We start from the raw sequence: 72089 nt of genomic DNA on the forward strand, positions 1-72089 counted from the left end.
TTAGACGGGCGTGGTGGCAGGCGCCTGTGAGTCCCAGCTACTTGGCGGAGCCTGAGACAGGAGAATGGCATGAACCTGGGAGGTGGAGCTTGCAGTAAGCCCAGATCGCGCCACTGCACTCCAGCCTGGACCACAGAGCGAGACTCTGTCTCAAATACATACATACATACATACATACATACATACATACATACATACATAGAATTCAGAGAGGGAGAAATTCCTGGAAAAGGAGGAATGATTTTCAAGGCAGCTTTGCAAAAGCAGTGAGTGTTGGACCTTAAAGGAGGGTAATCCCAGCAGAGGCAAGAGAAGCAGGAGCCGCACTTGCCAGGAACAGCATAAACAAAGGCGCAGAGCAGGATCTGCACAGTCCGTCTAGATGTAAAGAAAAACGAGTAGACTCACCCGGCTAGGATGAAGGCCCTGTGATGAGAATAATGGGAAATTAGGTTCCAAAGCCAGGCCAAATTATCTTCATTTTTTTCCCCAATAAAAAGAACTGCCCAAGTCACCAACTTCTAAGAGGCCCCATCATATCCTTGTCCTGAACAGGAAATGTGCACTTAAGCAGGGAATGTGCAGTATTACCACAACTCAGCCACCACCAATTACTCCTTAAGAGTGCCATGTTAACTCCTCGCTAGCCAAGGCAGTTTCTCACATAGATGAAGCCATCTGTGCTTTATTTATTTCCACCAACCAGTTTAAAGTGTACACCCACTACGTGCTAATCCATGTACTAAACTCCCTAAATCACTCAAAATGAAGAAGATAGAATAGAATTCTTAACCTCAAGGAATACCTTTTCTTCTTATTTTTCTTCTGTCACAGTTCTCTGCTCTTCTATTTCTTAGAGACAGTATTCATTTAGGAGTTCCATCAAACCTTCTGTAGCCCTTCCTTGCTGAACACATCTTAATCATGCTGGTAAATTGAAAAAGAGAAGAAAGACAAGCCAGCAAATAATTTGGCTTCTAAGGGGAAGTGCTTAAACTCTCAGCGCCTTCTTTATAATGTTAGATCTTCAGCCATTCTCCCCTTAGTGGTTAAGAATTGCCTCTAACTGCCAGAAAATATCTTCTGCATCTCCCTCTGATGAGAAACAAGACTTCTCTCTTCTTGTCTAAACGATGAATTGAAGCCATGACCAGGCTTCTGAGCATGACTTGGTCCAGCCTCTGAGCAGGTCCCCAAGACAGCACAGGATGTCTGGAAAATCCTCCCTCTCACTGTGCCAAGCCATGTGTCTCCTTTCATTTAAAAACTTCCTGAAATCCCACCCTCTGGGTGCTCCCCGATGACTTCAGAGAAGAATAATGAAGTCCTTCCCTTTCTCAGATCCTGTCTCCCCATGAAAGGCTTTTGGCCACTTTCCCTGATCACACCCCCAACCCCAATCAGGCTTTGCATTCTTCTTTGCTCCACACTCCTAAATATATGTGCCCTTGAAGTGTACTCACTATAAATAGCCTACATTTTAACTCATCTGTGATACTGTAAACCCTTTCTGGCAGTCCAAGAAGTCTTGAGCTTGTTAGGATCTAGGGAACTAGCCTTATTTGGGGTTGTTGTTGTCAATGAACTGAGACAGGACTACATCAAACAAGCATTTGTTCGCACAGTATTTCCTCACTTAGCCATATGAATGATAGCAACTGTAAAAACCAATGTATCTATAGCATTTATAAAATGCTTTCAGATCCATGATTTTATTTTATTTTTCTTCAACATAACCCTGTGAAGTATCATTTGCATAATCCTCTCTTAATAAGGAAATAGAAGTTAAAGGAGATTTAAAAACTTGCCTTTGGTCAAGCAATAAATGCAGCCAGGAAAACTATTTGGGAATAATTCCATGTAGATGCTGCACTTGACACCATAAATAAATCTCAGATGGATTAAATGGCTAAACATAAAAATAAAAAAACTATTAAGAAGAAAGATAGCTAAAGATTTGCCTGATCACTAGATGAAGAAAGGTATTCTACACATAAAAGCAATGGAGGCCTGGTGCAATGTCTTACACTGGTAATCCCAGCACTACTATGTGAGGCCAAGGAAGGAGCATCACTTGAGCCTAGGAGTTTGAGACCAGCCTGGACAACATAGCAAGACCCTGTCTCTACAAGAAAAAAAAAATAGCCAGGTGTGGTGGCACACGCCTATAGTCCCAGCTGTTTGAGAGGCTGAGACAGGAGGATCGCTTGAGCCCAGGAGACTGAGGCTGAAGTGAGCCATGATCACATCACTACACTCCAGCCTGAGTGACAGAACTAGACCCTGTCCCCCTCCACACACAAAAAAAAAGCTATGGAAAAAATCCCAAAAGAAAAACATTCTGCTCTTGGCTGCCACCATGTAAGATGTGTTTTTGCTCCTCATTCACCATCTGCATAATCGTGAGGCCTCCCCAGCCATGTGGAACTGTTAGTCAATTAGACTTCTTTCCTTTATAAATTAAAAAAGAAAAGAAAAGATCAGGCCATGCACGATGGCTCACCAGCCACCACTTTGGGACTCCCAGCACTTTGGGAAGCCGAGGCAGACGGATCATGAGGTCAGGAGATCAAGACCATCCTGGCTAACACGGTGAAACCCCGTCTCTACTAAAAATACAAAAAATTAGCCGGGTGTGGTGGCAGGCACCTGTAATCCCAGATACTCGGGAGGCTGAGGCAGGAGAAAGGCATGAACCCAGAAGGTGGAGCTTGCAGTGAGCCGAGATTGTGCCACTGCACTCCAGCCTGGGCGACAAAGCGAGACTCTGTCTCACAAAAAAAAAAGAAAGAAAGAAAAGATCAGTCTACATAAAAAATATAAAACATGTGTCACAAAACCAAATAGAAAGCCAAAACAGTCTGAGGGAGAATTGCCTGAGAAAGGAGTGCCTTCTCAACTATATATTTCAGGCAAATATGTTTTTTTAAATCCCTCTAAATTAAAAGATATTTTTAAAAGGGCAGATAACTTGTAGAAAAGTAAACACAATTAGCTAGTAAACTTATTTTTTAAGGTTCAACTTTAGTAAAAATCAAAGATGTACAAAATAACACATTAAAACACTGTTTTTGCCTGTCAATGTAATTGTAATGGCAATACACAATGCAGGTGATGGTGCAGTGAAATGTACACAAGCATTACACTGATGAAAGTATATACAGAGGTAATCCTCCCAGAGCAGTTAATAACTACTTACCAAGACCCTAAAAATATTCAGACATGTTGATTTAGTAATTCCACTCTGGGAACCTATTTCATGGAAACAATCAGGGATATTCTAGAAAACTTATGTATGTTAATATTCATCAGCAATATTTAAATCATAATTAATTTGCAAAATCAACATTCTATTATATGTAAATAATGAAAATACTAAGCAATGTTAGTAAAAAATAATGTATATAATTATAATGAAAGAACAAATATATTTACCATATATAAAAGAATATGCTATATAATTTATTATAATATCTTATATGATACATAATACATATAACATATATTAAATGATATATTTATATTATTAAACACAGTGTGTACATATAATTATTAAATACAATGTGTGTATGTGTATATATACATACATATTAAATACACATATATTACACATAATAGGTACATATATTAAATACATATATTATATACATATATTAAATACGATGTGTGTGTATATATATTCTAAATATATGTATTTAAATATATATTTATTTAAATATATATTTAAATGTATACACATACATCGTATTTCATAATTATATATACACACACATTGTGTTTGTATTATATATACATATATGTATATATGCACACATTGTGTTTGTATTATATATACATATATGTATATATGCACACATTGTATTTGTATTATATACACATTGTAATTGATATTATATATTATCATATATTAAATATCACATGGCATTTGCAATACTGTGTATATATATACACACATTGTATTTAATAATTACATATACATATGTTGTATTTAATAATATGATAAATATTGTATCATTTGATATATGGTATATACACACACATATATACACACACACACATACACATTATATTTAATAATATGATCTTGATTATATAACTGTATGTATGAACAGGCAGGTTCTCCAGGATGTAGACAATAAGGAGTTAGGAAAGCAAAATATTTTATTAGGAAGTAATACCTGTGAAAGACAAAGAGAAACAGCAGAATTGCATGGAAGGCCCCTCAAACTATAATGCAAATGTGGAAAACCAGTGCCAGCCCAACAAGTAGCAACAAAGCAAAGATTGCCCTTTAGAAGAGCCCTATACTAGGAGAAGTAGCTAGGCTTTGTGGCACAAGCTGGCCCAGTCACCTGCTGGGACCACCACTAAAACAGTGGGACCTTGGCTCGAATGCTGAGGCCAGTCTTGAAGGAGCTAACAGCTGGAGTCAAGGTGCTTCTGGAAGGGGAAGCTGAGTGGTCCACAACTGTATCTACATACAATAAAGGCTGGGAATGCACCAAATGTAAATAGTGATAATGGAATTGTGCATTATCCTTATTTTCCTCTTTATGCTTTTCTATATTTTTCATGTTTTTGCAGAAAGCATAATAATCAGAAAAAAGTATTATATTCAGAAAAATAGGATTTTTTAATTTTAAAATGAGGACTATCTAGGGATTTCTGTGTTCCTTAGTCTCTCTTACTTCCATCTTCACACATCCATTGAGAGTGGTAGCCCTAATGTATTCATATTAATGGTTTGCTTAGGGACATTTGTGTTAGGACATTATTTCTAGAACAAGACAAGGCTTTAAATTACACACACATACACAGAGTACTGCTTTTGGTTTGCTTTCTGCAGTCTTATTTTTCTTCAAGTTTTATAAGGAAGTTTCCAGTTTCTCTCTCATTGTTGGACTGTGTTGGAGAGAAAGAGAAAGAGTATGGGTGGGCAAAGACAGGAATTTGCACTTACTGCCTGCTACATGCAGGGCAAGAGTAGGAGTTTTACAAAAAACAAGGTACAGAGTCAAGTATGTAGCCACACATCTAGTAAAAGGTGGAGACAGGACTCACTCCAGTCAGTTTGGTCTCAAATCTTTTCTCATTCATCTACCCCTAGTGCCTTCAATCAAGAAATATCCATATCCTGCAGCTCAGCAAATTTGGCAAAGCTGATCATCAGAAACGCCATTGCATGTAATGTGGAGTTCTGCCAAGAGTGGGCAGAAAGTCAAGAGACTTGTGTTCTAACCCTGGCTGTGTTCAAGGTGTCAGATGACTTTGGACAATTTGTTTTCTTGCCCGTGGAAGCAGTGGCTGGGACTAGAGGTTTCAAAAGGGCTTTCCTGCCCTTAACCTCTGACTCTCTCAATATTCATTTATTTGGGCATTACATAGGCAATTAATACATTCATTTAGATATGCATATAATGCTCTCAGCAAGCCAGTGCTATTGCCATGCCACATCTAAATAATGCATGAACTCATTCTGCTTCTATAGAAAACTGAGATCTTTAAATAGTTCCCTGCTATTGCCTCACCCAGAACTACTAATAAAGACAACTGCATTCACTGCAGCATTATTTACCAGCCAAAGACTGGCAACAATTCAAACACCAGTGGATAGAGGACTAATTAAATAAGCTATGGCACGTCGTTGCAATGGAATACTATGCAGACATATGAAAGATTTAGGGGACTTAGCCAATACTATCTAGGCTGGGCTTCTGGGACACTACATTCTCATATTTCCCTTCTCCCTGATTGGCTGTCCCGTCTCAGTCACCTGTGTCGGACCTTCTTCCTCTTCCCAACTTCTAAATGTGAAAAGGACCCAGGAATCAGTCCCCAGCCTTCTTCTGTCTATATTCTCTCTCTCTACATTCAATCCCAAAGTTTAAAATAGTGTCTGGTGATACCCAAACTTCTATCTCCAACTCTAGCCTAAGCCATGCCCTCTAAACTAAACATCTCATTGCTTTCTGAATATTGTATTCATTAATATTTGAGTGCCTATTAAGGGCCAGGCACTGACTGTTCTAGGCACTGAAATTACAGCACTGGAAAAACAAGACAAAATCTCAGCCCTCCTTAACATTCCAGCAGCAATACCAGAAAATAAACAAGGGAATGGTAATTATATTCTGTAATGCCAGGTAGTGGTAAGTGCTGTGTGGAAAAATAAAACCAGTAAGAGGACAGAAATGATGGGAGCTCTTTGAGATGGGATGACCAGGGAGGGCCAACCTGGGGAGGTGACATACAGGAGTGACGCATGCCAAGGACAGGGTGGATGAGCCTTCCAGGTGAAGAGAACAACACGGACAAAGGTACCAGGATGGGGACGTGTTGGCACATTAGAGAAAAAGGAAGGAGGCCGGTGTGGTTAAGCAGAGTGAGACACGGGAGTCAGGGGAGAGGACATCACAGCAACGGACAGGGGATGACCCCATGAGGCACTGTGACCATGGCAAGGAGTTTAATTAATGAATATGTGTGCCGTTATAGAACAATCTCTAAGATGTATTGTTCCATGAAACAGCAAAGTGCAGCTGCTGCTTAGACTCCTTCTGGAAGGACACACAAGAAATTGGAAAAGGTGGTTGCCTCTGGGAATGGACACCAACGGGGAGCCAGCAACAGAGAAACCTCTTTTTCAGTGATAATTTTTTGTACTGTTTCAATTATCCCCAGGGACATGAATTATGTTTTCAATTTACAAAAATCTCCTTCTGTCTGGTCACCACTGGTGGCGTTCTAACTGGCCCAGTGGACTAAGCCACATTTGCCTTATCAACAGAACTCCTCAGCCTCATCTATTTCCTCCCAGGGTCCTTAAGCTTTTCAAGTTCACTTTGTTGTCCGAATGAAGATCATCGCCTCCTATAGGTTTCTTTTTGTTTCATTTTGTTTTGCAGGAGGGAGGTTCCTCACCTCCAAGACCAAAGACCACAGTCTGTCCTTCTCCTGACCTCTTGGCTCTTCTGTGGAAGGATACTTCTCCACTCCCCTCCCAGGGAAGCTAAGAGCTTTGCTGCCCCCAGGTTACAGTGTCCCCTCCTCTCCCAGTGGCTCCTGGTTGTTCTAGACCTTAGGCAGCCAATTCCAGGGTGCACCAGTCGCATTAGTTTGGACAATACAATTTTTAAAGGACAGCCAGAATGTGCAAGAGGTGAAGGAGCTGTTTCCCATGCCACTGTTTGTCCCTGGCCTGGCCCCTGCAAAACTTGAGACCCAAAGCCATAGCTGTCTTGATTCACAGATGAGGAAACAAGCTTACGGAGTACAATACTTGTCCAAAGTTGCACAGTGAGTTTATGAAAGAATTAAGACTTTGGGAGGCCAAGATGGGCGGATCATGAGGTCAGGAGATCAAGACCATCCTGGCTAACACGGTGAAACCCCGTCTCTACTAAAAAATACAAAAAACTAGCCGGGCGAGGTGACCGGCGCCTGTAGTCCCATCTACTCCGGAGGCTGAGGCAGGAGAATGGTGTAAACCTGGGAGGCGGAGCTTGCAGTGAGCTGAGATCCGGCCACTGCACTCCAGCCTGGGCGACAGAGCGAGACTCTGTCTCAAAAAAAAAAAAAAAGAAAGAAAGAAAGAATTAGGACTAAAATTCAGGTCCCCAGATCTCTAGTTCCAGGCTCTTTCCAGCTAGTTCGCCCACCCCAATCTTAAGTCCAACCCAATTAGCCTTTCCCACAACTCCATGCTTGACTTTTGGAAGGAGCTGAAGCAAGAAGAGAGGAGGAGGAGAGAATGAGTTCCCAGCCAAGGCAGCTTCTGGAACCTCTGAAGGGGCACTGGTCTCTCATGGATTTGGCAAGTGCTAGAGGCCAGCTCATGAACACTCCTGGTTTCTTTTAGGGGCACCTGAGTAATCTCCTTGGACCTCCTTTGCAGACCTCAATACACACACGATTTCCCTCTCGTGCTCAAAAAAGAAAAAGAATCAGAGTCAGGTGTACTTTAAGTTGCCCGCAGAAACCTCATACAAAAAGAAAAAAAAAAAAAAGGATAGGGGGTTGGTAATTTCTTTTTCTTTCTTTCTTTCTTTTTTTTTGGTATTGAAACAGGGGTCTCCCTAGTTGCCCTGGCTGGTCTCGAACCCCTGAGCTCAAGGGTTCCAACCGCCTCAGCCTCCCAAAGTGCTGGGATTACAGGCCACCGCACCCAGCCGGGGGTTGGTAATTGTAAAAGCGAAGATCGAATGATCAAAAAAGCAATGCTTCTCTTTGGCAATGCATGATCATAAAGAGGAATGTTTAAAAAAACACCAAGGACATGAGATCCCATTTTTAATGAATTTATTCATCCAAGGTTGCATACTCACACACACTCACCTGTCCTAGTCAGAATGCACGACAAGATCTGAGAATAACAGGTCTGATAGTAGAGAATCAAGAGGAAGCTTTAGGAGTAGCCTTCCTGTAACACTCCCAAGAAAGTTCATTGTTTAGAGTTTTTATCCAGTGCAGGGGATGACAGTGTCATACAATCCAGCATTGTGTGCAGAGATATTACCTGCATCACGTATGCTTTGTGTGGCAATGCTGCAGGTCTGTATCCACATAGCTGTGTTCCAGCCTCATTCACATGGAGGGTCCTGAACATACATAGACTTTGACTGCTTCATGCAGAAACCTCACCAGTTGCTCTTGCTGTGCTTAGAACCACAGATATCTGAGCAGCTTCTGAGGATGACCTTAGCCAAGCAGCTCCTTTGGAATTATGGGACTGGCTCTAACCTCTGACAGTACTCAGTTACTAATAGCAAACCATATTCTAACTTACCAGCAAATTAGTAATTCTTACTGCAATTGTTATTCCTTTGGGGGAATGTATATTATTATATTATATACATGGTGTATGTATGCTAGGTGCCCTTTTAATCAAATGGCCTGAATATCTCGTTTAATGTTCAAAGCAATCTTAGTAATAAATTATGATAATCCCCAGGTAACAAAACTGAAGAGATGTTTGATAAGTTGCCAGTTGTACAGCTGATAAGTCAGGTCCACCTGACTCTAACATTCACGTTTTAACCACCAAGTTACATGATCTCCCGTTCCTGAGTATTTAGAGCATTTCTAATATGCTACAGGCATCATAAAGAAAGTGATTCTGTTGTAGACTCTAACCTGGAGCTTTCTGCTAGTTAACCGAAGGGGCAGAAATAAACACTAGATTTATCCTCATACTACTGCTGCCATGTATGTGAAGAAAATCCTCCTTCAATAGGAAACTGTGGAACTTTTATATGCACAGCTACAGTTGAAATCTGGTTAGGTAATTCATTCCCCTAAAAAAATCTTTATTACACCATAATGCACACTATTAACTGGCAATATGTCATTAACGTAATTTCCTTCAGTAAGATTGAATCAGGACCTGCTATGAGCTATTCATTACATGAAAATACAAATAAATAAAACAAGATGAGGTCCCCGGACCCCAAGGAACTCACAGTCTAGTGGCAGAAATTTATATTTGTGATTAGAATTGCCATGAAAGTACAAAGTCCAAGAAAGCTTAGAGTAATTCTGTCTAGAGGAATCCAAGGGGGCTTGGCATTTGAACTAGATAGGAATTTAAACTGGGTCTTGAAGGGTGACCAGGAACTTCAAGGCCAACAGAGTGCATGAAAGAGAACTTCAAAGGGAAAATACCATAGAGAGGCTTGGGATACCACCGTCAGTGCCAGCAGAGCCAACAAGCACCTGTGTTACCACCTAGGTGATAACAAATGAGATTGAGAAGGACAGCTGGGTCCAGATCATAACAGGCCTAGTAACTCACGTGTTAAGAAGATGTAACACCGTCTCCACACAGGAAAACGGTGAGCCATTAAAAGTTTCTGAGCACAGGAGTAGGGCAGTCAAAAAGCTTTTCTGGCAAAGAAAGGTCCCTCTGGAGCCCAAGTGGCTGACAGATTAATAGGTATTTGGGTCTGGGTAGATTTGGTGGCTCTGAATATTTCATTAAATGAATTTCCTAAACACAGAAAGTAAGATACATTTTCATGTGTTTCTCTCTCTCTCTCTCTTTCTCTCTATGGCAACTAATTGTAATTACCTCAGAACTCTGAGCTCAAGAAGATATCTCCTCTGTTTACCTTCAGAAAGAACAAGGCAAGGGTTTACTCTGAGTATTAAATGTGCATTTTTATAGGTTTAGAGCTTAATTAAATAGCGTTGAAATCCATATGCAGGTTATTGAAAGCGTAAGTACCTGAAATGATAGGGCAAAAATACTTAGAAAGTTGCCATGTTAAAGCATTGTTATTAAAACAACAGAAAACGTCTGTTAAAAAACAATTTACTGCACCCTGGGCTCTGTCACCTGCAGCTAAATCCATGTCTCTTGGGTTCTTAGAGCATCTTTCTCCACGACAAAGAAAGTCAAGGAAGAAAATATGATCCAGTCCACCCCAGGTACCTCCACATCTCCTCATTCCCCACCACATATGTAGGCAGTGCCTACCACCCAACACTAACATCATAACCCAGTTCTACCATTGTGGTGTACGTGACTCCAAATGCTCTTTAAAAGTCAACCCCAAAAAAAACACATTAAATTAGGGTAATCACCTGGGACAGCAGGGCAGTTGAAAAAGGAAGCAGTGCCACTAGTCACACACAAGGGGCAAACCCTCATGATATACACCAGCATATATATTCAGTTGGTCATCTATTCATTGAATGATGAGAGAGCACCTGATATATGCCCAGCACTGGCCCGCGTATTGTGAATGCTAAGAGAAATCAGAAACAGCCTTTCTCCTCAATGAACTCCATCTCTCTTGACGTTTACTACAATTCTGTAACTGCATCGTTCAGAGGAGGAAACTGATGCTTAGAGACACTAATTCACTTCAAGATCAAAGATCCCATCCAGGGGGAATTTGGAGTGAGACAAAAGGACCAAAGTGAGAATTAGGTGAGGACTGAGCCTCTGACTCCAAGCACAAACTCAGGAGGACACATGTCATAAAAGAAATCCTGGAGTCTGGGGGCCAAATTTACATAAGGGGACTGCAAGCGAGAGGACAAAACACGACGTAGGCAAGAAGCAGTGTGGACTAGGCCATCTTAGCACTAAAAACATGAAAAAGAGATTAATTTAATATCCATAGTAAAGATATTCAAGAGGCAGAGTATATAGTGATAAAGTGTGCCGCCTCTGGAGACACAAAGTCTTGGGTTCAAATCCCAGCTCTGCACCTTTATAACTGTGGACAAGTTATGGGCAAGTTAATAACTGTGGGCTGGTTACTAAAGTTTGCATGGGCTGATAACCTTACCGCAAGAAACTCTTGTGAGAATTATGTAAGAGACAACATATGCAAAATGCTTAGTGTAGTGCCTGGCACTCAATGAGAATCAATAAAAGTGAGCTATGATGCATCAAACCCAATAAGCCCAAAAATGAAATCATTATCTGTTCTCAAAACCCTGTTTATTCTGTGCCTGAATTCTCTATCGGCATGATTTGCACCCACTCACCAAAATCAGGAGCCATTCTCAGTTCCATTTCTCAAACCACCACCCTTCCACCTTCCTCTACTATAATCATCATCACACGTAACATTTCTGGTGCCTTTCTAAGTTTGAAGATGCTAAGCCAAGCACTTTAGAAGATGACCTTCTTTAATTGAGCAGAAGAAAACCCTTATGAGGAAGATACTGTCATTATCTTTATTTTGCATTTGGGGAAGGTGTAACTTAGAGATATTATGAAACTTTCCTAAGGTTCCGCAGCTATTAAGTGAGAGCAGGAAGATTTTATAGACAGTCTGAGTCAAAACCCATGCACTTAAACACTACACTATATAGCCTCCCAACCAACAGGTTGCTCACTAAGCCCTACAGGCTCCTCTTTCCAATTCCTCTTGGCTCTACCCCATCACCACCCCTGGGTCACATCCTGCTCTGCTAAAGCACAGGCACACAGTGGGTTGTATTTTGAAACAATCATGGAGAGCTTTGAATGTCAGGCTGATGGGGAATTTGACCAAGGAGGAGTGTCTGAACCTGAGAAAGAGTGTTGCTGAGCAAGGGGCAGCCCCGTCGGCGAGGGTGGACTGGAAACACAGAGGCCAGGGAGGAGACCAGTGCATCAGTCTAGACGTGAGGTACAGAGGGCCTGAAGCAAGGGAGTGGGAGTGGAACAAAAAGAAAGGCTGGATGCGACAGACATTACCTCACCAGGCACAAACACTCTCGAGGCTGGAACTCGGTTTAATAATTCTGTTACTAGGGCAACAGCAAAAGAACCTATCTCAGAGAGAACCCATCGTAGCCTGTTTCTGCGCAGAAGAGTGGTGGCTCTAAGCTGGGAAAACAGGGTTGAAGGCAAGTGGCCAAGTGACGCAGCAAGACCTGTGGATCAAGACTTCACATAGGCATTTTTTAGACCTTTCACCCTCTACAGTTTGGGGAGTAGAGACATTTGAAACAGGCTTTCCAAGAAGGAAGATAGCAAGATCTAGGGAGCTGAAGCTATTGAAGCCCCATGACAGATTAGCAATACTGCCTCTGATTTTATTTTATTTTTCTTTCAGCCAGGGCCTCACTCCATCACCCAGGCTGGAATGCAGTAGAACAGTCACAGCTCATTGCAGCCTCAACTTCCCGGGCTCAGGTGATTCTCCCACCTCAGCCTCTGGAGTAGTTGGGACTACAGTTGTGTGCCACACACTTGACTAATTTTGTATCTTTTGTGGAGATGGGGTTTTGCCATGTTCCCCAGGCTGGTCTAGAATTCCTGGGCTCAAGCAATCCATCCATCTCAGCCTCTCAAAGTGCTGGGATAACAGGCGTGAGCCATTGCACCCAGCTGCCTCTGATATTTAGACTAATCCAAGGACACCAGGAAGAGGTAGGGGAGGGATGCCTTTGCCACATCTGTCATCATGGAGGCTCTTGTGGTCAAGAGTTCAAATGGCAGCATGTCTGGCAACAGAAGTGAAAGCATAGATCCAAAAGCTGACCACTCAACTATCTGCTTTTCTTTAATTTGGTATCACTGGAACTATGGCCAGGTCTTAAATGTAACTTTCTCAGCGTGTCCAGGAAGTTAAGTGCTAGGAAGAGCTTACCTGTAGAAGTGGATTCATGAGCTCTAGGTGGGAAGTTCTGATGCTCTGCAAGGCCCACAGGAGAGCAAGCCTTCTTCCTATGAATGCCCTTGCTCCCGCTCCATTCGTCCTTTTGTCCTCTCAGGAATATTGTGATGAGATAGCCCTCATTGCATCATTCCACTCATCTCTTTGTCAGCCACCCCAGCCAGAAAAGAAATTCCTTTCAAAAACATCAGGAAATCTGTGTTCTATCCAGCTACATTCTCACCAGCCTAGGTACCTAGATATTGACTCATTTTCTGAGTAAGCTTAGGCAAATTGTTTTTCCACTTAATGTCCTTATCTGAAAAAAGAAAAAAATATATATATATATATGTATATCTATGTGTATATGTGTGTGTATATATATGTGTGTGTGTGTATATATATGTAATATATACATTAACCTTAATCTCAAAGGTTAGTATAAGAACTTAAAGCCTGACACATGTCATAAGCCTTCTGAAAGACAAGGAAACCCAAAGCATAAATAGAGCATATTAAAAACAGTCGTTTGATCTGGTCTGAAGTCAAGGCACCATTTAGTGTTAGAGAGGGACAATGTATTCCATGGAGTTGATGAAAACAATAATGATCATTTTGAGGCACTGATGCTGTCCTGCAGCTCAGTAGTTGGGGCTTGTGCCCAGTAGTAACACTTCCTGTTCCAATACAGCCTTTGTCACTCACCAGCTCTGTGACTGCAGGCGAGTGGCACCTCTTGGAGCTTCTGTTTCTTCATTCATAAGATGAGGGTCATGCAATATGACTCATTGGGTTGCTGGGAGGATCACATTCTTGACACAGGGTAAATAGTAAACGGTGGTTATCATGTTTCCTTAAATCACAGGCAATCTCTGTAACAACACTGGAGAAGCAATATTCATTATCTCTGTTTTACCAAAGAGAAAACCAATGCCCATAGAAGCTAAAGTGTGTGCCCAAAGCCACCCACTGAGGAATCTTCTCACTACAAAGCTCACACTGTACCACAGTTTTCTCTCCCATACTGAAATCTACAAGGCACCTATAAAGGGTCCATATTCTCGTCCCAAATCAATGGGCTTAGACAACTGCCATTATTGGCAGTTACAAATCAAGATTCAAGAATAAGGACTGCTACACATAAGCTTAGCCATGGGCAACAGTTTATTGATTTGCTATAAGCTGAAAACATGATCCAATTCTGCCCCTAAAAAGGGTATACAATTTACAGGCTTCCCCTTGGATCCTCTGGACAATTAATCCTGCAGAAGTGTAGAATATAGATGAAGCCTAGAAATCAAAGATATCCCTGGGGAATGCAACAAACGGGAGTGATTTCCTCTGGCCCTCTGGCCTTTACTGTGTTAGGGTCTGATCTCCTGAGTGGAGACTCCAGCAGCCTGAAGGGAAAAGACAAAAATAGTCTCTACCAGCTGGCACCGGAAACAGAACCAAGACTCATGAATAGACAGATACATACATATTTAGCCCTTAGGCCTCAGCCCTCCTGGCATGTTTTGGAACTCTTTTTCCACTTTCAGGCTGAACTTCTTGTCCCCAGGCACCACACCTGCTGAGAGATGACTTTGCTGAAGAGGGCCCAGGCAGTGTCAAAAGTCTGGAGTGAACTGGATACCATAAGTGGCTCCTACACCAAAGTCCTTGAGACTGTGACATTCTTTAGACCTGAACCCACAACATTCCCTGCCTGGGGAGCAGTTTAACAAAGTACTGACTTGTGTGCCCCTACGTTGCTAACACCATGTAAGTCCTAAGTTGAGCACATTGGCAGTTTCAATGGAATAAAATGGCACGTGCACTTCCTTCTGCTATTTTTCTCCTGAGAAAATAAAAGCATGCCAAAATTAAATATCCCTTACCACTTGTACCCAGACAGCTGAGTGGACTATTTACTAGCTAACGTTCACGGTCTGCTTTGTAATCGCTTGACTCTGTCTTAGTTGCTTGGGCTTTGACGCTTCAATCATCTGTTCTCTCCCTTCACAATCGAAGCTTGATGGAATTTTAAAACTGAGAAAGCCTTTGGAGAGCGTCCTGTCTCGTTTTACAGAAAGAAAATCAGGGCCTTGAGAGGTGGCAAAGTCGTACTGCCTCAGCATCTCAATTGTGTTCACTTTGCCCTATGTCACCCAGCCTCTTCTTTGTATGATATCAGGGGCTGTGCCCACCCATCCTTTGGATCACCAGAGAGCTGTTTGGAGGCATGCTGGCATCTGAGAGGGATCATTAAGCTGGGAAGACAGTGCCTCCATCAGATACAGCTAAAAATAGGAGCCTGCCTGAGAGCAGAGTTAGCTAGCGCGATTGTATGAGATAAGAGGGGCCTCTCCAAGTGCTCACTTGATACTTCACCTGTCCTCCTGGAAGGATGGGCACACCAGCTATCCAAGCGGCAGGGGCAGGCTAATAAAACAGCCACACACACGAAGGGCAACCATGTTGCAGCTGAAGCTGCATGAGCTGCTCGCTGGGTAGAGAGATTTCCCTTTTTGCAGCCACATGATAGGTGGGACTATATGGCGTGATGAGAAGGAGTAGGAAGGCGTCAGGGCACAGTGGCTCACACCTGTAATCCCAACACTTTGGGAGGCCAATGTGGGCAGATCACAAGGTCAGGAGTTCGAGACCAGCCTGGCCCACATGGTGAAACCCTGTCTCTACTAAAAATACAAAAAAATTAGCTAGGCATGGTGGCGGGGGCCTGTAATTCCAGCTACTTGGGAGGCTGAGCAAGAAGAATCACTTGAACCTGGGAGGCAGAGATTGCAGTGAGCCAAGATCACGCCATCGCACTCCAGCCTCTACTGGTTTGCTGGGTGATGCCTGAAACCTTTCCATTATGAAGGAATTTGGAAGTCCTAAAGACACTTGGAAATTATCTACTTCATTTCCCTCAATATGTAGATGATAGAAATAAAGCCAAGAGAAATTAAGCACCTCAACCAAGGGCAAACAGCTTAGTGTAGGACTTCCCAACGCAGCATTTCTGAAATAATAGTGTCACAAGTTGTTCTTTGAAAACAAAATTTCTTTAAGGTTCTGAAATGAGGTAATTTAAGCAATGCTACATTCTCTATTATCCTTTGTCTAGTCTACTTCTTCCTTATTGAACATATATTTATTCAGTCTCAAAATGAGGTACACACTTTAGAGATGTGGTCTAACCTGGCAAAGCCGAAACTAGCCCATGAGTGTCCAGACTTCAGGACCAAAAAAATACAGCTACCTCAAGCAAAAAGAATCTTCCCTGAGGTTAAACCACTCATAGTGCTTTGTGAAAATGGTAATACTCCAGAGCCAGGCATAGCTGACTGGTGTCAGCCAATAACCTTTAGCATGACATATTTACCTAAGGCTTTTCTAAGGAGAGCACTTGTAACTATACAGCCAAACAGGTAGGCGTAATCCTGAGGCTACTATCTTGAGAAAGCTACTGTGGATAAGGAGGCTGGAAATGAAGTAGGGCAACCTGGAGATGGGGCTGTCTGAGGGGAAGAAGTCAGAAAGAGGGAGAACGGCATAAAAGAAAAGGTGAAACATCAGCAAAATCACTCCATGAGCTTTGGTGAGTGAATTAGTGATCATTTCTCATCGAAGCAAAGCAGACAACAAGCACAGCCCTTCCAAACAAAGCATCCCTGCCACACTCCACCAACAAAACACACCCTCGCCACAGCTCCCAGAGTAGTCACTTTGGAAATTAATTCTTTTCTATAGACTTCATATGCCAGATTTCTCTCCTCGGCAATCACATAAGATCTAGGAAGGAACTTTTTTTTTAATAGAATTTGTTTTAATTATGAGGAGAGGGTGTCTGCCCCATCAATTAAGTCATGCTTCAATTAGTTCAGCTATCATTTGGGTCATTACTTTAAGTATTTGAAATGTCTACTTAAATAAGGTCACTTTCAATTTGGTAAACATGCCTAAGTCATCATATTTATTCACAGCCAGTCACCCAAGGAATGCTGAGTAAGTAAACAATCAAGCATTAGCTAACTAGCCACAAATCCATTTGACTTTATTAATTTCTCTTGGCAAAGAAGCAAAAGAAGGAAACAAAACATCAGAAACATTCTCACATCGTTCATTCACCACACATTTATTACACACCAGGTGCCAGGCACTCTGCTTAGCTTTCAATATGTTATTAATATTCACAACTCAGTATATATGAATGTTTTTAAAAAATGAAATCCAATTTTCCCAAAAATAAAAGTTTCAACTCCTCAGATGTTTTATCTTATTTCTGTCTGATATGCCTTCCTCCACAGGGTGTGTGATACATCCCAACTCTTCAGATTCCAGGTTTTCTATCCCTCGCTCCAAAAGACTCCCATCACCTGACAAGTAATTAATGAATATAAACTCACACTAGAAGTACTAGAGAGGCGCTCACTATTTTAAAAGTCCTAGGAGAATACGAGTGGTAAAAAAATAGTTATGTTGTTGCACTCAGATCTTTTTTTATACATACATTTGAGTTTTGTGTTAGGAGGAGTAGCTTATACTTGTTCAAAAACTTTTTAAAATACACACACACACACATATCTATATATACATTCATATATATATATATATATTCAAAATGCAGACAGAGATGTATACATCCTAGGAATAAAGTCTGAAAAGAGTACCACTTTATCAGAGGAATTCCCTTTGTCTCATTTCAAAAGAAACAATCCCTTTTCCATCTTCTTCTGGCAACACTGAAAAACTGGCACCTATCCAAATCTATACCCAAGAAAAGACCCATGCTAAGAACTGACCTCAAGCAAGTCACTCTGCTCATCCCTAAGAAAAGGAGTTGGCCTGGAGATGTCCTGTGTTCCCTCCATGGCCTGCAGATTAGGGGGTCCAGTGTCACCTAATCTTCCACTACAGCTCCATGGGGAGGGGGTACAGATACTATACACATCCACACACTGAACCCAGCCTGGTCCCCAACACATGCATGCTGCAGGCTCCTACCCATGAGGCCCCAACTCCCCCAGGGAGTTCCAGCTGGCTTACCAAGACACATAAAACACCCCCACACCACCCAGAAGGAGAGGTGAGGAATCTCTTTCCCTCAGCCAGGCAGTCTCTGGAGGCTGCTGACATCACAAAGGTGTCCACTAGGCAACCTCATTGTCATGTGGCTCTCCCCTGGCTCCCCTTCACTTGCAAATGCAGGGAAAGGGTGAGACCTTTCAAAGCTGCCAAGTGGGCAAGCTTCCAGCAGCAGTCTGGGAGCGAGAGGCAGAGCCACCAAGCTGGGTGGCAGGGCATTGAGCCTCGCGTTTCAATTTCTGTTCAGTCCTCCTGTAATGGAAAATTGCTCTGCACAAAGCTAAAGTGTTACAGTTCTTTCCAGCACCCCTCCTCCACCCCACCCTCCACCGGCAGCCTTCGGATCAGAGGGACAGAGCCCGCAGGAAGGTGGAAGGAGGGTGGTTGTGGCTTCTTACTATGTCCCTTGCTTCAGGCCCTGGCCCCGGGTGGTTACTCTTTTCCTTTGGAATGGGGCTGGTATCAGGGTCAAAGTGTCCAAATAATTGTCTGTGTCAAGCCCAAGAAGTAATCTGCACAGCGAAGCAGTTAACCGAATACCCCCTTGACATACCCCTGAACACCCGGAGGCTGTTCCTGAACAAGAACAGAATCACTAGTTTGCCAGCAATGCATCTAGGACTCCTCAGTGACCTTGTTTATTTGGACTGTCAGAACAACTGGATTCGAGAGTTGATGGATTATACCTTCATCGGGGTCTTCAAACTCATCTACCTTGACCTCAGCTCCAACAACCTAACCTCGATCTCCCCATTCACTTTCTCGGTCCTCAGCAACCTGGTGCAGCTGAACATTGCCAACAACCCTCACCTGTTATCGCTTCACAAGTTCACCTTTGCCAACACCACCTCTTTGAGGTACCTGGACCTCAGAAATACCGGCTTGCAGACCCTGGACAGTGCTGCCTTACACCACCTCCCTGTTCTGGAGACCCTGTTTCTGAGTGGAAACCCCTGGAAGTGCAACTGCTCTTTCCTGGACTTCGCCATCTTCTTAATAGTGTCCCATATGGACCCCTCAGGTGAGGGCTTGATCGGGTGTGGGGAAGAGGATGTGATTGAAGTGGCTCCAGAAAAGGTGAACTCAAAAGATGGTCAGAATGGGAGAAAAAGTTGGGTGAAGCTGATTGAATGCATTCTTATTACTCTGCAGGACCCACCCTTGGGTTGCCTGGAGTAGCAATAAGAAAGAGTTCTGAAATAGGAATTCAAAGAGCTGAGTTCTGGTCCCAAACTAGCACTTATCAGTTGGCTACCCTTGAAAATATCACCATTTCTCTGAGCCTCAGTTTTCTAATCCATAAAGTGGGGACAATAATATTACCTGAGGTACAGAGTTGCATCAAATATATGATGTGTGTAGAAGTGATAAAGTAATTGCAAAATAACAAGGTAATATAGGGACACTGTATTCTGTTGGTAAACTGTTTTAATCTGTTTAATTCAGCAACTGAATTTTTCCAGGATCAAAAAGTAAATTCAGTCATTCATAAGCAGTAGATAATTCAATAGGAGTATGATATATATAGAAGGGAAAGTTTAATATGCAGATGGAAGGAGGGGCACATGAGCTACCCAGACAGTGAGAGAGGGAGGGAAGAAGGAAGACAGGGCTTTTGATAGCTGCTTTGTTTTGAAGATGCTGGCCTGCTACGGAAGGAGAGAATGGCATGAATCAATGGAGAAAGGGTCCCAGTGCTCACTGTGTCAAGCAGAGAGATTCTAGTCTTACAGGTAGATGCTCAACTCTTACCTGGGAGATTTCCAAGCTCCTTGCCACCACTCTACCCGCTGTCCTCACCCGGCCTGCCATGGCGCCTGTGCTTCATTCCTTCTTTATCTTAGGGACTTTACTGTCTCATCCTTACCCTCCAATTCTTCTCTCCACCAATAATAGCACTTTTACCCAGGAAAGTCAGAGCTTCAGAAAAACGAGAAATAACCCCTCACAGAAAGTCTGGAGCCACTGATGTAATCCGACAAAATTGGACTCTGGGTAGAAAATCAAATCCTGTCAAAACCATGTCTTTTCTCCCTTCCCTGGGTGTTTGCCTTTGGAAATGTTTTCATAGATGCAGGTTCATAAAATTCCTGCTAAAGCTTCCACCATGAAGTCCTGCCCAGGTGGCAATATGCTAGGAATAATCCTGGCCAGAATGACAGACTTCAAGGAGAACTGAGGGAGAGAGAACCAAGTGGTGACAGCAAGTAAAAAAACGTGCCCTCCTGGCCTCCCAATGGGTGTGTCTCAAAAAGTCCTCCTGGCAGAATCTGGACTGGGATGAGGCAAGCAGGGCTTTTAGGAGGCAAAATTTAAGGAGGCACTGAGAGCGAGTGCACTGAGAATGAGACATTGTGAGTCAGTCCAGTCCTTAAATGTTGTGCCTTAGACACCTGACCCTACTGCCAGATACCTCATCTTGAGTTGTTAGAATAAATCAAAACAAACTAACTTTGTCAGACCCTCTTCCAACAGGACTAGAAGGCAGAAGCAGTTATCTGGGGTAGGTGGCCTTGCCTTTCTATAACACCATCTCTAGGAGCCAGAGATAATGTTTTCTACTTTTCTCCAAAACTGTGATAGTGTCTAGAAAGCATTATCAAAGATGTTCAATATTAATCATCCTCATGCATGACCTGTGGTCCATAAAGGGATTCTCCCTGTCCATGTTCCTGTAAATTAGCCTATGGAAGGGTGTCATCTTCTCTTGCCCCTCCCCACCATATATGCACTTTTCCTTGAGTAGAGCCTATCAGGTTGCAAGTGGGACGTCCCATCCCAGATGACAAGAGTAACATAGCTTGGCTTCCACCCCAGCACCTAAGCCTACCATTTCACCTCCCACTCCATCTCCCTTCATCAAATTTCTGCTTGCACACTTGTATCTTCTCAGAATTTTCAGGCTGACCACTTTGGACTCTTTGACTCTTCAGTTCAATCCACAGTTGAATGGGATTATAAAGTAGATCTTTTTCACTGCATATTTTCCAAGACATCAGAAAGGAATGTCTATCTTGTCAAGCTTATAAGCTCCTCATGAATGAAGAGTCTGTTTTGTGAGGTAGAGAAAGCTTTCATCCCCCAGTCGTGGGACCCCACACATGCACCCACCACTGCTAATTTGCTCATCTCCCTCCATTTTTCCACATATGGTACCTCATTTTCTTCAGTGTGAGTGTCACACCAACACTTAAACTTGTGCCCTCAGCCTATGGAAGAGACTAGGATTGATATTTTTAACCCTATCCTTGGATGAGAAAATAGACTGACCCACCCCAAATCACACAGTTGATAAATGGCAAGAAAGTGATTTGAACCGCTTGATTTCAAATGCAGGTCTTTTTCCACAAGACTATACTATCTCATAAATCCTCAAATTACATAACTATCATCCTGTAAGTGAATTTAGTTATAAATACAAGTCATATTATAAACATATGGCTACAGCATCTAAACTTCAGCTTTATTTTCTATCTGGCTGCCACTTGGAACTGACTCAAGATCATTTTCATTGGATAATAAGCACTAACCATCATAAAGTCGTTGATATGCCTGTACTTCCCTTGCAAACCCAGGTTTCACCCCAGTCTACCCCAACTCCAAAAGGGTGAATCTAACCTTAGCATTTGCTCTCATTTGGGCCTTAATCAGTCTGGTTCTCCCTTCCCATACACACATGCAATCACAAATATGCACACAAACACACATGAAAACACAAATACATACATACACATATGCAAACACAAAGGTTTGTATATACCATGTATACATATGTTCATACCATATATACATACATACTTACATACCCGCACATATATACCATTTATACATACATACCTACTTACATACCCACCCGCATATTACATACACATATATAAATGTACAGGTTCACACCCACATACATGAACAGATACATGCATACCCATAAAGTTGAACACCCTTACAGTAAAATTCATTGGCTGCTTCTCTTGACCTCTAGCCAAACCTCAATGTAAGGAAAGGTATTTAATTCTTTTGACTTTCATATGATGATTCATGGTCTGTGCTAGGTGGAAATATCTTTGCTGTTGGCAAACATTCTTAGTGAAGTCTCAAACTTAAGCCCACCTATTTATACCACATTTGTTATCAAAATGGTGATCTTTGACATATTCTAGCATGGAGCCCATGTATCTCTCCGCATATATCCATGTTTCAGGAAATAGGAAGATTTCTATGAAATAAGCTGAGTAATCTGGTTGTTTATAGAACAGAATCCACTTCACAAACAGGCTCATTTTAGACCCAGGGAAATACTGAACCTTAGCCCTGGGAAATTTTCACTGTAGTGTAATATTAAGGACAATATAAGAATGCACATGTATTCCTTGAAAAGCAGTGCAGTGAACTAAAGGACTTCCATGCTACAATTCAGTTCATCCATTCATCTATTTAAATACTTATTGAGTGCCTACTATGTGCCAAACAAGTGCTCATGAAGGTATCTAACCAAGAAACCTAGGGCTGCATATGGAGACTCACGTAACTCTGGGTCATCTGCGCCATATCTGTGCCATAGTTTAGTTGGGCATAACAGAACAAAACAGGGATGACAAATGAGGCCAGCATGTGCCTACTGGGGTGACAGGCACTTGGGGGCAGCCACTTGTCCTCCAGGTGATGAAGGACAGCCACCCTCAGGCAGCAGAGCCCAGTGTTAAGAGCTCAGGTTCTGGAATAAAATCAATGGGTTACAATCCTAGCCCTCATGCTGACTAGCTGCAGGATATAAGATAAGTTACTTAACTTCTCTGAACTTTAATCTCCTCATCTTGAAGACAAGGATAATAACAGAACCAACATTCCTAGGGCTGTCATAAAATGAAATGAGAACATTTATGAAGTGCCATTAGCATTTAAGCTTGACACACTACAAGCAATCAAAAAACAAATGGTTGGTAGATGAGGAAAGGTACAGGATACTAAGAGAGTAGAATAGCAGAAAGCAGTCAAGTGTTCCCCTAGATAAGCAGTGGACTTCAGGAAGGCTCAGCATATGTGGTGTTAAAGGACAATGCACCCTGTCTAGAAACATGACTATAGAGATGCAGGCAGGAATATAGATAGGATGTAGGAAGGTGGGCGCTGCTTCTAAGACTCTAACCCAAACAAAAATGGGGCAAAGAGAATCCTGGAGGGACAGGACAAGTCTATGTCACATTCTGAGTTGGGTATTATTAGGTAAGTTAAGAACATGGGTGTTCAGACCCTAGTCAACAAAAGCAGAAGCTCAAATCAAGGCTTTGTCTCAGCCTGGGCCATGAGACCTGGGGCTAGACCAGCAGCAGCAGGGTACCTGTTCCTGAGTTACCTGAATCTAGAACCAAAGCTCTACCGAAAGACAAGCTCCACTTCCAGAGGCAGGTGTGGATGTGTAGGCAACATTCTGGGGATGTTAGAAGTAGGCAACTTTCACTAGCCTCAGGAGAAAGACGTCACCTACATGGTATAACTGAGTAATAAATACTTTTGCCCCAGTGTGTCCCTATCCACTTCCTACCACCAATCTGAAATTAGCCACTAAAGGTTCATCCTTTTGGGTCCCAAGTATGTGTTATGATCTTGTAGAACCTGCAAAAATACATGAACTCCTGGGAAGAATAACACAAGTGTCCTTAAGCCTTTATCAGCTCTCACATCAGGGGGAGTTAATTCTTGGGAATTTGATTAGCTAAGATTAATTCTGCAGCAGTGGAGAACCTTGAAGGAAACAGAAGTGCAAGAAGGAAGTGCAGAGGTCTTAAAATAAAAGACATGAGGGCAGTATCATATGCTTCTTCTGTGTCACATTTTTGCTAAGGACATCCCCTATAGAGGGGTTGTAGAGGAAGCCAAGTGTTTCATTCACTTTATTTTATCATAAGGCTACACTGAACAAGAATATCAAAACTTTCTCAAGTTGGCAAGAGATTTGGCACTATAATCAAAGTTCTGAATCAAAAGAAACTCTCCAATGGCATACTCACCAGATGTACTGAAAAGTATTCAGTTACCAAAGAGTTAATGTCGTCACTTTTTAAACACAAAAGTTACAGCAGAAATGGAGGTGTGTTGTAACGTGTCCCTTGCCAGGGTGCTCTACTGAGCCCTGATCAATACAGACTGAAAACAGACCCACACGTTCCATTTCCTTTCTGGCCCAGGTTAGCAAGTGGGAGGACTAATTCCTGGCCAGAACTGTTATTTTCCAGTCATTAATGATACTTGAAGGTGAGAGTGGTCATTGAGTTCTTCCCACGATATTTGATTTCCCTCAGGGGATAGGGTCAAATGGCTTTCAGGATGCTCTCGAAAATTCACTCAAACTCTAAGCTCTGAAACATACAAAACCTGGCCTCATACATCCCATTCCTCTCTACCGGCAAAGTCTGCTCTAATGCTATCCAACAGAAGTTTCTGCAACAGGGTAAATAGTCTACATATATGGTGCCCGATACAGTAGTCTCTAGCCGCATGTGGCCATTGAGCTCTTGAAATTTGACTCGAACAAATGAACTGAATTTATTTTATTTTATTTTATTTCAATACATTTAAATAGCAACCTAAGGCTAGTGGCTACCATACTGGTCAGGGTAGCCTTTTAACATAGGATGTTTAAGCTACAACTTTAGAATCCAGAGTTACAGGTAAGTGGCTATAGAGAAAAGCCCAGCACAGAGATATCTTGACATCCAAGTTCAATGTTTTTCCCTGATGCCACGATATTTCTTTGCTGTCAGGCACATCATGATCCATTTAACTCTGAAACATTTATTGTATATTCATTATGTCCCAACATTGCATTATAATGCTGGAGTGGCTGTTTCACAGAGAAAAAAGTCATAATTTTTGTCTTGAATAAGATAATCTAGGATACAAGAGACAGAAAATAGAATTAAAAGCCAGGAGGCCCTGTCCTGATCCCAGAAATGCTACTATGTGATATGGGGAAAGTCACTTTCCTTCTTCAAGAGTCACTTTTCTTGTCCTTAAAATAAAGGATTTGGGTTAGATATCCTCAAAGGCCTCTTATAGCTGGTAGCCTATGGACCTAAATAGAAAGATAAGTGCACAGGAGGTGAGAAGGAGAACAGTGCTCAGCAGGCGGGGTCCCAGGTGAGCAAGTGCATAATGGCAAGTGCTGAGGTGGAGGTGTTCCCAGTGATGAGGGCTACATCATATAATTAGGAAGTTCAATTAAGAAGCAGATGCCTCTAACTCCTGCACTCTCCCAAGTCCTATATTAAGCACCCTCAACTTCACTAAAACAATGCCTCCACCCCAAGGAACTCATTGCCCCAAACTTTCCTCCCAGGCCAGACCTGCTCAAACAGTGCTTCTCAAACTCTAACGAGCACAAGAATCCCAGGTCCTATGCCCTAAGGTTCTGATTCAGTCAACTCTTCATGCCAGTGGTCCTTAGGCCACTTTTCAGAAACCCTAGAACCGTGGCTTGCGTTCTGGACCTTCCGTGGCTGTTCCAATTAGTAAATGAATCAATTTGCACTGAGATGCTAATGCCTAATGTTTTGAAATATCCCCTCAGGGAACACTTGCAATTTGACAGGGAACAACCAGAAACAGTGAGAATTCAGAAAGTGACAGGCTACCAGGGGCCAGAGTGGGGCGGTCTGAGGACAGAGAGTCCCCTCTGTGTCAGCTCTGATAGCCTTAGCCAGTCCTAAATGAGCCTGATGGTGGGGCCCATACATCAGAGGAGCTTGAGCAAGGGTGCTGCAGAGGCAGTGGACAAAGCCACTCAGGGCCATCTGCAGGGAGCAGATGGGTTGAGTCATGTGCTGCTTCAGGTCCAAGTCATTTTGAGGGCGTTTTGAGCAGAGAACATCTTAGTTTCATGATGAGGTTATATCATCCTGTATTCAAGACTGCTGTAATGGGATAATGGCCCCATTTCAACCTACCAAGTACAAAGTCATCCACAACTGTGCCCAAACTTAGATTTCCAGAATGAATTCAGGTCCTCACGTTATTCCACTATCAATGCTTACCCATGTCCTCCATCAGGGAAATTAAAATAAAGATCAAAGGCAAAAAAAAAAAAAAAAAAAAAAAGAAAGAAAGCCTGGGCAACCAGCAGTTCCAAGCCTTCCAAGGCTGTTGAAAGCCAGAAGAGCAGCCTCCCGAGGGCAAGGAGGGGTCTGAGAGCGGTGCAGCTGAGTCAGTGATCCCTAAGCCACCCAGAAAAGCTGAGAAGGGATAGGAGCAGCAAGCATGGGACATTTAGGAACCCCTGGGTGATGCTGACACACTCCCTGATGCAGGCCAATTGGGATCCCTGAGAGTAGGTGATCGAAGGTCACTCCAAGCTCAGAAATGCCAGATCTCTACACCTGGCCCCTCAGGTCACCCAGTATCACTCAGGACTCTGGAAAACAGCAGTGCAAATCTGGCCAAAGCAGCCAACCTCAGTTTCCTCATCTTTAAAGGTGAAGAGCTCCTCATCCTGGAGGTAATCCTGCAAAGGATGGAGGCAGCTAGAGAAAAGGATGGGGGCCCAGCTAGGAAGGGCCTTGAATGGTTTTTTGGGGAACATGCAATATATCCTAAGAAGTCTTGGGAGGCAAGCAAGCTGGAGGTAGAGCTAGGAAGGAAGCTTCTGTAGGCGTTCAAGCCGGACAGTATGGCAGCCTATAGCAACAGTGAGGAGGAGAGGTGTAGACATTTGAGAAGGAATCATTTAGAAGGCAGAAGCAACAGGATTTGGGACTGAACTAGCTCTTCTCATAGTTTCTTGTGCACCCTTTGTAACTTCTGGCACAATTCTAATTAATAAATGTGTATTCGTTTAACATTTGTCTTCCCTGAGAGACTGGAAGCTCTCTGAGAGCAGATCCGAATCTTCGGAAACAAGCACAGGCCTGACACGGAGAAAATGCTCAACTAGTGTTTCCTGAGTGAATGAATGAGATACAGAAAAAATAGGAAAGGGAAAAAATCAATGGTAGCTCCCAAGACTTTGACTTGGACAGTGTGGGGGCTTTGCTGACATAAACACACTTGGAGGAGGGCAGTGAGGAAGTCAGGGGAGAAGCCCAGTCCCGTCTTGACCTTATTGAGTGAGAAGTCCCTGTTAAACACTAGGCATTTGGATGTTCTGACCTGAAATTCAGAATAGAGAACAGGGCATAAAATATACATATATTTGGGGATCATCAACTCACTAGTGATCATTAAAACCTAACAGAATATAAGATCAATCAGGAAAAAGAGTTTCAAATGAGGATAAGGGCCAAGTACAGAAGCTTTGGGGAATGCAACATACCAATGGGTCAAGTAAGGAAGAGCAACCCATGTAGGACAGCAGGAGCCCCCAGACAAAGGAAATTAGAACGGGATAAATTCATGGAAGCCAAAGAGTTCCAAAAAGTGGGAGCAGGTCAGATAAGGACAGAAAACTGTCCATCAGGTTTAGCACCGGAGATCTCTGATGTCTTAGGCAGTTCCACTGGCATGATGGGAGTGAACACCTATCCATGATGGGCTATGAACTGAACATCAAAGACAAGAAGGAGTAAACCATGTAAACTACTCTTCTAGAAAGCATGGCTGTGGACTGAAGGGAATAGGGTGCTAGTTGGAGAGAAAACAAATGAAGAAGGAGGATTTTTAGGAGAAAAGAAATCTGCTTTTTTAGGAGAAAAGAAATGTGTTTATCTGCTGATGGAAAGAGTCGATGCAGAGAAAAAGGACAAAGATACAGGAGAGAGGGGAAGTCATTTGTGGGGTAAAGTTCCCAAGGGGACAGGAGTGGATGGATGGTCTCCAGAACCAAATGGAGGGGTAATCCTTGAAAGAGGAGTGGCACCTCCTCTGCCCTCTGGGACTGCAGAGAAGGAGGCAAGGGTAAACATAGATGGGGGTGATTGTGATATATAGATGGGGGACAAATACAATTGAGTGGCCCAATTGGTGCCTGTATTTCTCTTTCAGTGAGGTAAAAAACAAAGAATGACTATATATCTATAAAGTATACAGTTTCATGTAATATTTTCTATGATGCTTCCATAACACCAATCCAATTAGGCAACTATAAAATATCCATTGTCCTTGAGATACTCACATCCTAGTTGAGCAGGCAACACTAAGGTGGGCTCTGGATGCAGGTCACCTGGCTTTTCATCCTGCTTCTGTCACTTGCCAACTACTTGACTGTGGGCAACTGTCTCCATCCAACCCAAGTTCTCATCTGCAAAATGCAGATAAAATAGTGCCTATTACCTCAAGTTATGATAATTAAATGAAAAAATCCACATGAAGATTTTAGAACTACACACAGTAAATGTTCAATTAATGCTAGCTGTCGTTGTTACAAATTCTTTGCCTGGTGGTGATTCTGATTGTCACATGAGACGTGGAGAAGGCGTAGAGCAGTGTGGGTTTGCAGAAACAAACAGGGTGAGCAGAGGCAAGGAGTTCAACTTAGGGGTGCTGGAGCTCTTGAGGGGAGTGTTAACTCTTCCAAGATGATGTCATTAAAAAACACCTAATCTGCTGCATGGTCCATATGCAATGATAGTTGTTGGTTTTTTTTTTTTTTTGGAGGCACACTCTTGCTACTCTGTCACCTAGGCTGGAGTGCAGTGGTGCAATCCCAGCTCACTGCAGCCTCGACTTACCGGGCTGGGGTGATCCTCAGCATCCCCAGGAGCTGGGACTATAAGCATGTGCCACCATGCTTAGCTAAAGTTTTTATTTTTAGTAGAGATGGATTTTGCCATATTGGCCAGGCTGGTCTGACCTCAAGTGATCCGCCCACCTTGGCCTTCCAAAGTGCTGGGAGGCGTGAGCCACTGCACCTGGCCAATGATAGCTTTTTTGATCACACAGGTGAATTTGGCCTTCTCCTCAACCCAAATAAGAGAATAACTAAAAACCTGATGCATCCAATTAAAACATAGTTAAGACTGGAATTAAAGTCATGTTAGACAAACCCTTGTAATTTTCAACGCATTTTCTTCTAACAGTCAAGATGTTTTGGTCACAGCATTTGGCTGAGGTGAGGCACAGGCATTGTTATCCCTATTTGACATTTACAAAGGGGTAAGGAGCCCAGACTGAGATCTGAGTGCATGCATTCACTGACAGTTACTGAGCACCAATCAGACGCCAGCACCTTGGCCAGGCACGGGGCATACTGGTGTGAACAGAAACAAACATGCTCTCATGAAGCTTACATTCTAGTGGGAGAAGAAGACAATAAATAAATTGACATATGACATAATGTCAAATAACAACAAGTGCCATGGAGGAAAATAAGAGAAGGGAAGAGAAGTGTGTGCCTGAGATTGAGAACAAGGCAGATACTTCAGGCTCAGTGGGCCCACAAAGGTGATTTTGAGCAGAGAACTGAAATAAAGTGAGAGAGAAGTCATGGAAATATTACATGAGGAGGAAGAAGCTCTTTCTAGACCAAGGGGAGAGCGAACACAAAGGCCTTGGGCTGGAATGAGTTTGACATATTAGAAAGGGAATATGGCTGGAGCAGAGTGAAGGAAAAGGAGAAAGGGAAGAATGAGATAGAAAATTACGAAGGCCAGGTCACATAGGGTAGATAGGACATGGAGAGGCTTTTGATTTTATTCTAAGTGTGATAGTAAGTCATGGAAGGATTTTGAATAGGGAAGTGACAGGATCTGTAATTACAAATTGCTCCCACTGCTGTCTCCAGACAGAGATTGTAGGAAAAAGCAAGGACACACATTCAGAGGCCAACACAGTTCAGGCAAAAGAGGACACTGGCCGGGACCAGGGCAATGGTCCAGGTGATGAGAAGAGGTAAGAATCGGGACACATTTTGAAGGTAGGACTAGCAGGGTTTCCTTATGATCTGAACTTGGAATGTGAAAGAGGAAGCAAACAGTTTCTGCCTGGTGTTTCTGCCTGGTGGACTGGTGAATGATGGTGCCCTTCGGCTCCTGGGGTTTCATAATGGTTTGTTATCCATGAGGACAACTGTCTGCCCTCTGGATTTTTCTGAGCAGATGGGTAGTTCTTAAGCAGGCTCATCTTTAGGCCAAACTGAGAAGAAACTAGAAGGAAAAAAATTTAATTTTTAACTTCCAAGAAGAACCTGATCCCAGCCCCCAGCCCCATCATGCAGCTTGTTCCCCTCACCCCACCAAAAGGTGGTAGCAGGGGGCTACCCCTGAGTAGGGATTAAATCATTTGCTTCTTTTTCAGAAAACGTTACACTTTGAGTGTTATTTTATTGGTGAAATGAAAGGTTTCATCTCCCACTGACAGAGTTATGGGTACTGATAAGCCCATGAGACGGAATTATGAGAAAAAGAAAGCTTCTTGCCTCTGAATCATGCCCACATGCAACCGGTTATACACAAGACCAGTTCTATAACCTAAAACACCTGTAAAGCACAGGCATCATCGGGTTGAACTTGCTGAACGTCAAGGTCTCGTCTACATGTTCCATGAGTCTATGAATCACTTTTAACCTTTAAAAATCCATAGACTGTATACACAATGGGGGGAAATTGTGAATACCAGATAAGAATTGTACTTTGCACAAGCCCATATAACACAAATCCTTAAGGTTTTAAGGTGCCTAGGATAGATTAGACCAGGAGTCAACACATGCTTTCCAGAAAGGGTCAACAGTAAATATTCTAGGCCTTGTGGGTTTTCATTGCACCTACTCAACATTGCCATTAAGGTGAAGGCAGCATTAGAAAATAAGTAAAAGGATGGGAAAACTGTGTTCCAATAAAACTTTGTTTACAAAACAGCAGGCTGGATTTGGCCCACAGGTTGTAGTTTGCTGACCCCTGGCTTATGCCATCATTGGATGACAGCTGGGCAATAAGTAAGTGGAGCTCCACAAAGGCAAAGGTAGAAGACAGTGCCAGGGCTTGAAATTCTCATAGGTTTGTGCATGAGGATCTGAGAAGGGGGCCTTGCTGGCCAGTTGGCTTTGGTGTTCTGGAGCAGCCATATTGCCCAACCTAGGTTTCCTTCTAGGGAATCATCTCCTCTGGGCACCCGTAGTACAACAGAATATATAATAGTGATCCCTTCGAATTCTGTTTGGGGAACCGGTCCTAAACAACAGGCCAAAGACATCAGACTTTTAAAAGTACTATAGGAGATCAGACCAATAATCCACCCTTGCATTCAACATACATTTATTGAGCACCTACTGCGTGCCAGGAACTAAGGATACAAGGGTTCAGAAAAAGCGTCTCTGCTCTCAAACAGTTCTCAAAAAGTAATTTGGAAATAATAATAATTACCTTTCGATATCATGTCTGTAGCAGTTTGTCCTCATACTCTTACCCTCGTTTCCTTCTCTTTGGTCTCACAGGACAGAGGAGGTGCCCTTCCCAGTTCAAGGCTTATATCTCCATTTGGTCCTAGAGAGCATCCATTCCTGCCTCCTTGGAGCTTCACTTAGCTCACTGAACCTCCCCAGACTCTCACAGGGATTGCTACTCACCCAGTGTAGAGTGTCTGAGGCAGTTCAAGGTCAGCTGACCCACGTATGGTATTCTACCACTCAGGTTCCCTTTCCTCCACCGGAGCATTATGTCAGGGACAGTGAGCCCAAGGAGTTTGAATAGCAATCAATTCATTCAACAAATACACCCTGAGCTCTAGCATCCTGATAAACGTCAGTGAACAAAACAGACAAAAAATCCTTATCCTCATAGTATCTGTAATCTAATGAGTGGAGTCAGACACATGAATAGGTGGCAAATCAATTTCCTTGACAAAAACATAATTTACCTTGCAAAAAAAATAGAAGGCAAAACACTGTACATCTACTGATATTTGGGTGGACTGGGGCCTAAAAGAAAACATGAGGGAATTAGGCTTTTCTCTAGGTCCAGGGTAGAAGTTGACAAAGTGCTTGACAAGGTGCTTAAGCTGACAGAAACATAATTTACTCACTGAGAGGTAATTGCAGTACCTTCAGATTCCACCCTCTTGCTTTCCATTGCCACCGCCTAGATGCTCACCCCTCCAGTCAGCCCAGAAGGTTCCTGAGCAAGCTGCCACAGGGGCTCAGAGCAACCTGCCCATGGCCTGACTTCTTTGGGGACACCAAGTCACTGGGAACCTGCAGCAGAGCCCTGGGCAGAACTGGGGTCCCTCCGGAAGACAGAGAAAAGAAGCAGTTCCTCTTATAACCAGAGGGTTCAAGACTATTTTCTGAAAGGGAGGTCTCCTGGGCTGCTATACTAACAGGTGTGGTTCCAGGCCCCAGACACTATAGTTGTTCCATGCATCTGATTCTGACAAAGAGGTTTTATGCCTTTGAGCAAGATACTGTGTACAGAAATAAACCAGATGGTGGTCTATATTTCCTTAGGAAGTGTTTGAAATAAGAAGGTCAATATTAATGACATCTGTAGTTAATGCCCTGGGCCACTGGAGTGAGGCTGAGTAAAGTGGTGTCATAAAGCTGGGTCACCTGTCTATAAAATGAATGGAACCTCCTGGAGTTGTGCAGTGCACAGCATGTACAACAGTACTTGCTGACGCCCTGTGTGAGAGGCAAGGAAATCAAGAAAGCCAGAGAAGGAAGAATTGATGTGTAGTTTATTCATTCCATAGCATGGGAATGATTAAAACTGCCCTGTGGGGTGATCAAGAGTAGAGCTTAGAGTTTAATTTTGTAAAGCATCTCATATAGTGCCTAGCACATGTCAGGCACTCCAGGATCAGTAGATGGGTATAAAACTTCTAAAGTCACCATACTAGAATAGGAAAAGAAGGTATGGTTAATAAGCTAAAGAAAAGGAAGTTAAATGATTTTTTTAAAAAAAGGAGGCAACAAAGGGTTAGAAAAAGGACATGAAATAAGGAGACAAATGAAAAAAATAGATACTAGATATAAATCCAAATATATCAGTAATTACATTAAATGTCAATGGGCTTATTAAAATACAAAGTTTGCTAGCTTGGATGAAAAACAAAACCCAGCTACATACTGCTTACAAAAATATACCTTACATATAAGAACATAGAAAGATAAAAGTAAAAGGACGGAAGAAGATACACAATGCAAACACTAACCAAAAGAATTTCAATGCAGCCATAGTAATGTTAAACAAAGTAAACTTTAAGGCAAGAAGCATTACTAGAGATAATGAGAGATATTGTTCAATATTAGAAGGATAATTCTACCAGGAAGACGTAACAATTATAACTTTGTATGCACCTAATAACACAGCTTTAAAATTTGTAAAGGGAAGGCCAGGTGTGGTAGTTCACACCTGTAATCCCAGCACTTTGGGAGGCCGAGGCAGGTGGATCACCTAAGGTCAGGAGTTCAAGACCAGCCTGGCCAACATAGTGGAACCCCATCTCTATTAAAAATACAAATATTAGCTGGGCGTGGTGGCGCATGCCTGTAATCTCAGCTACTTAGGAGGCTGAGGCAGGAGAACCACTTGAACCTGGGAGGCAGAGGTTGCAGTGAGCCAAGATCGCACCACTACACTCCAGCCTGGGCAACAAGAGGGAAACTCCATCTCAAAAAAAAAAAAAAAAAAAAAAAAAATGTGAAGCAAAACTTGAAAGAACTATATGGAGCGGACCAGCGCACAGTAAAAACTGGTAATTTTACATAGTTACAGGGACTAGTAGACAATAGTCTAATAATAACTAAGAGACAATAGATGTTTATAAATAAAAAGTCAATAAGGGTATAGAAGATCAGTACACCACCACAACCTAACTGACATGCATAGAACAATGTACTCAACAAAGAATACAATAAGTCCTCACTTAATATCCATAGGTTCTTGGAAACTGCCACTTTAAGCAGAATGACATAAAACCAATTCTACCGCAGGCTAATTGATATAAGCAAGAGTTAAGTTTCTAAAGCTTATTTCTAGTCACAAAAATATCACCAAACTTCTACACAAAGATCAAAAAATACTTCTGATATTTAGCATTGAAATATGAAACATACATACATTTAAGAAAGATTCATACACACAAGTAAAATAATATTTGCCTAATTATTTCAGTTCAGGGCTGCAAGTGGCTGGAGCCTATCTTGGCAGCTCAGGGTGTAAGGTGGGAAGCAGCCCTGGCCAGGACGCCATTCCACTGGGGGCCACACATACACACACTCGAACATACTCACACTGGCCCAATCTAGACACGCCAGTTCACCTAATATGCACATCTTTGAGATGTGGGCAGAAACCAGGGCACCTGGAGAAAACCTGTCCAGACATGGGGAGCATGCACACACTGCATACAAACAGTGGCCCTGGCTGGGAATATTTTTTTCTCATTAATATTGTAACAAAATGACAGAGAATGAAACAACGTTATTAGAGGTTCTACTGTATAATATTTTTGTAGCACATGGAAAATGTACAAAAATTGACCTTACATTCAGCCATATAGCAAATTCTCAAGAAATTTCAAAGGATCAAAATTACAGAGTGTTTTTATAGAATTAAACCAAAACAGTAGGATTAACCTAGAATCTCATAATTTTAAAAAAAAATACCAGAACATCCCTCAATTTTACAAATTACACAATTCGGTCAATGAATGATAGCTCTTATTAACCAGAACAATAATGATCAGACATGGTTTATACCTTTAAGAGCTAAAAGTCTACCTAGTAGGGGAGAAAGGATGCACATTGTAAATAACCATCGTGCAAGATAAAATGTGATAGGTACTTAAGAATGACACATGGAAATGCTAGGGATGAGTTCACAAGTGGGAACAATCACATGTCCTCCAAGCTCTGAGGACGGGGTGGTTGAGGAAGCTCTCCTTGGAATAGACGCATTTAAGTTAGATCTTAAAAGATGGGAAGAATATGATCCTGCAAAACTAGGAGTATGAGGCATTTGATACAAAAGGAGCAGTGTAACAAAGTAACTACAGATGAGGGCAAGGGTGAGGTGTAATCAAGGCATAGTATGTAGTTTAATTTGATTGGAGCAAAGGTTACCAGCAGTGCTGAGAAGCAAGGAGAGAAGGGGAGAAGGGGTAGATGCTGAGGGGCTCTGAATGCCAGACCAAATGGTCTGGGTGTTATTCTGAGGTTCACAGGAGGTCAGAGGAGGGTTTTGAGCCAGAGTGTGACCAGGAAGAGCTGTACTTGGGGAAGGCAATTTGGCAGAAGTGTGTGAAATGGCCCTGAGCTGGGAAAGGGAAACAATGGAGATAGGGAGCCGGGGAGGGGAGAGCCTAAATCTTGGCAGTCACTGCGACTGGGAAGAGGGGGAGATAATTCAACGGGAGAGAAACCCAGGCCTCCCTCCCAACAAAGCCACCCACATCCCTCACTTAGCAGCCTAACAATGCATTAAAATCACTGCCTAATTGCTCCTTTCAAAGTTAATGCTCCAAAATGGGGAAACGTGTGTGATGTTTAGTCTCATCCCTGCCGCCCAAGCTGCAATTTGAAAGCCCAATCTTTTTAAAAATAGAATGAGATAAACCCCCCTAGACACATCCCAGACCCTCCGAATCCCATGTTTTCCTTTTTCAAATATACTTTCTTTGAAGATTCATGTCTTCCACAGTTTGGGCAGGTGACCTGAGCTCTCTCTCGATAGAATTCTTGGAGAGCTTCCAGGCGCCTCCCCAGCTCATGGGAGCCCCATGCTCAGGCCTCCTGGGCAAAGCCACAGAGGTCCTCAAGCCAGGCTGACTAGAAAGAGGTACTGAGGCATAATTGCGTTCCTGCGACTTCAGCCCTCAACTCCTTTCCCTCTACTTGAGAGCTCTCTGGTGGGGCAGGTTTGCCCTGAGGGCCACCATCCCATACTCAGTCTAGAGAGAGGCTTCTTCCTCTCTCTTCCTCTGTAATCATTACAAACAGTGGATACAACACAGTTCCTGCACTGGCTTCCCCTCTTGTGTCTACAACTTTTTCTGAGCTTGAGTCCTAAACAGCATTACACACTTCAGGCCATCTTCCTGAACAAAACAAAATGACTTTGCTGTAGGTGCATTGATACAGAAGCAAGAGGCAGGTAATGGTGTTCAGGTGAAGAGGACAGCTCTTTCCAGCCACCCATAATCCCAAATGCCTTCTCCCCAGCCAACTTACTTCTGTACTTTTTCTTTGAATGCTGCTTCCAGCCCCCATTAGGATTTCCCTAACTGAACCTGATTTTCCTAACATCCTGGGTCACCAAGGATAGTGATGTTTTCACTAGTCAGGCAGTTCCTGCCCTGAAGTTTAGAGGAAACTCCTCTCCACAATAGCTCCTGTTTGCAAATCCCACTTAAGCAAAACAAGCTCACACTGTCTTTCTGTCTTCTGTCTTCTATCTAGATTCTGCAGTTATCTACAACCTTCAAGTTATGGGATCTCCTGAGTCTCAGTTTCCTTATTTGTAAGACAAGGAAAATAATATTATGTGTATCAAGGTTATTATTAGAATTAAATGAGATATTTGTAATTCACTTAGTGCATAGTAAGCACTTAGCAAATACTGGCTGCTATTATAATATTGATTGTGGTTGTCTCGAGCTCTGGCCTCGGTGCTGAGCTGGAGCTCAATGATCTAGCGTGTGCTGGATACATTCACCTGAGCATCTCACACAAGCACTCAGCCTCAGCATGGCAGAGTATATGGAGTTAGAAAAATGCAGGGGCAGTGATAGGGCTCCAAGGATTCCGTGCTTGAGGCACAATCACTTGTGCCTTCTTACCTGTGTCAGTACGTTCTCTCACCTACCCTGAGAAGTGTCATTCTTTGCACTGGTAAGATGAGGAAATGGAATTCAGAGAAAGAATTCAGTATCCTGCTGAAGTTTACAAAATTAGCAAGTAACAGAGTCTGGATTAGAAGCCTGGCCTGTCTAGCTCCAGAGCCCACTTTTCTCTCTGTTATATAGTGAAGGCCATGGCATTACACATGGGGAGGTGCTCAGAGAAGTAGCCAGGAAGCTGAGTCAGCTGCTAAGAATGACTGAAGACTCATGTCGATAACATAATCAGCCAGTGATGGCCAACATCACCTCTGAGAAGCAGAACTGCTTTCCCTATTGGCAACCTGTTTACCCTGGGCTCCCCTGACTTGTTCAGGGGCGGGGGGTGGGGAAGTGGTGAGCGGGTAGAACACACAGTAAACATTTCAAGAGAATCTTGTCCCTTCCTAGAGTTGAGTGGCTTGCAATGCTCTTGGCGGGTGCTAGTGGTCCCAGGTTGGACTCAGCTACTGCTAAAGAGAAAGGGACAAGGTGAAGGGAAAGTTGGGATGGACACAAGGAAGGGGCAAGAAGGAGGTGACTGGTAAAGAACAGAGAGATGTCAATACTTCATGGCAATCTTGCTTAACCTTTCAACCTCCCCACCCCTGTTGTGGCCTCTCCTTCCTTGAGCATTCTTAAGAAGCATTTTCACGGCCTGAATGCAGCAAAGCCTGGGGACAAGGAACAGTCCAGGCCCAGTACTTCTCAAACTCCAATGTGCAACAGATACCCTGAAGGTCTCGTTGAGATGCAGATTCGGATTCAGGAGGTCACAGGTGGGTCCTGAGATTCTGCATTTCTAACAAGGTCCAGGTGATGTCGATGCTGCTGGCCCTCAGACCACACTTGGAGCAGTGAGGGTCCAGATGGCCCCTCCAGATCTCCTTTGGCCTTAGGACCCTGGGAGTCATGCTGTTTCAGCACCCTGCCTGCTGTGTTTTTCTTCTTAGATGATCTAAATGCCACATGTGTGGAGCCCACAGAGCTGACAGGGTGGCCCATCACCCGGGTGGGGAACCCACTCCGGTACATGTGCATCACGCACCTGGACCACAAAGACTACTTCTTCCTGCTGCTCATCGGCTTCGGCATCTTCGCCGCAGGAACTGTGGCTGCCTGGCTCACAGGTGTGTGTGCTGTGCTCTACCAGAACACCCGCCGCAAGTCAAGCGAAGAGGACGAGGACGAGGCCGGGACTAGGGTGGAAGTCAGCAGGCAGATTTTTCCAACCTAGACGAGCTCGGTCCAGGAGTTCCCTCAGCTTATTTAGTTGCCAGAGACCACTATCTTATGTGCCTCCCCCAGGCTCCCTGCTTTCTCTCTTGCCCTCCCCATCCCACCACCTTGGAGCTGTCATAGAGATTGAAACCTACTAGTAAAATAAATAAAATCTCTGCTAGCCATTTCACAGGTTGGTCCCTTCCCACTTCACCAGCCCGAGGATGACTCCTTGAGCTCAGCAGGATGGGGTAGAACAAAATCTAGAAAAGTTGTTGGATGCATCTAAATACCAAGAAAGCCTACCCCAAAAGTAAGCCAACTCGTGTTTAATAAGTACCTACTATGTCCCCAAACTAAGTGCTGGAGGGATGGATACAAGGAATACATGATTTAAGATCTCTCCTAAAGAGCAAACAATTTAAGTGGAAGTGAAGATTAATATTAATCAAATGGAAAAACATATAAGACAATGATAAGAACTAACATTAATGGAATGTGTCCATGGCCCATCTTCACACTCCATCTCGTAGTTATCACAGCAATCCTATAATATTGATATTATTTTACTGTGAAAATTTGAGGCCTGAACAAGTTGAACAACTGACTGAGATCACACAACTGGTAAGTAGCACAGCTTCCCAAAGTCCATGTTCTTTCCTTTACATGAAATATAAATATTTAGCAGCACAACCAATGGTTCATCATATAAGCCTGGCCACATAGAGGTGGCCACCACCCAGTGGGTCCATCCCAAGTGCCCAGCCTTGTGCCCAGCTTTATACACATTTCCTCCTGGACTAATGTGCCTGACAACAAGGTCAGATGGTCATTGTTACCGTTATTTTCCTGAGGTATGGAGAGATGAAGTCACCAGCTCAAGATCACATAGATGGTAAGAGCAGAGCAACTGATGGACCCATGCCAAAGTCCATGCCCTGTGCACTATGAGCTACTGTTTGTCATGAAGTACTAAACAGAATAGCCAAGAGTACACAAGCATGTCCTGCACTCGGTCCTGGGAAAGGGAGTGAAGAGAGGGTCGGCTCAACCCAGGTCCCAAAACCCACTCCAGGTTTTCCTTTTTGCTCTACTCAGATCAAATTACACTCAAGTTCACAACTCAGATCAAACCCCCACCCATGAAACTAGCTGTCTCTAAACTCCCAACCAGATCTGTTTTTACATCTGCACTTCCACTGTGAATTGAATGTGACTCTGATCACCACTTGCCCTCCAGTTTATTTGGTGCAATGCTTAAAAGCATGGGTCCAAACTCAGGAGCTGGATCTCTATCCCCAGTTCTGCACTTAGCACTGTGTGAACTTGGGCTTCCTACTTATAATGACCTTGACAGCAGAGACCACTTGCCTTCAGTATTCTCTATGGACACAGCATATAGGGTGATATAGGGTGATAACTTACACAAAATAAATGTTTATTACTGCATTCTGTTTAAATCCCAACCCACCAATCATTCCTACTTTGTTATCCTGAACTAAGAGTGACCATGGGCAAGTTACTTAACTTTTGTGTGCCTCAGTTTCTTCATCTGTAAGTGGCAATCACTACAGTACTTATATAGGGATATTGTGAGAATACAATGAATATCAATTATAAGAAGAATGTATTTTAATACACTTTTTATGATGGAATAACTTTGGACTAAGCTACAGAGGTAGCACAGAGTTCCCATATACCTCTCACCCAGTTCCGCCTAACGTTATCTCACATTGCAGTGGTATATTTATCAAAGCTGAAAAACTTATACTGGAACACTACTATTAACTAAATTCCAGACTTTATTGGTATTTCACTGGTTTTTGTTGTTGTTTGTTTTTTCACAATGCCCTTTTCTCTGTTCCAAGACCCAATCTAGGATACTCTATTTGCAATTAGGGTATTTTTAATGTAATAACACGTCTAACATTTATTGGGCCCTTCTATATGTTAAGCATTGTTCTAAGTGCATATACATACACACAAACACATACACATACACACATAAACACGTGCATCTCAACTAATTGAATCATCACAACAATCCCATGCAGTAGACATTATTCCCATCAGATCCTGAAACTGAGGCTTAAGAGGATAAGTAACTTGCTAAATATCACACATCTAGTAAAACCAGAAGTGAAACCAGCTCTATCTGACTATAGATGGTTTCCTCCAAATCACTAATCAATATTGTCTCTCAGGAATTTAAACTACTAAGAAAGTCTTAGCAAAAGAAATGTGAATTGCGGCTTTTCACGATAGCTTCTTCCCCAAGATTTTGCCTGGGTCTTCCAGCAATAACTCATTCCACAAAAATGATCTGAGCACCTACTCTGACGAGGCCTGAGAAGATCACAGTGAATGGGGCAAAGTCATGAAGCTCAGGGAGCTTCCAGTTCACTTTGGTGGAGAAACAAGGAAACAGGCCATTTCAAGACAGAGTGGGTAAGTGAAGGGCCGGCACAGTATTCCAAGGGGACCCAGAGGAAGGGCGCCTCAACCAGGAGGCAGTAGGGTATCCTGGAGGGCTTCTCAGAGCAAGAGGCATCTATGCTGAGGCTTGAAAGTTGAGTTGAGATTCACTAGGCAAAGTAGTAAAGTGGATGTGGGTGACAAAAAGACATCCTAAGCAAAAAGAGCTGCATATACAAAGGCCTGGAAGTGAGGAAGAGCCTGGCATGCCATTATAACTGGAATATAGAATATAAGGGAAGGAAGAACAGAGAAGTAATGTTAGAGAGAGAAGCAAGGCCAGATCCTGAAGGGCCTTTTCTATCCTTGTGGTGGTCAGGATTATGATAGCCTATGCTACAATAACAAATTAACCCCAAAGTCTCACTGGCTTACCACAACAAAGACTAATTTGTCACTCATGTAGAGTCCTATGTGGGTAGGGAGCCCTCCCACCCTGTAGCTCCAGCACCTAGAACATGGCCTCAGAGGTCCACTCCAGAAGAGAAAAGAGAGGCCATAGGCCTCTAGTTACATAGGCCATAGTTACAAGCTACACAGCTTGTAACTGCTGGGCCTGGAAATGACACGTGTCACTTCCACTCACATTTCACACGGTCCCAACCTTACTGCAGAGAAACATAGTCTGTGTGCCAGGAATGCTATGGAAAACAAGGAATTGTCTCTGCCCCACCAGGATAAGATATGGAACTTGCTCCTGAAGTAAGCATGAGAGTTGTAAGCATGAGAACCACCGAGTCTAGTTAACCTGTGTTTGAGAAAACTCACTCTGGCTATAAGGTGAAGAAGAGACCAGAGGGAGGCATGATGGAAAATGGGGAGACTAGCAGTACTGTAGTGTTCTAGTGGGGGTTGAGGGTAATAGACCAAAGGCAGTGGCTGTGGGAACAAACAGAACTGAATGAATTTGTGAGGTTATGTCAGAGGTAGAGCTGACAGAATTTCATGAGTAACTGGATATGGGAGGTTGGGGAAGAATTAATGGAGGGAGGATTCAGAGAAAGAAGGAGTTAAGGAGAGGGCCCAAATTTCTGATTTGGATAGCCAGGTGCCTGGCAGCATCAGTCAACCTGAGAAGCACCACACGGCATACTGGATGCAAAAACATGCTGGGTAATAAAATATGGGGAAGGAATATGGGAAGGAGGGAGGGTTAAATCCTCATTGTCTCAGTGGAAATTCAATAGCTGGTGCCTAACACTGAAAAATCAAGTAGGAGCAATAAAAGCATATACCTTTAGACATATCAAAAGAATCAGCAAAAAGAGTTCCAGGTGCTTGCCTCTGGAGAGGAAAAAACACTAGGACAAAAAAAATGGAAGACTGCTGTTTAATAAAAAACTGTTGTACAACTGCTACTCTTTAAACTATGTGCATGTATATCTGATAAAAATGAATTTTTTTAAAGGAAAGACCAGCTGGTCCAGGATGTTTCTCCTTTCCTCTGAGAGGTGTCTTTTGTCTTTAACCACCTTAAATGGCGAGGTGTCCATCGTGATTACAAAGGGTAGGGTACTGGTCAATGGGACACTCATACCACCTGCTGCATTTCCCCATTTGCAACAGGCCCCTGCACTTAATTATCAGAAAAATCAGGGAGGGCTTTTTAGGGGAGACTATGCTTGACCTACACCTTGAAAAATCATAGAATTTCATACAGGAAGGAGCATTTCAAATGGATGGTAAGGGTGTGAGTATGGAGGTATGGCAAACAGATGTGTTAGGGGAAGAGTTGTAGTTGTGTTTGGAGCCTGGAAGAGAAATGAAGGTGACTAGAAGATGAAGACCAATGAAGGTGACTAGAAAATGGAGACAGAAGACCAATCAGGGAGCTGACAAAAGTGGTCAATGTTTCTCCAAAGAAGGCTCACGGACCCACATCAAGATTCCGAGGATCTCTCATTCCTTCAGATGCTCAGAAAGGATGGGCAGTATCCTGCATTTTAATAAGTTCACTAGGTGAATTTCATACACACCAAAATATGAGAAACACAAGTTAAGCAAAAGGATAAAGTCCTGAAATAAGGTCATGACAGTGTGAATGGGAGGAGGAAATGGTCATCAGACCCAGGGTCTCTTGGGTCCAGAGCTATCCTTGGCCAACGAGTCAGGTAAAGTGGCTCTTCTGCCTGCAAAGAAATGCAGATAGTGGAGAAGCAGCAATGCCCTACAGCTCCTGCTCACCTTTGACTTTCATTCCTGCCTCAGTGCAAGTCATCCCACTAAATATGATATAGGGAAAAAGTATTGATTTCGAGTCTCAGCTTTTCCACTATGTATGTAATCTGAAAAAAATCACTTCATTGCTTGGGTCTCAGTTTCCCCAACTATAAAATGAAGTAGTTAGACTAGATTACCTCAAAGGTCACCTCTAAATCTAAGCTTCTAAAAACAACTCTGGATAATATCCAGAACATACAAGGAGCTCCTACAAATCAAAAAGAAAAGCACAGAACTCCAATAGAAAAAAAAAATGGCTAAGAATATGAACAGGCAATGGATAGGGGAAGCAAAAAAAAAAAAAAACTAGCAAGCATATAAAGAGATGCTGACGCTCATCAGTAATCAGAGAATGCAAATGAAAACAATAGATGTCACTGTGTCCCTGTTAGATTTGCGAAGTTTTGAAATCTGGATGTTGCATATTGAGCTGCAGGAACCCTCATGCCTTGCTGAAGGGACTCTAAATGGGTACAGCCAGCCTAGAGAGTCATCTGGCACCATTAAGTTAAATTCAGTGTCTGTCTACCCCGGGACCCAGCAAGCCCAATTGTTCCTGGGTGTTTCTCCACAGAAATGATCATACAAGTGCACAAGGGAACACATACAAAGACATCCATGGCAGTATTATTTGTAATGGCAGGGGGTTGGAAGAGTGACTAGGGAAAATTTGTGGATTACTATAGGACAGTTAGAAAAAATAACTAGGAGCCAGGTGCGGTGAGTCATGCCTGTAATCCCAGCACTTTGGGAGGCCGAGGTGGGCGGATCACAAGGTCAGAAAATCAAGACCACCCTGGCTAACATGGTGAAATCCCGTCTCTACTAAAAAATACAAAAAAAAATTAGCCGGGTGTGGTGGCAGACGCCTGTAGTCCCAGCTACTCAGGAGGCTGAGGCAGGAGAATAGCATGAACCCAGGAGGTGGAGCTTGCAGTGATCCAAGATCATGCCACTGCATTCCAGCCTGGGCGACAGAGCGAGACTCCATCTCAAAATAAATAAATAAATAAATAAATAAATAAATAGGCATACATCTAGCAACAAGATGAATACAGCTGAGTAGGGAAAAAAAGAATAAATATAATGAGAACACTCTACAACACTCAGCGTCCTGAAATGGCTCCCTATCACAATAAGAGCCAAAGTCTTCTAAATGTCCCACCAGGCCCTAAATGATGTGCCTCCACCCCTACTCCCACCACCTCTTTACCTCACTGATGTCATCCTCTATCACTACCCCGTTGCTCACTCTGCCCAGCCTCACTGGCCTCCCTGCTGCCATGAAATGATATGGGGCATTGATGCTGCCACAGAGCCTTTGCACTGGCTCTTCCCTCTGCCTGGGCTTGTAACCCTTCAAAGTCCCCTATACATGCATTCACACTCCTTCCCCCTTACCCTGCTCAATGTTTAACTTAGACAACAATCAACTATAATAACTAAATTCTATCCTAGTCTAAAAGGCAGTAAGTACTGTCTTCTCACCCTCACCTTCACCTCTAGAATATAAGCTCCCTGAGAATGGGCATTTTTGCTTATTTTGTTCACTGATGTCTCCCAAGGATGACAGCAAAACCTGTCACAAAAGAGGCACTATTTTAAATACACTTTTAAACACATTATATGAATGAGCATGCAAAAAATGATGAATGGGAATTGGCGGTAAAGAGGATTAAACAAAATAAGAGAGGAGCCTAGCCTGGAACAAGGATGATAACTCACCATTAAGGGAGGCTTCTGAGTAACTCAACCTTCTGTACCTGAGGTTAACAAAAGGGGAGGAGGGAAGCAGTGTCTGGTCACCTCTCCTGAGCCCATCTGTTGAAGTTTCTCTTTTTGCCGGGTCTTTGCCAAGTCCATCTACACAGCAGCTGTTTCTGAGACTGCAAGGTCGTTACTGGGCTGAGGATACCTCACAAGCAACCCTTCCGTGTACAACCTCACCCACCTCCCTACATTTCCTCAACACTGGCCCACCTGAGGAAGAAAGGACTGGGTTCTACATAGACACTACCTAATAATTTTAGACTGATTTCTAACTCACAAATCACTTCACAACTTTGAAAGATATTACTGTCCCCATTGTATGGGTTAAAAAAACTAAGGCTTAGAAAGTTTCATGGTTGTCCTGTTTCACTGGCTAGTCCCCAGCAGAACTGAGATGTTCAGCAACCCAGGTCTTCCTGACACCACGTTTTACGTTTTCTCTACCAACTTACTCTTCCTCTAGGTTCACATAAAAAGACTTCCACATTAAGGAAATTAGCAAAATAAGCTTTTCCAGATCTGATTTTGCATGACCCTGTTCTCAGCTCTTTCCTGTTTCTAAGTAACTGCTCTCCATCTGTAGGCTAGGATGCAAATTCAAAACCTGTGGATTTGACACAGTCTGTCTAAAAGCTAATGTTAGAAAATAAGGCCAAACAAATCATCTATTACTATTAAGACTTTAAAAGGATTATCCGTTCTTTGCAAGGAACCAGATGGTGAAGACCGCACACTGTCAATCAGCTCTGGCAATAATAGTTCTGATACTACCAAGGAGTACAGAGGAACCACTAAGAATGTGGGGAATTCTCAATGCAACACTCAGTGTTTGACAAGAATCAGATGATGAAAGGGTTAGGGCTGGTTGATGTTTTAAGCAGGCCGACTATTTAGGCCAAGAGATTAACATTTAAGAACAACAGCCAGGAGTGGTGGCTCATACCTGTAATCCCAGCACTTTGAGAGGTCGAGGTGGGCGGATCGCCTGAGGTCAGGAGTTCGAGACCAGCCTGACCAACATGGTGAAACCCTGTCTCTACTAAAATTACAAAATTAGCCAGGTGTGGTGGTGCATGCCTGTAATCCCAGCTAATAGGGAGGCTGAGGCAGGAGAATCGCTTGAATGTGTGAGGCGGAGATTGCAGTGAGCTGAGATCGCGCCACTGCACTCCAGCCTGGGCAACAAGAGCGAAACTCCATATCAAGAAAAAAAAAAAAAAAAAAGAACAACAGACTCAGGTACATAACTTAGAGTTTACTTGCATGCCACTCCTCGGACTCACTTAAGTGACTCTGACTCTGGGCTCATTCTCATTCAGCAAAATGGATCAGGACTGGTGCATACTCATGGCTTCTAGTTCTTCTTTACCTCCACTTAACTTGGCACGGAGCAGTACACATGGCAGGGTCTTCATAAAGCTCCCTGAATTACAAACTCACTGAAACTCATACTGCAACAACTTATATTAAAGCGCTGAAACCTTGCAAGTTTCCTACTAAGAAAGCCTCTCAGGGATTACCAGTTTCCAATGAAAATCTCCTTAGGCTGATCTAGTCTTAACTCCTCACCCTGCCCAATAAACAAGTAAAAAGAAATACAATATAATGATAAGTATTATTGACATGGTTAGACATTTCCTAGTCAGTGACATGAGCCTTGAACACATTATAATCTCTGTTATTCTCCTTTTCCCTCAAATTAAAATGGGGATTAAACTCGCCTTGTGGTTCTAAAAGTTAGAGACTCTTTATGCAAAGGACTTTAATATAATTACTGGCACAAATTAGGTCTTCAAAAAAAACTGGTAGCTTTGGGGAAAGAATGAGCCACCTTAGCACTCCACACACAAGAACGCTCTTTTTCAGATGGACTGATAGCACTCGTGTTTTGTTCTTGCTTGACACCACCAGCTGCATAATCATAAGCAAACCATTCCATCTCTCTAGCCTTCAATTTTTTTATTAAGTAAAAATAAAGGTTGTGGGCTAGAGCTCTGATATTCCTCCTACCTCCTTTTTTTTTCTTTTTCTTTTTTTTTTTTTTTTAAGATGGAGTTTTGCTCTTATTGCCCAGGCTGGAGTGTAATGGCATGATCTCAGCTCACTGCAACCTCCACCTCCCGGGTTCAAGTGATTCACCTGCCTCAGCCTCCCAAGTAGCTGGGATTACAGGCACCCATCACCACGCCTGGCTAATTTTTGTATTTTTAGTACAGACGAGGTTTCACCATCTTGGCCAGACTGGTCAGACTGGTCTTGAACTCCTGATCTCATGATCCACTCACCTCCACATCCCAAAGTGCTGGGATTACAGGCGTGAGCCACCATGCCCGGCTGCCTTCAATTTTTTATGCTTGTTATTACAAGGTTTCATTTAAAAGAAGTCCTCAAGTAGGGAATCTTGGTTTCTCTAAGCCTGGGTTTTGCACAATTTTTTTTGAGATCAAAAGAACGTTTAAAAATTGTTTGGAAGGCCGGGTGCGGTGGCTCAAGCCTGTAATCCCAGCACTTAGGGAGGCCGAGACGGGCGGATCACGAGGTCAGGAGATCGAGACCTGGCTGACATGGTGAAACCCCGTCTCTACTAAAAAATACAAAAAAAAAAAACTAGCCGGGCGAGGTGGCGGGCGCCTGTAGTCCCAGCTACTCGGGAGGCTGAGGCAGGAGAATGGCGTAAACCCGGGAGGCGGAGCTTGCAGTGAGCTGAAATCCGGCCACTGCACTCCAGCCTGGGCGACAGAGCGAGACTCCGTCTCAAAAAAAAAAAAAAAAAAAAATTGTTTGGAAAATGAGATGGTACCCTACTCTAAGACTTTGCACCCCAGGCGGAGTGTCATATAAACAAATAATAACATTACAAGATGGATTCTATACACATAAGTACATGTATAGACTTTTTCAGACCACAGAAGAGCAAAGAGCTCTCTCAGCCTGGAGAAGTTAAGGAGCGTTTCAACAAGGAGACATCTGAGCTGGGATTTCAAGGATGGAGGTCAGGAAAAAACACTGCAACTGAGGAAAGCATGTGCAGAGTCCCAAAGGTAGGTGACAGCATGACATATTCAAGGATTTGAAAGAAGAGAGCATTGAAGCTACAATATAAGCAATAAGAAGAGGAGTGCAAAATAAAATGGGACAGACAGGAAAAGACCAAATCAACAGGTCCATGGAAAGCGTTTTGGTCTTTATCCTAAAAGCTACTGAAAGTCACTGAAGAGTTTTAAGCCAAAAGAAGATATGACCAAGTTTGAATTTAAATAAAAAGACTCTGACTAGAAAGGGAAAAGAAAGGATGTAAAAAGACAATTAGGGGACATTGCAATTGCCAGGTGAAAGAGGATCGTGGTTTGGTGGTAGCAGTGGGGATGGGAAGAAGTGGCTGATCACAGAGTCCCCAAGGAGGTAAAGAGAAGAGAATCTGTAGATTGATTGGATAGGAGAGTAAGAGAGAAGGAGATACTAAGAACGGATTCTAAGTGTTTGCCAAGAACAACTGGCTGGATGGCCTGGTCCTTGAGGGTACACTTACAGTGACCAGAGTTAAGTCTTACTATACTGACATTTATGTGGAAATCAAACCAGAGCTGTCGAGCAGGCAGTAGGCTATATGGGTCTGGGACTCTGAGGCATCTGTGCTGAGAATGTGGAAATAAGAATCATCAGAGAGTACTTAACTGAAGCCATGGTTATGTATAAGATCACCTGTAGAAAAGCATAGAAGAAGAGAAAGGGCCTACGAAAGCCTTGAGAATGCCAACAGTAAAGAAGGATGAATCACAAGTGGCTGAGAATAAGAGGTTGGAAGAGAAACAGGAAATCTTTTCTCAGATATTGACAAATTATCTTTCATCAGCTCTGCTTTAAGTAAGAAAAACTGAATAAGGAGACAAACTTCCATAGCCAAAGGGAAAGATAGAAATGAAAAGGCTCAAATATTCCATGTATGCAATGATCAATACTTGTATTACCAAGAATTGCCTCTATTAAAATTCTTACTTGCTACAGATTACACTATTCATTTACAAACCTCCTACCATGTTTCCCTTTAGATGAAGTACACTTACCTACCAAGTGACTCTGAGCTTGAGCATATGATCATCAATGTGAGCAAATATGATACACACCATGGCCAAGCAGAGACTTTAAATGCACTAACATGGATTGGCTCCAGTCCTCTTGAGTTTCTGCCCTCCACCATAAGAACAGCATGTTCCTTCAACCAGGGTCTTGCAATAAAAAGATACAAAGAGCAGAACCCAACCCAGCAAAGTCCAGCAAGGCCCTCATGCAACATAAGCAATACATAAACGAATGTGATTTTTTTAAAATTTTATAGAGTCGAGGTCTCATTCTGTTGCCCAGGCTGGAATGCAGTAACCCAGTCATGGTTCACTGCAGCCTTGAACTCCTGGGGTCAAGTGATCCTCTTGTCTCAGACTTCTAAGTAACTGAGACTATAGGTGTGTGCCACCATGCCCAGCTATTTTTTCTTAATTTTTTTAGAGATAGGGGTCTCACTGTGTTGCCTAGGCTGGTCTCAAAATCCTGGCTTCCAGCAATTCTCCCACCTTGGCCTCCCAAAGTGCTTGGATTATAGGCATGAGCCACCACACCTAGCCTGAATGTCATTTTTAGCAGCTGAACTTTTGGGGCTGTTTGTTACTGCAGCAAATGCTGACTAATATACTTGCCAGAGTGAGATATCTTTGACACTAAAGCTACTTATTTTAAACTCCAATCCAAAGAAGAAATAGTACTATTTGTCTAGACTGTATTATATACCTGGCACTAATAAGTGGTTTATAGACATTATCTCATCTTAATCCTCATGACAATTATTTTCACCATTTTACAGGCTCAGATAAGGTAAATACATTTGTCAGGATCACAAAGCTAGCAAATAAATAATGGAAATGGAACAAAAATTCATCTAACTGATTCCAAAGCCCATGCATTCTCTATATTGCCATATTAATGAATCTCCTAGAAATCAAAACCTAAGTTTCCCACATGGGAAACAAGACATGTTAATACATTGACAGTTGTGCTACTGTTGAGCAAGCCAAGAACAACCAGCAGGAGAATATTTACAGCTCCGGATCCGAAGCTCATATTGCCACAAGCTCCACCTTCCTCTCACAAACTATCACAGCTGAGAACATGGGAGCTTTTTGGCTTGAAATTTGGTGAAATGTGGTGCTCAAGTCAGGTCACATTAAAACATTGGCAACAAAGGTTTCATTTTTATCTCAATCTCTATAGCCAGGTGACTTTTTGTAATAGCTCACTATGATCACCCCTTATGAATTCAGCTTGCACCTGATCCTTGGTAATAGGAGTCATCACTACCTTTCTGAATCTTGAGGCAAAGTTAAAACTTTAACATGTTAAGGAACAAGCAGAAGCAAGATATAGTGATCACTTACCAGTGTCCATTTTTCCATTGAGGACTTACATGTCCTGCTTGGAATTTAGGGCTGCCTTACAGATCCCCTTATGAGACATTGTGGGGTCAGCAGGTGTGACGAGAAATAGTGAAAAAGCATAAGCTTTGAAGTCAAACAAATCTGGATTTAAATCCTGCTCTGCCTCTTACCCACTTTGTGATCCCAGGAACTCGACTTTATTTCTCTGAACATCAGTTTTCTTGGTGTAAAATTCGGGTGATAGTAGCTAATTCAATTAGCTGTGTGGATATAAAATGAACTGGAATATTCTCTTCTTCTCTACTGTGGATCATCAGCTTCTGTCTTGGGCTGTAAGGAGACTCTTTGGCCAGGACTAGGGCCCTAAGATCTCCTCTCAAGTTCTTCCCCTCCCCTTTAATGGCATGCACAATGCTGTATAATCATCATCACGGGCACCAACAAGGTCAGGCAGCAAATCGTGAACACCCACTCTATCCCAACATTTTTCTAACTCTAATGCTTATAACATTGAAGCAAAACAAACTGCATTACATTCATTTTAGAGGTCAGCAAACTGAGAGGTTAAGTGGCTTGCCACAGCTCAGACCTGGTCCTCCTGACCCCCAGACCCACGCCTTTCCTACTTGGCACACCGCCCCCTACTCTTAGCTGCTCAGCCAGTTATCTCTCTCCATTGCTTTCAATGAGACCTCTGAGGAAAAAACAAGTGTCCCTGGCAGGACCACACAAACTCACAAGAACGTATTGATTGTAAGACTTGCACACCAAAAATTAAGTCATTGCTCAGAAAAATTAAAGGAAACCTATATTAAGGGAGAAACATTTCATCCATGTACCAGAAGCTCAATATTGTTAAGGTACCAATAATTCCCTCAAATTGATCTATAATAAAATCCCCAGCAGGTTTTTTTTAATTTCTTTTGCAGAAATTGAAAAGTTGATTCTAATATTTACACAGAAATACAAAGGACTCAGAGTAGCCAAAACAATTTGGAAATAAATAGAAAGTTGGAAGACTTATAATTAATTGCAAAACGTATCATAAAGCTACAGTGATCAACACAGTGTAGTACTGACTATAAAGTTAAACATATAAATCATTGGAATAAAATTGAGAGTCCAGAAATAATCCCTTATATTTATGGTGAATTGATTTTCAACAAAAGCACCAAGACAATTCAAAGGGCAAAGGATAATCTTTGCAAAAAATGGTATTGGAACAAATGGATATCTACATGCAAAAAGATTAATGTATACCCCCTGCTCCTACCATATAGAAGAATTAACTCAAAATTAATCACATACTTAAGTGTGAGAGCTAAAGCTATAAAAGTTTTAGAAGAAAATCTAAAATCCCCTAAAGTCTAGGAGAAAGTCTTCTTGATCTTGGGTAGGCAAATATTTCTTAGATAGGACACTAAAAGTATGACTCAAAAAGGAAAAAAAAAAATCACATGTGGACTTCATCAAACTTAATCACTCTGAGCTTCAAAAGACACCATTAAGAAAATGAAAGAACAAGCCACTAAGAAAATATTTGCAAATCATGTATCTAAAAACATACTTATCCAGAATTTGTAAAAAAAAAAAAAAAAAAAAAAACAAAAACAAAAACAAAAACAAAAAAAAAACTCTTACAACTAAACAATAAGAAATAATAAAATAATAAAAAAAACTCTTACAACTAAATAATAAGACAAGAAACCAATTTGAAAATGAATAAAAGATTTGAAGAGATATTTAGACAGAGGAGATATATGAATGACAAATAATCCCATGAAATAATGCCAACATTATTGATTATTAAGGAAATGTAAATTAAAACCAGAAGATACCACCGTACACCCATTAGAATCAGAAAGCAGACAATAATAAGAGTTGGTGAGGATGTAGAGAAGTTGGAAACTGTATGCATTATGGTGAGAATACAAAATACTATGGCCACTTTGGGAAACAATTTGGCTGTTTCTGAAATATAAATTTACCATACAACCTAGTGAGTTCACCCCTAGCTATTTATCCAAGAGAAATGACAGCATATGTCCACACAAAAACTTGTACACAATGTTCATAGCAGCGTTATTTACAATAGCGAAAAAGTAGAAATAATCCAAATGCCCACCAACTGTCGAATAAATAACTAAAATGTGACATATCCACACAATGAACAATTCAGGGGAAAAAATATGATACATGCTACAACATGAATGGCCTCAGGAATATTAAAGAAGCCAGACACAAAATACTACATATTGTATGATTTTATTTATATGAAACATGCAATAACAACAGAACTATAGAAACAGAATGCAGATTCCTGGTTGCCTGGATCTGGGGCTGGAAGCAGGAACTAACTGCAAATAGGTAAAAGGGATTTCTGGGGGATGATGGAAATATTCTAAAACTGGATTGTGGTAATGGTTGTACAACTCTGCAAATTTATGAAACCTCATTGAATTGTTCCCTTAAAACAGATGAAGTTTATGGTATGCAAATTATACCTCAATAAATCTGTTTTTTAAAAGGTCTTAATGACTCCTTTGCAAAATATCAAAAACAAGGCAAAGGAGGCAGCCTGATAAATCTCCTTTCCAGCCTTTCTCCTTTGTGTCCTCTGACGCAAAGATCTGCTTTGTGTCCTCTAGGACACCTGAGTTCCTATCTCTCCACACTAAGAACTGTCTCCCCCAGCAGCCTACAGCAGCTGTACTGGACTTCTCTGCCTAGAGACTTAGCAGCCCCAATTCAGGCTTCTGGCAGCAAAGCTCACCTTGCAGAAATACTATAAGAGTTATAAATACTTTAGGTCCTTAGAGAGCTCTGTCAGTTCTCTGCTATGGCACTAGTGACCTAGGGCAAGGAAACTTCTATTCCTAGGTATAGTGAGTGTCAGTGAGCAAGGCTGCAAGGCATTCTGGCATCATAACCTCTTTAATGGCATGGTTTGGCCCCTTAAGACATCCATGCTGTATTAAAAGCTAATTCCTACAAGCTAACTGCTGCCAACACCCCAGAAAAAATAGACTGGATGCAGGTAATTCAAACCAAAGTCCATTTATCAGGCATAGGGGTTGGGGAACCTGACTTCAGAACAGGGAAAGGTTCTTAACCTCGGCTGCATAATTAAACTATCTGGTAAGCTTTTTTAAAAATACTATATCAGGTATAGTATTTTCTAGTAAGTCTTAATCACCGCAGAGATTTGGATTTAACTGGCCCATGTGGCTTAATATCTGTGTTGTTTTTAAGTTCCTCAGGCAATTCTCCTGCTCATCCAGGGCTGCAAATCACCAGCTTTAGGAGACGGGTTTCTTCCACCTATTCTCTACCAGTGACTCACTCAAAGCCTAAAATGCACTAGTCCTTAAATAAGGACTTTCCTCCCCATCTAGTAAGAGCAACAGGATAAAGATGGCTGAATGTCAGACAACAGGATGTTGCCATTTGCAGTGTAGATGCTGCCAATTTATCTCCATTTATCCCAAATGACTTTATGTTGAGTATATTGATTTATACGTCCTTAATCCTGACACCTGAAAGAAGGGCTAATGCTAATAACATAACTGATAGTGGCGAGGCCAAAAGAAAAAAAAATTAGTCTTTATTTTCAGTACTCAAGGACTTTTCTCCACAACAGGGAGAAAGAATAAAATTAATTAGCATTCAGTACAGTAGTAACACATTAAATATTAAAGGAAATAAGCAAGCATGAACCTCAGACATCAGCAATCATGAGAATTTGGGACAGAGTTCTTGCTGGCTTGAGTGGACAGGAAAAACTTTGTGGAGGGGGCACAGTTCTATCTGGGCCTTGTAGGACCAATAGAATGTGAATTGGGAAAGTGAAGGAACAAAAAAAAATCAGCCAATAACAATCATTGCAATAGCCATTTACTATACTCCAGGTATTCTCTCATTTCAAGCATCCTTTTCTTTAAACCACATAACCACATTATGATCCTCATTTTACAGATTAGAAAATGGGGGATTAGAGAGCTTTAAAAAATTGCCATGGTGGCTCGTGCCTGTAATCCCAGCTACTTGGCAGGCTGAGGCAGGAGAATCTCTTGAACCAGGGAGTCAGAGGTTGTGATGAGCTGAGATTACGCCACTGCACTCCAGCCTGGGTGACAGAGAAAGACTGTCAAAAAAAAAAAAAAAATTGCCCAAGTTCACTGTCAGCAAGCAGAATTCAAACCCATGGAGACTGACTTCAGAATTCAGGTAGACAGGCCAAGGCAGAAAGACAGACAGGAATCTCCTGTTTGTGTGATGGTGTGCAAAGATTCCAGCCTGCTAAGAAGGTTGGGTTCTTGTCACTAAAAGCCCAGAAGAGAAGAGAAAACTGCCTAACTAGGACAAGGTCGGATCATCCATACAGCTCTACCCAGATATTAAGCCAACTGCAAAAAGGAGAGCTGAATCAAAAGTGAACCAAAAAGGGATTTCCTTTTTTAGAAACACAAGATGATAAAAGCATCAAATAGGTGAGCACGACTAGGAAAGCACAGGTCCGGAGGTTCCCAAGGGGTGAAGTTTCACCAGAGGCTGTGAAAACGCTGAGAGCTGAGACTGGAAAAGAGTCACCAGGCATGAGTGTATGTTCCACCCATCAAGGACTCTCCAGGATGGTGTGAAGGGCAGAAGAGCTAGAAAAGGCAGAGGCTGTGTGGAGGACATTCACAGGAAGTCCACAGGACAGCACAGAATATTGAGGCATGAATAGTAGTTGTGAGTGATTTCCTCAAGTCGTTGGAACCAACTGACAGAAGCTTTGATTATTTTGACTTTTCCCAATAGTGCAATCTGAGAACAAGCAAAACACCAAGAAAGAAATAAAGGCAAAAAGAAGGAAGGGAAAAAGAGAGGAAAGGAGGAAGGGAAGAAGGGAGAGAGCGCAAGGCAGGAGAGAAGAAAGGGAGGGAGGGAGAACCAAATTCATATAAGAAATTCATTAAGAGCGATGTTAAGTGTGAACCATGTACCATCTGCAACAGTCACCCTAAGGTGCTTCATAACAAGACAGACCCTCTGAAGCAGGGCTTGGGAATCTGAACTGTTACCAGTCCCTCAGAAGATGCTTAGGCACTCTGAAGTCAGAGGCCCACTAGTCTGGACACTGCCTAAGGCCAGTCCATGTGCTCACACCCCTGCATTTGCTGCTACATCTCCAGCTATCAAACTTTACCTGACAATCTCACGTTCAGAAGAGTGGTCCTGAAGTGAGACAAAGTCCCAAGTCATCAGATAAAGATGAACTTATGTTCATAATTTGTCGTGGCCTTTGGAGTGAGGCAGACTCCAATGGAAAGCCCAGTTCTCCTTCTTCCTAGCAGAGACTTTCGGGAAATTGCTTAAACCCACTGGACGTCAGGGTCCTCATCTGTAAAATCCTCACAGGATGGTTGGGCGGGTGATCAGGTAGGAACAATGGCTTTCTCTCAGCTGCCTTTTATTTGCTGACTTTTGAGAAGGGACATCTTACTCAGGCACAGTCACATGTGCCTGCAGCCCTAGCTACTTGGGAGGCCAAGGCAGGAGGATAGCTTGAGTCCACGAGTTCAAGGCTACAGTGCGCTATAACTGTGCCTATGAATAGCCACTGCTTAGGCAACATAGTGAAACGCCATTTCTAAAAGAAAAAAAAAAAAAAAAAAGACCAGACATCTTAAAAAGATTCTTCAAATCCTAACCCTAGACACTAGACATTGAATGCCTCTCCTAGCCTCCACTAATGGACAAAAAATGTCCTTCAATGTTTCATCTATTTCATCTTACTCATTCCTCAGAACATTCTGCTGACATCAACAGCCTCCAGGCCTTTACACATGCATGTCTTTCTTTATGAAATACACACACACACATGCACACACATCTCTACACCTTGCTTATTCTATAAATCCATATTCATCCTTCAACTTCTTGCTCAAGGATGACTTCTATTTTAAAATTTCCCAGACACCACAGCGTGCCCCAACTCACCCATTCTCACTGCAGTGACTGCTCCCGGAACCTGAGCAAACCACAAGTCTGATCCTGCCGCACTATGATGACTGATCTTCTGGTTTCTCCCCAACAACCATCGGTTCCCCAAAAGGCAATACTTTGTAACCCTAGCACTTACTATCATGCCTAATGTCTAACAAGTACACACAATTTGTTGAGTTAATATATTCCACATGTAGCTTCTTCTCTGAGAAAACATCAAATGGCAGATGACACTGATGCAGCAGGCGGGCCCTGGGATGGGGAATCACGGTGGCTTCCCTGCAGGTTTCGGCAGTGGCATTCGGGGTGGGGTCGCTGCCCTGGACCAGGCTGGGCCGAGGCCACGGAGCTCGCAGAGGCAAGGCTGAGGATAAGGTGTGGATGCCTGTCACCAAACTGGGCTGCCTGGTCAAGGACATGAAGATCAAGTCCCTGGAGGAGATCTATCTCTTCTCCTTGCCCATCAAGGCATCTGAGATCATTGAGTTTTTCCTGCGGGACCTCTCTCAAGGAGGAGGTTTTGAAGATTATGCCGGTTCAGAAGCAGACCCGCTCCGGCCCAGCGCACCAGGTTCAAGGAGTTTGTTGCCATCGCTGACTACAATGGTCATGTCGGGCTGGGTGTTAAGTGCTCCAAGGAGGTGGCCACTGCCATCCACAGGGTCATCATCCTGGCCAAGCTCTCCATTGTTCCCGTGCGCAGAGGCTACTGGGAGAACAAGATCGGCAAGCCCTATACCGTCCCTTGCAAGGCGACAATCCGCTGCGGCTCTGTGCTGGTGTGCCTCATGGGCGAACCCAGGGGCACTGGTACCGTCTCGGCGCCTATGCCCAAGAAGCTGCTCATGATGGCTGGTATCGATGACTGCTACACCTCAGCCAGGGGCTGCACTGCCACCCTGAGCAACTTCGCCAAGGCCACCTTTGATGCCTTCTCTAAGACCTACAGCTGCCTGACCGCTGACCTCTGGAAGGCGATGGTACTCACCAAGTCTCCCCAGCAAGAATTCCCTGACCACCTCACCAAGACCCACACCAGAGTCTCTGTGCAGAGGACCCAGGCTCCAGCTGTGGCTACAACATAGGGTTTTTATACAATAAAAAGAAAGTGAATTAAACCTGTAAAATATATGTGTGTGTGTGTGTGTGTGTGTGTGTACTCCACCTATAAAATATAAAATTATGACACTGATTTTTAAAGTGTTATATAACTTACTCATACGGTTGTTTTCAAAAGCCAGTTTAAGCCAGAGGGGAAAACAAAATAATCACACTAGTTTGGTCTTCTTTTTTAATCTGAATCAGAATTACTTGGCTTTATCCCCTACCTAATTCATTCGATTTGGCTCTGAATTGTAGAATCCGCCTCATAAGTGGAAGATTTGCCACCATCAAGAATATTAAGAAGACTCCCTCTGACTTCAGAGGCAATTCAAGTCAGTGCAATGAACACTAAGCTAAGTACTGAAATTCTACAAAAAGAATCCTTCCAAAAACACAGCCTCTCTGATGGAACCAGAGCTCTCCTCCAAAGGTGCTAACTTCTTGTTTGGCTGACAGGCTCTGCCCCAGACCGTCTCTTGGTGTGTGTGTTTTTATCATAATTCTAACACAAAGAGTAAGAGCCCCATTTCTAACCACAGGTGCTACCCAAGCTTACCTCGCTGCCCCAAGCCAGAAGTTCCCCCTTTATGGATCACTGGCCATGCCCTTCCCCATGCCTGAGTTTACCTTTACATTCAAGCCATCAATGTTCATTTCTCAAAATTCTACTCAATTAATAGCTACCATTTACTGAGTGGCTCTATGTGCCAGATACCCTATTAGAGGTTTTATAGACACTCTAGAATCTTAAATCCCAAAAAACCTATGATCAAGTATTATAAGTATCCTCATACACAAGTAACTGAGCAAGTGATGGAACCAGGTGTGACTCCAAAGCTCATGTTAATTGTGGAGGTATACATCTTCCACTGGCTCATTAAATATTCACTTAATACTCTATGGACATAGTGTTATTATCTCATTTTACAGATGAGGAAACCAAAGTATAGCAAGGTCATAAGGCTTCTCAGACTAGTTCCAAATTATTTAAGCCCCTCCAGTTACTCATATCTCTTTAGGTCTGTACTGGCAACTGTCTTGCCAACATAGACAAAATTGCAGTCAAGCAGGAAGAGGCCAGGCTGAGAGGTGAAGACAGATGGACCCTCAAGACACAATCAAGCCTTACTGATATATCTATAGTCTTCTCAGTCACATGAGGAATTAAATTGCCATTTTTACTTTAGTTTGACTTGGCTATAGTCTGAGTGTTTATGTTGAAATCCTAATCTTTAAGGTGATGGTATTAGGAGGTAAGACCTTTGGAGAGGTGAATAGGTCATGGGATGGAGCCCTCATTAATAGGATTAGTGCCTTTTTAAAAGAGGTCTGATCTGCCATGTGAAGACACAACAAATAGGTGCCATCTGTGAACCACGAAACAAGCCCTTACTGGACACCAATCTGCCATCACCTTGATCTTGGACTTCCCAGTTCCATAACAGGGAGAGATAAATTTCTGTTGTTTATAAGCCACCTGGTCTATGGTATTTTATTATAGCAGTTTTGATTAAAATAACTTCACTTTTTAACTGTTGCTTACAACCTAAAGAGGCCTATTTAAGACAAAAATGAACACCTGCAAGGTGAAACAATAAAATAATGTGGATGACTTTTTAAAAACTCACATACCAAGGTTTGTTCATCCAAATGACAGCAGTTCCTTTCGAAGTAGCTATCTTAAGGAAAATGAAGTTGCAAGTAAGTAGGCAACCAGAGGAAATGCTATGAAAAAATGCCCCCAAGTTGTGGTATTGATCAAGCACTGGCCAGTATTTTGGAATGAATAATGTACTTGATTTTGCAAAACCTAGTTACTTCGTGTTGTCATAGGAAGTAGCTCAAGGGACAGAAAGAAAAGTACTTGCTTCCACTCCTATTCAAACTACAGGCTCTTGATCTGTCAGTCCATTCTGAACATTGGTATAAAATTAATGAATAATCAGCTTCTTTTCCCTGAACTACTAGCCTGAAGCTTGCAGATAAAGTATCAAATCTCAACAAAATCAAACATAAAGTCCCCAGATGTTCAGATAAGTCATATGCCAGGATCTACCTTTGGCTCCAGATTCTCCTGTTCCCAACTTTGACTCATTTGAGACTCAGTGGCTTCTCTCCTGGGACAAGATCAACGGTTCAGCCAAGGCAGCACATTTCTATACCCAGTTCATGACCCATGGCCACCGCTGCTGTCCAGACTATTATACAGTGGAATCAAGTCACAAGACCATGCTTACCACAAGCTTTGAAATAGGAGAATATGAGGGAAAAAAAAAAACAAACCCCTCCCTTTAGAGCTGTGCTGTTTCTCTTCCTATGAATAAAAGGATATTCATGGTCATTACCCAATTACAGAAGGATCAGATTAGCACCAAGAAGAATTTCCTAAGTATAAGAAGAAAAGAACTTGTGAAGTGATGAGTCTCACAATGCAAACCTAAGACTTTAACTCAGGCCTGAGTGTGGCCTCCAACAACAGAGCTGAGCAAGAAGAGAGAAACTTCTTTGCTTATTCCTCAGAGGTCTCTCTGGCATTGTTGAGTTTGTGTTCAATACATTGTTGACCTCTCTTTCCCTGCCTAAGTGCATGTGAGAAAGTGAAAACTTGGATTAACATATTACATGTTAATGAGCCCATGTAACACACATAGAGCTGGACCAGTTGCAGAGAAGCATTAAATCTAAAGAAAGAACAAGTTAGCCTTCAAAGAGATCTGAAAAGCAACTGAAATTGCCACTGCAATTTCTTTAAAAGGCACCAAGGGAGCATTCCTTTCATAATAAAAATAAAACTTCTCAAGACCCTCTTTCTCCATCCTCTTCCTACTCTCTCGTGAGAACAGACGTGCTACCAACTTCATGTCTCACACTCCCCCAAACACCCAAAAACTAGCTCTCAGATCTCAGCCTTCATTTGCTGTCATCCCCTTCCTGTTTCCCTTTCTGGAATATTCTTCTCTCCCTCCAGTACCTCTCTGCCCTAACCAATGTAGCTCAATCCTTCAATTCTCCCTTCTCATTATCAGATACCACATAACAAAAGCAGCTGCCCATCCAAGAAACCTACTTTCTTTTAGAAGGCAGGAGGAATGGAAAGATTCTGAATGTGCATATGTTAATTTTTTTGTCTTTGTCACATTTGCTCACCAAGATAAGGACTTAAATATATGGAAAGAGGCTGAGATCTGAAGTCAGATGACCTGGATTGTCTCAGTCACTGCGTGTGACTTTGAGGCAATTAAGCTAAGCTTTCTAGCCTCTGTTCCTTTATGTGTAAGACAAGGTCACAGTATTGCCTTATTTACAAGGGTATGGTGATGATTAAATGAAAAAACATATTTTGCCATAAGAATAACAAACCACAAAGTGCTTTATGTACATGATTTCCAATCTCACTGGCTTTAATTCTTTACATTGCTTAGAATATTATATATACATCATTCAATGTCATTATTATAGAAAGTTTAATCAGCTACTTGGAGATACAGTTTGTTAAGTTTGTCACTCTTCACAATCTTGACTAAAGTCTTAAAGGTTGGTTACCTTTGCTTGTGCAGTGAGTCACCTGATTCTACCAACCCATTTTGGCATACTCCATAAATTGGAATCCAGAGTCTTTAGACAATCAATTATAAATTTAAATTCCTAATTCTCAACTCCAGACTTTATATAAAATGTCTAAACTCCAGGCGCCATGTAAAATTTATAAAATTTCTGACCATAGCACAAAATTTGTGTTTCTGACTTGAGCCCCCCTTTTAAAAAGAGAGTCCTATCTAATTTCTTATTCTATAAATCAAGACCCCTGTCACCTTCAAGTTTCTAATGAACGGCAGGTAAAGGCATCAGACACAGGTTAAAAGAGGACAGGAAATAAATGGGGCCAAATTAGAAGGGAAAAGCATGTGGAACTCAAAACCAAAGAAACAAAGAATTAAGGAAAAGCACTAGAGTGCTTACACAAAAATACCAAAAGCATTCCTTCTGAAATAGAATATGAAAAAATTGTGAGCACATGTGAATTTACTGATTTGCAGTGAAAATGATTCCAAATCAATCCCTTTAGATTCCATGTAGGAAGGTGTAATTGTGAATAAGTCGAGATTGGGTAAAAGCGGGTATAAGGAGAGCGAGGATGAAAGCACAAAGTGATATTCAAGCTAACAGAGGGTGGTACCCATAGCTAGGACCTTCTTAATCTTTGAGCTTCTCATTTGGGATAGGGGTAGCTATGGCCCAGTCATGGAAAAAAATAAGACAGCCCCTGCAGCACCTCTCAAGAAATGCAGCAGATGGCAGATATCTTTTCCTCCCCTCCCCTAGAATGGGCTGTGCTTCGCCTTTTGATGAAGATGTGGCATTTACCTTGGTTCACAACTGCCTATTGGCTAACCCATCAGTGAGCAGAGGGAAAAAGATAGACAAGAAAGGCTGGGTATAAGCATCTGGGAAGGACATGCTATCTTCATTAAAGAAGATGAAGAGAAATTAAATTTGTTGTTGATTATCTGTCTGGCATAGAAACTAGCAAACAGAGCAATTCAATGGTCTGTTTTTAGCCCAAAGGATCAATTTAGCTCTGCCCAAGTAGGTAAGAGGCTAAGAACGCCAACTGTCCGTGTGCTCAAATTATAAAATTTAAATTTGACATTGAAACCTAAATAAATGCAATGCCATAAGACATTTTCCATTGATGTTTCCCTTGAGTTCCACTGCATTTTGCTTAACAAGCAGCTCATCCACATGTGGCTAGAGAAGAAAATACTCAAAGGCCAGAGAAGGCCAAAGAGACTCATGCAGGATAGAAGGGTCAACCATGGAAACTCCATACTCCAGATTGAATTTCACAAGCAGGACAGACAGGCACCACCAAACTGGGTCCAGTGTCCTGGCTATGGCTTCTAATTCCCTAATCTGGTTCTATCTGTGAGTCAAGGGAAAATCTAGAAATAGTATACAGTCACCAAACATGAAGACATTTCCAGGAGATCCAGGATTCCATTCCAAAGAAAAGCACTTTTTCCTTTCACCTTGCTATCTACCCACCTTCAAAGGCACATTCTAAACATTGCCTCTGCAGTGGGTGGCAACATTAATTTCAAAAATAACCAAACTGGATGTTGCAATACTCCAGAGAACTGCAGATTTTTCCCCAAATAAGAAAATGTAGCTCCTTAGCGCATATCTGAGGAACCAAATATCTGCTTAAACCTTTCTGTCACAGACAATGACACTACCCAAAATGAACTTTTCTTAAACATTAACTATAGGTCTTTACCATCTTGCTGAGATGTCAGGGCACTAGAAAGTCTCTGTCTAAAGAGAAAATTAAGAAAGAAATAGCCCACTGTCACAGCCTGACAGTGACACCAACCATCCATTGAAATGGTCTCTTTGCCAGATCTGTCCATTCATTCAATAAATAAATATTCGATAAAAACACCTACATATAGAACACCCATGTGGCAAGCAAAGCGAGGAATAAAAAAGTAGCTTAAAAATAGACCTTGCCTTCAAAAACTAAGATATATATAACCCTCCCCAACCCCCCAAAAAACAAGGTAGAAAGCATTAATTGCCCTAAGAGGGGTATAAAGTGCCACACTCATGAGAGTTCAGAGAGGCTGAAATTATTTCTGATGGAAAGAGTCTAGAAAAATTTCACAGAGGAAAATAGTATTTGAGATGACCTTTGAAGGGTAGGCAGGATTTGAACCTGAAAGATGAAAGCAAAGTGCATCCAGGTGGAAAGGATGTTCTAAGCAATGAATCTAAGGAAGCAAACACAGGAAACAACACATTTGTTTCAGTCTGGCTGGAGAATAGGCTGCAAGGCATGTAATTTGGGGAGGGGGGTAGAAAAATAAGTGAGAGCCATTTTATAGATGGCTTTCAATAGGAATTTGGAATTTACACCATAAACAAGAGCCACTGAAGGTTTCTGAGCTGGGGAGTGGCGTGGCAAGGATGAGGCTTCAGAAGGATTAATTGGGCAAGGCAGATTAGAGGAAAATGTGAGCAGAGGCAAGAAGACTAATCAGGATAGAAATACAATGGTGTGGGTATAAAGCAAAGAACTGTGGTGTCAGAAAAGGCATGGAGAGGAGGAGGTAGATGAGAGAAACATTGTCAAGTTAGGGTCAACATGATTTGCTCATTGGTGCTCATGTGGAAGAAGGACATGAAAGATCATCCTGATGGGTATATTCTGGATGTCTGAAAAGATAATAATATTATCAATATAATCGCTTCTCGGCCTTTTGGCTAAGATCAAGTGATAATAATATTATCAACAGAAAAGGAACTCAGAAAGTGAAGATGCCTGTAGAAATCCCAAATGCTTCTGTTTGGTCATCCACTGGAAATGTGGGCCTGGTGCCAGGAAGTCACAGAAGTATCTTTGGAAGAGCAAAGATACTGTTCAGTCCCAGTTACTTTATCTCTGTGATATTTGCCATTGTTGACCCTCTCCTCCTTGAAATTTTCCTCTTGGGTTTCTAAACAGTATCCATTCCTCATTTTCCTCTTCCCTCTATGGCAACTCTTTCCGTCTCCATGAGCTCTTCTTCTCCTATTTGTCCCACAAATGGTTGTATTCTCCAGAGCTGCAGCCTCAGTCGTTTACTGTTCTCATTATACATCCTGTCCCTGAAGTCTCATCTATACCTGTTGCTGCAGTTACCACTTCTATGTGGATGGCTCCTGGAGAAAGCAATGGCTAAGAATGCAGATGCTAGTATCAGCCTTGGTTCACATTCCAGCTCTATCTCTGGCTGGCCATGTGACTTTGGACAAGTCATGTACCTTGATCTTCCTCATCTGTAAAATGTGGTTGTGGAATTGTTAAGAGGATTTAACATGAGGATTAAGACGAAATCTGGTACGCTGGAAGTCCTCAGTAAATGGTAATTATTATTGAATAAAATCTGTAACTGGAAATCTAGATCTCTCTCTCTCGATAGCCAGTTCTATAGAGTCAGTTGTCACCTGGGCAGGATCTCTCAAAGTCCTGAAGTAAACTCATTGTCTTTCTCACCTCCCACAACCCTGCCCCTCTGTATTCCCAACATTCATTCTGTCATCCAAATTAGAAGCCTGGGAATCATCCCACATTTGTCCCACTCCTTTACCCCCACATCCATCTGTCATCAAATCCTATAAGACACAATGCCAAACTACTAAACATGGCATGAAAGTCTCATCATTATCTCACTCCTGCTTTTTGTCCAAACTCACTTCCCACTACTCTCCCATTCCCCAATGCACTCATACCCTGTGGCTCTGCTTCATATCAACGTACTTGCCGTTCCTTACAAATATCGAGCCACCTAATATGAAGGTCTTTGCACATTTCTTTCGAATAGCCGTCTTCCAACTTCCCATACCCAATTCAGATAATTATAATCTGTCTTTAAAGACAGCTTGTGTCACCTCCCTGTCAAGGCTTTCTTGACTACCAGTGGGCAGGTAGGTGGCCTCTCTATTTCTATAACAAAGTGTATTTCCCTATCGTGGTACTTACCACATTAGAATTATTGATTTGCTTGTCTCTCTTCTCCAGTAAATTATAAGGACTTACAAGTAAGGACTGTGCTTCATTCATTGTTCAACGCTCCTTCCTCTGCCCTCCCTGTAAGCACAATACATAGCACATGGAAGGTACTTAATTTTTTTTCTTTTTTTTTGAGACAGAGTTTCGCTTTTGTTGCCCAGGCTGGAGTACGGTCACGTGATCTCAGCTCACCACAACCTCCGCCTCCCAGGTTGAAGCGATTCTTCTGCCTCAGCCTCCTGAGTAGCTGGGATTACAGGCACGCGCTACCAGGCCTGGCTAATTTTTTTTTTTGTATTTTTAGTGGAGATGGGTTTCTCCATGTTGGCCAGGCTGGTCTCAAACTCCCGACCTCAGGTGATCCGCCCGCCTCAGCCTCCCAAAGTGCTGGGATTATAGGCGTGAGCCACCACGCCCAGCACTTTTTTTTTTTTCTTTTTTTCTTTTTTTTTTTTTTTTGAAACAAGTTCTTGCTCTGTCACCCAGGCTGGAGTGCAGTGGTGTGATCACAGCTCACTGCAGCCTTGACTTCTTGGGCTCAAGTGATCCTCCCACCTCAACTTCCCAAATTACTGGAATTATAGGCTTGAGCCATCTCACATGGCTAGGTTTTTTGTTTGTTTGTTTCTGGTTTTTGAGACAGGGTCTCCCTCTGTGACCCAGGCTGGAGTGCAGTGGTGCAATCTCAGCTCACTGCAGCCTTGACCTTCCAGGCTCAAGCAGTCCTCCCACCTCAGCCTCCGTAGTAGCTAGTACTACAGGTTCTCACCACCATGCCCGGCTAATTTTATATTTTCTAGAGACACGGTCTCACTGTGTTGCCCGGGCTGGTCTTGAATTCCTAGACTCAAACAATCGTCCTGCCTTAGCCTCCCAAAGTGCTGGGATTACAGATGTGAGCCACTGTGCCTGGCCAATTTTTTTTTTTCTTCTTTTTTTTTTTTTGGTATTTTTAGTAGAGACAGAGTTTCTCCATGTTGGCCAGGCTGGTCTCGAACTCCTGACCTCAGGTGATTCACCCACGTCGGCCTCCCAAAGTGCTAGGATTACAAGTGTGAGCCACGGCGTCCAGCCCAATTTTTTTAATATATAAATAAACGACTGAATACAGACAAACCAAGATAATCCTAGTGGTTTCCTGCTCTCTTTTTTGTTAGCATGATTAGTCATAGAATTCATGTAGCTTGACTTCAGAAGTTTTTCTGGTTTAGTCCATCCTCTGCAATAATAACTAAGAGTTTCTATCCTATTTTCTAAGATACATGTCGTTTAAAGCTAATGGAATATTTGAACACAATCTCCTGCTGGGGTTAAATAAAATAAACCAAAGCTTTGTTTTATTTTGTCTTTGGTGTCTTTCCTGCATTCTCCAAATGTTCTCTAGTTAATCACTTGATCCACACCAAATAAGTCAAATGAACTCACCTGATGAAATGCAAAGGAAAGTCTGTAAGAACTTTAAGTTTGCAAATATAATTAGACTCTCTTTAATTCAAATAGTTGAATAATGCGATTCCCTAAGATTGTCATTCAGAATACCAACTCTCATTGTACTGAGGGGAGAGAAGATGCATAGAAACTCCAGGTGACAAAATATTTAAAAACACAGAACTTTTTTTTTCAAATGTATCCAATTTAAAGATGACACATCTTACTAGGGGGGATGAGAGCAACAAAACCACTCCCGGTTATTACAGTGAACCTGCCAGAAGACCAGTCTTTGATGCCTATCAGCAGTCTCTGTCTATAGAAACTGTTCCAGCTTTCATCCAGCCTTCTGGGTCCACTTCTCCACTCTCATTCCTCACATCTTGACCCCTGGGGATCTCCTACTGGAAAGTGTTCTTTCCTGCCATCACCCTCCTAGGCCCCTACCAGGGACCCAGCCCCAGTGGGGCCTAATAGGCACCTTGACATGGTAGTCTGGTGCCCTAGACTTTTTCTCTTTTAATTGAGGCAGAGTCTCACTATGTTGCCCAGGTTGGTCTCCAATTCCTGTGCTCAAGCATTCTTCCTGCCTCAGCCTCCTGAGTAGCTGGGATTACAAGCCACGTACCACCGCGCCCAGCCAGTTACCCTAGACTTTTTGAGGAAAAGAAAAAGTTTTCCAGGTTAAGAAAATGAACCATAGATAATTACAACTGTAGCACCAAAAAGGAAACTGGCTGACAGACCAGCGGCTCAGAGATCAGTAACTTAGACAATGCTGCCACCTATCGATCAAAAATAGAAATACTGCTGGTCTTTTCACCAAATTTAGAGCGACTTAACGGAATATTTCATATGGATTTGGAATAGGTGGTCACTGAATTGTTATTACCATCATTACTGGTGCTTCAAAAATAAGTTTTTTATAGTCATAACACAATCACAACTAAATCCTATGAGCAGAGGCTACGGCAGAAACTGAGGATGTAGAGTAGGAAGGTAGAGTAGTGAATGTGAAGGAGTAAGTACTCTAGTACTTTTCCTTAATTCTGGGAATGTGGAGTAGGAAATCAGCTCAAATCCTGAAAGAGGGAATAGAGGAAGTAAAGGCTGAGAAAAGCGCCCTTATTAGAAAAACAGATGGAGTAAGAGGAAGATAACAGCACCAGGAGACTGAGCATCTCCCATACACCACACACTGACTCAATGAGGTACATGCACATAAGGAATCTAATTTAATCCCCACTAAAACTCTGCAAGACTGGCATTTTTGTCTCCATTATTGGGCCCCTATTATTAGAGTGTAGCCAAAAAGGCTGCAGATTTGCATAAGCTCACAGCTCAGACCCAGCAGGGCTGGTTTGAACTCAGGTCTATCTGCCCTGTCACAAAAGTCCATTCTCATTCTAACAGGCCAAAACCACCTATTCTCACTTTTCAAATTTTTTAAGGCAAATATTGAGTACATAAGATTGTTCTGATTACAATCTCCTGCTGGGGTGTTAAATAAAGGAAACCAAAGCTTTAGGGGATGCCTGTGCTGGGAGATGTGGTACCATGGATTCTCTTGATCCAGTAGGGGCTTTTTTTTTTTCCTTTCTCCTTCCTGTCCCATTTTCCTCTCCCCTCTAAAATCCTCTGCCTAACTATAGATACAGTGCAGTAGCAGTTCAACAGCCACTATCTACATGTGGCCATTGGTACTTGAAATTAGGCTAGTCTAAACTGATATGCACTGTACATGTAAAATGCACACTGGATTGCTGGGACTTCATATAAAAATTTTAAAATCCCATTAATTATTTTTATATTGATTACACAGTGACATGACACTATTTTGGCTATATCCAATTAAATAAAGTATGTCATTAAAATTAATTTCATCTGTTTTTATTTTTAACGGGACTACTAGAAAATTTTAAATTACATGTCTGGATGGCACTGTATTTCAACTGGATAGCGCTAGTTTAAAGACATGCAAACATGATTTTGTAAAGAAAGGCATTTCATACATTAATTAGTATAAGATCACAGGCATGAAACCAAAATCTATTTCCTGCTCAGTTGATAGGCAGAAAACTGCCATCTGAGGTTCAATTAAGACAACTATAATTATTAACCAGGAGCTTCTCATCATGAGCAAACTAATGAGGCCTGATTTTCTCTGGTTATATGCCTTATGAGTGACTGATTTGTTCACTAATTATCCCAAAGATTTTTATCCTGAAGATTACATTAATAATAGTGTGATTTATATACTAGAAGAATATGCCCTATCAGGCTCAACAATAACTTTGCATTTCTTACATTAGAGAAAGCTGAGCTATTACTATTCCCCTCAGAAGCATGTTCCTAAGACACTGCAGAATCTTCTCAGCCCTACCTAGTTCAATGTCTTTAAAGCAGATGGAAATGTCATTGTGAGCTAAAGGCTAGTCACATCCTAGGATTAAACCAATTCACCTTGAAGGCTTATTTTCAGGCTAACCAGGGCTCCTTACACGTTTTTCTTATCAAAAACAACTCTGGAAAAATGGACTTAGAGAAATCTACAGGTCAATGGACTCCTAAAGACAAGATACAGTCAAAGTTTCTAACTAGGAATTAAAAGATCAGGCTTACTCCCTAGGTTGACAAACTATTGGTCCAAACCATATGGAGTTGCTCCTTCTACAGAGCCCTCAGCACAGTGGTACCTGAGACTAGACTTCATGAGCAAGGTTCTTGGGCAGGCAGAGTGCATCCTGGGATGGCAGAAGACATTCTGCCTGTCCAAGAATTTCAAAGAGCCTCCATCTGCCCTTTGGAGTCAGGCTCTATGTCCATCACGATGCTGTGTTCCCAGACAGGAGGAGAATGAACTAATTAATTTCTCAAGTTCACCTTCAAAACCAGACTCTGATCCCCCACTTTCAGCATAAGGGAACAGACTCAACAAGTTAAATTGAAGTAAAACAAAAAATAACCCTGGTCTGAGGTTTCCTAGGAACCCATTTGAACAGCGTGCAATACAAACTCAACAGATATCTTCTGCCAGCTCTTTTCAATTTTCTCTGCTATGTGTGATATTTTCCATGGATGAGACCAGAGATGTTTGGTTGTAAATGATTGTCAGATGTTTAAACAATTTTGGTGCTGAAACATGATAATTTCCAGAAGCCCCTTTTCTGTACATGGTATCTTTTGCTAAGACCCACCACAAAGAAAATGAGTTGTACAAGAAGAATGACAGAAGATCTGGAAATTAACCAAAAAAATGGACCATAACATGCCTCAAACAAAACAAAAAAAATCATTAATAAGAAACAGGCCAGTTTCTAAGGGTCATGGAAAGAATACACATTGGGTTCCCAGCAGCTGGCTATGTTTCAAAGTCAGTAACCTCCAACTTGTCAGGGAAGATTGTGGTTAATGCTGTGAAAGACATGTGCTGAAACATTTTTAGTTGCCCTTAAATTCCTGAATTTCTAGTCAGGATATCTATACACATGTGCAAAACAGAAAAGTCTAGCAAAGTCTAAGTATGTCCTGCTGTAAGTGTATAAAATCTTAACTTAGGTAATCACTTATATCAAAAAAGGATTAACTCGAAAATATTTTTAAACAAAATTTCCCTATTCACACAGTAGGTCGAATCATATGAAACTGCAAATATTTGACTCCTTTTGACCCAAAAACCCCCAAATTCTGGCAATTCAAGCTATACATTTCATTAACAACATTGGTGCTAAAAATTTAAAGAAAGTATTAGGAATCCCTACAAAAGGTTGCAGAAATAAAATTTTAAAAAAATATGTTTCTCAAATTACAAAGTCAACAGGAAATTATTTTGTTCAATGTTTTCTACTTTCAGCTGTATAATTTTTTTCAATGACATACCTGTAGCCTCTTTTAATCTGAATACTGAATACCACAGGATATAATCAGTGATAACTAAGAATTCTCCTTCTTCTTCTCCTTCTTCTTCTTCTTCTTCTTCTTCCTCCTCCTCCTCCTCCTCCTCCTCCTCCTCCTCCTCCTCCTTCTTCTTCTTCTTCTTTTTTGAGACAGGGCCTCACTCTGTAGCCCAGGCTGGACTGCAGTGGCAGGCACAATCTCAGGTCACTGCAACCTCCACCGTCTGGGTTCAAATGATTCATGTCTCAGCCTCCCTGGTAGCTAGGGTAACAAGCGTGTGCCACCATGCCCGGCTAATTTTTGTGTTTTTTGGTAGAGATGGGATTTCACCTGAACGAAGAATTTTGGTAATAAATTTGGCAATGCCTAAAATAATAGTAATAAACTTCACGTTTGTATATTTTTTATATTTCAAAGTAGCTTTAAATGAAATGACTCTATTAAGCCATTTCTCCAAATCCTTTGTGTGAAAATGAGACAAAGATGGAAGAGACAGAGAGAAAGAAAGAAGGAAAGATGGGCTAATTTTAATTATCAGAATTTAGACATCCAAATGCATAAGAAAACCAGTGCATTCTTTAACAGTCACATTTTTTCTTTTTCTTTTTAAATTCCAAAACGGGGAGCCCAGCTAGATCAGTTGGTAGAGCATGAGACGCTTAATCTCAGGGTCGTGTGTTCGAGCCCAACGTTGGGTGTTGTGTTTCCCAGCATTTTGGGAGGCCCAGATGGGCAGATCACTTGAGCTCAGGAACTCGAGACCAGCCTGGCCAACATGGCAAAACCCTGTCTCCACAAAAAAATACAAATATGAGCCAGGTGTGGTGCACATGCCTGTAGTCCCAGCTACTTGGGAGGCTGAGGTGGGAGGATCACTTGAGCCTAGGAGGTGGAGGCTGCAGTGAGCCGAGAGTGCCACTGCACTCCGGCCTGGGTGACAGAGTGAGACCTTGTCTCAAAAAAAAAAAAAAAAACAGAAAAGACAGAAAAGAAAATGGCACCAACTAGCTTACTGATCTACTTAATTGCAAATGCTTTTTGACTATTTGCTAAAATGTCTACATACATGCATACATAAAAATAAAATAAAAACAACTCGGGAAAGGGAAATATTTTTACAGTGAGGATATCCAAGAATGCCAGGTACATTCTCACACTTTCCCTTTTTGTCTGCTTGTTACCCACTTCCTCCAGCAGTACCCTCCACCTTCTAAAGGAAAACCAGGTCTCTTCTCTGTAAACCAAGGCGGTTCGAAATGAGATGGTGGGAATGTCCCTTACAGTGGCCAACCCCAATCCCACCGGGAGTAACTTCGACATATTCCTTTACTCTTTCTGTATCTTTTAACATATCTGAAAACAGAACGTAGGTAAACTGCACCTACTTTTCAGAAGGTGGCAGGGATTCGTGGTGTAATCTCTCTACGTGGGCGGAAACACACTGTAGTCACCCAAATAACAAAATGCAAATGTCTAGCAAGTATATAAAAAACCAGCAGGAAAGGTTTTTTTTGTTTGTTTGTTTTGTTTTTCCATATAAAAGGCCAAAAGTAGGGAAGTGAAAGGCTGATTGCCGACCTTTTCAGAGTTTACTTATTTTAAGCAATTACACTAACTCATAAAATAAAAGTATTTCTTGTGCTCCTGTCAAAAGCAAGTGGGTTTTTACTTTAAGGGTGAATAATAATAAGCTTTGGGGATGACGAATAAAACTTAGGGCTTCCCGTGGCTGGCCGAGGTGGAGCCATCGGGACTTTCCCACCTCTCCTCGCCGATCTGGAAGGCTTTCTGAAGGAACTGGGGTTTGTATCCCTGGCAAGCCCGGGACCTGAGTGGGGCTCAGCCTGCTGCCAGGCGGCCTCAGCAGCCCAGAGCTTCAGCGGTTGCTATGGCAACAGGACGCCCAGAGCAGCGGCCAAAGTCCCTGCCTGGGCAAGGGCACCTCCCAAGCGCGGAGAGTCAGCCCAATGAGTTCCGCCTTCTCTAGCGCGCTTTTCGTGATCCAATCACGAAAAGCGATTGGCGCTTTTCCACCAGCACCAATCAGGCGCTGCTACATAAGCTCGAGCTGAGTAGTCAGCTTCCCTGGGAGGGTGGGGT

General features: G+C 42.3%; 1 protein-coding gene across 1 annotated transcript; it reads left to right on the forward strand.

Moving 5' to 3' along the window:
* The first annotated feature begins 18569 nt into the window (after positions 1 to 18569).
* LRRC52 (leucine rich repeat containing 52) lies at positions 18570 to 38311 on the forward strand. Its single transcript, XM_010373366.2, has 2 exons — positions 18570 to 19191; positions 37859 to 38311. Exons 1-2 carry the CDS (start codon positions 18570 to 18572, stop codon positions 38140 to 38142), a joined length of 906 nt encoding a protein of 301 aa, XP_010371668.2. The 3' UTR covers positions 38143 to 38311.
* Positions 38312 to 72089: the final 33778 nt, after the last annotated feature.

The sequence above is a fragment of the Rhinopithecus roxellana genome, chromosome 8 (genome assembly GCF_007565055.1).
Source record: "Rhinopithecus roxellana isolate Shanxi Qingling chromosome 8, ASM756505v1, whole genome shotgun sequence".
In the NCBI taxonomy this organism is placed as follows: domain Eukaryota; kingdom Metazoa; phylum Chordata; class Mammalia; order Primates; family Cercopithecidae; genus Rhinopithecus; species Rhinopithecus roxellana.

Bases quoted from the DNA above. Each gene is read 5' to 3' on its own strand.
- LRRC52 (XM_010373366.2), top strand. From the start codon at position 18,570: ATGTCCCTTGCTTCAGGCCCTGGCCCCGGGTGGTTACTCTTTTCCTTT. The intron at 19,192-37,858 runs GTGAGGGCTTGA...TTTTCTTCTTAG, and splicing joins GTCCCATATGGACCCCTCAG to ATGATCTAAATGCCACATGT.